Here is a 71,806-nt window from a genome sequence, read left to right as displayed (position 1 = left end):
ATAACTAGGGGAAAAATTCCATGGGATCTCCAATGCAAGACAACTACTGGTAATATACATGTCCTTATGAGTTTTCATTACACACTCAAACCACATTAAAATTGTTATGGGTTTTAATTAGTTAAGCAAGTATCAGGCAGATCATGCGCATAGTAAAAACTTCAAACAATATCAAAAGATAGGCAGTGAAATAATGTACTCTAGTAGACCCACAGTTCTACTCCTTAGAGTTGACCACTATATCCAGGCTTTTGAATAGTCTACCAGGGATATTCTTTTTTCTTTTTTCTTGCATTATTTTTTATTTTTTTATACAATTTTTATAGGTTATATTCCACTTACAGTTATCACCAAGTATTGGTTACATTCCCCATGTTGTATAATACATCGTTATAGTCGATCTTACACCCAGTAGTTTGTACTTCTTATTCCCCCACTCCGATATTACCCCAGGAGTATTCTTTGCACATATAATAGTATCACCTATAAGATAAGTTTTTTTTTTTTTGGCTGCGTTGGGTCTTCGTTGCTGTGCTCAGACTTTCTCTAGTTACGGCGAGGGGGGCTACTCTTCGTGTGTGCGCGGGCTTCTCCCTGCCGTGGCTTCTCTTGTTGCAGAGCACGGGCTCTAGGCGCGGGCTTCAGTAGGTGTGGCACGAGGGCTCAGTAGTTGTGGCTCGTGGGCTCTACAGCACAGGCTCAGTTGTTGTGGTGCATGGGCTTAGTTGCTCTGCATGTGGGATCTTCCCGGACCAGGGCTCGAACCTGTGTCCCCTGAGATAAATTTTTAACTCAAGAAATAGAGAACTACTACATCATTTTAAATGCCCACATGTATTGCAACACATGGATATGTCATAATTACTTAACAAATTCTATATAGACAAACATTAGATTGTTTCAAATGTTTCAATATTGTAAACAGTGTCCCAGAGAACATCTCTGTACATGTATCATTTTGTGTACTTGCCTGGGTATTTCCTTTGGATACATTTCTGTAAGTGGAACTGTTGGGCCAAAATATATACATTTAAAAACACTTTCATCAACAGTAGGTGGATATTGGATATTATTACCTTCATTTTAAAGACCCGAAAACTGAGAAGTAGAGAAGGTAAGTGATTTCCCCCAAATGACACAGCTGGTACAGGGCAGAGCTGGGACTCCAACCCACATTTGGGATTTAGGGTCTCATTGCTCCCTCAGTTCTAGCAGAAGTCTAGGTAGCATGCCGGCTACCCACAAGAAGAGCCTCAAAGAAGAGCAAATGACTGTCCCATTCTCTCAAGCCAGACCCCTTGTGTCCTAGCTCCCCGCTCTGAGCATGGGCAGGGAGGGACCTGACATTTCCTCTTGTAACTTGAAAGTCAAAGGGCAGAAGGAGACAGAGTCTCAAGAATGAGAGGATAGTGTGGAATCAATAGTTTGCTGAAAATGGTGGGAATGACCAGAATTCCAACATCAAGAAGCAGTGAAAAGGGGCTTCCCTGGTGGCTCAGTTAAGCTCAGTTAAGAATCCGCCTGCCAATGCAGGGGACATGGGTTCGAGCCCTGGTCTGGGCAGATCCCACATGCCACGGAGCATCTAAGCCCGTGTGCCACAACTACTGAGCCTGCGCTCTAGAGCCCGCGAGCCACAACTACTGAAGCCCGTGCGCCTACAGCCCGTGTTCCACAATAAGAGAAGCCACCGCGATGAGAAGCCCGTGCACCACAATGAAGAGTAGCCCCCGCTCACTGCAACTAGAGAAAGCCCGCACGCAGCAATGAAGACCCAATGCAGCCATAAATAAATACATAAATTTAAAAAAAAGAAGCAGTGAAAGATGTCTTCTGAAATCATACACAATCCAAATTACTATTCTTTTGGATTTTCCATTACTGTGGATTATAATCACCCATGATGCCTAACTGATTTCCCACTGCCTCTCTGAAGTTGAACACGTAGAAAAAGATGGAACATTCAGTGCCAGTTAAGTAGGGTGTTAGGTCTAGGCTAATAATGACTAAGTCATGGGGCCATATTAAGGATGCTTTTTTTCTTTATACTCAAGGAAAAGAAATTAACTTGCCACTTCTCTTCCATCCCTTTTTCACCCCCTTTGAGACGCAATGTGGTTTCATGGCAAGAACATGGGCTTTAAAGTCCTGGGTTAGAATCCCGATGTGGTGTTAGAGTTGAAGATATCACCAAAACCCTGAGTTTTTGTTTCCTCATCCGTAAAATGGGTTCTTGTGAAAGTTCATTAAATCAGGTAAATGAAAGAGCCTGACACGTGGCAGGCAAGTGCCCAGGGAATGAGACTTTCTTTCCTTTTCCTTTCCATTCCTGAAGGAGATCTTAATAATCAGGTTATATCCTATGTGACCTGTGAAAATGTAATTTCTAAGGGTTCTTGGATTACCAGCTTTCTCTAGGCTTACAGGAGACAAGGTAAAAGTAGTTACACTTTTCATAATCCTATATGTACAAATCTTGTGAGAGGGCATGCGTGTGTGCATGAACACACACTCACACACCCTCACGTCCACCCACACCCACTCACACAACACACAGCACAGTCACCTGCTCCCGTGACAGTGCCCTTTAGATGGATCTGAGCAAGTGACTTAGGTAATCACAGCTGGAAGTAAAACACAACACGTACATCCTAATTAAAGTTATCCCTTCAGATAGCCTGTAAATTATAGTTTCACCAAAGACAGGATCAGAGGGCGTTTATCTACAGCTCACTCTCGGGGCTGATAACAAATTGTCGTTTTCTCCAGGCTCAGAGTCAAGGAGGACCTGACTAGACTCTGAATGAGCCTCGTTAAGTAGAAACTCAGTCCACTTTCCTCCTTCAGCTCCCAGGCTTGGATCCAGAGCTCCACACACTGCGGCTTTGTTTGGGGCTTGCTGAGGGTTTCTCGAGCTTTCCACCAAGCAGCACTTTGTAGAACCTGTGCCGAGCTCCCAGGTCCTGCAGTATTTCTCAATATCAACATCGAATTTGGAAGAACACACTTAGCTGGGCTCTGTTCTCTTCTAAGAAAGCGGCTTTCGCTGCTAGAAATAACATGGTGTGGTGGCTAGAGGTCACATTGACGACTTCATGGGACCAATGTGAGAGACAAACCACACAGATGATGACCCACGATGTTTATCTCCCAGAGCATGCTCTGTGGGCCGACGACCCGGGCAGTCGCACGGGGCCTTGAATGTAGAGGGGCCCACATTTGGTTTGATGCTCTCTTATTACTGTCTTGAAAGTCATAACAACATTTGAATAAGGGGCCCTGCGTTTTCATTTTGCACTGAGCCCTACATATAATGCAGCCAGGCCTGTTGACCGCTCTGTGCCTTTGCATATGCTGTTCCCTGACTGGAGTGCTTTTCCCATCTCACCTGCCTGGGAAATCCCTACTTCTTCTCTCCTTCTTTCTTTTCTTCCCTTCCTTCCTCCCTTTTTCCCTTCCTTTCTAGTTCTCTTCCTCTGTAAAGCGTTGTTGAGTCTCTGCTTTGGGCTCTGCCCTGTGCCAGGGGCCAGGATTTCTAGAGTAGACAAGACGTAAGATCCTTGTCGTCATGGAGTTTATAGTCTGGTGAAGGAGGTAAACAAATGAAATCACAAGGAAACAAACCAAAAAAATCAATTACAAATTATAGTCATTGCTCTGAAGGAAGCATACAGAGTGCTGAAAAAAAGAATCACAAAGGTGGGAGGAGGGGAGAGAGGGGACCAGTGGTTCCAGGTCAAGATTCCACTCTTAGGAAAGCTTACTCTCTACTCTCAGAAGAGCTGGTCACTCTTCCTTTGAGCCCAGTTTGTACCTCATTCCTAGTTTATTGCTCTGCTATTGTGCTGGCCAGACTTAACACAGATTATGTGTGTACTTGTCCATCTCCCCACCTGGAACGTGGGCTACAAATTGCATGAGGACTGAGACCACATGGTAGGCATTTTTGTCTCCCCAGACTCCTTGCTTAGTAGACACTGAAAAGTGTCAGATGCTTTGTTAGTCTACACCAGTGGTTCTCAGAGGAGGCGAGGGAGCGATTTTGCCCCCAAGGGGTGTTTGGCAATGTCTAGAGGCATTTTTGATTGTCTTAACCTCGGGTGAGGCGGGGATACTGGCATCTAGTTGGTAGAAGCCAGAGATACTGCAAACGTTCTACAATACACCGCCACCCCTGCCCCAAACAGAGAATCATCCAGCCCAAAATGTCAGTAGAGCTCTTCTCTCTGTGTATCATACACAATTACATGCATGGAGAATATTTTTTAAACATTCACTGGTAAAACCATCCCCTACTCTCGAGGAGGTCCACACTATAGAGGTTCTTTTTCAGGAAGCCACTCAGAGGCAGCCCCACAGCTGTCCTTAGGACACACTGCAGTGTCTCCCAGCCTTGAATTTCTGCCCTCTCTCCCACTGTGATTCTATGAGCTCATTTATGTTAACTTCCTTTGCAAGCACCGGACAGCCGTGATTTCCTCTTATCCAGCCCTTTCTCCCCAGCTTCCTTCTGACCAAAGGTTCTCCTGACACAGCTAAAATCCATTTCCTCAGCAACAGATATTTCTGAGCTCACCAGGTCACCCAGGAACTTGACTGAGCAAGTTCAAGAGCAAATAGCTGTTCAAGGGGTTTTGAGTCGAGGAAGGAAGGAACTAAAATTTGGTAAGAGCACTTATGAAGGGCCAAGCACTTTTCCCAATATAATCCTCAACACAAAGTTTCAAGGGAGGTATTATTAGTACTCCCCTTGCCCCAAGCTCTTCTAAAAAAAAGAAACGGAGGCAGAGTAACTCTTGCAAGTTCTACTTGCAAGTTCTAGAGCTACTAAGGTGGTCAAACAGAGATTGAAACCCCAATTTTTTTCTAATGCCAATGCATAAGCTTGTTCTGTCACAAATGTTCCCAAGTGATGCTCCTTGTATTTTGGTTTTCTTCCTTCATTTCAAAATGGATGTTACATACCTTACGGATATATATTATACCAAGGGAAAGAAAAAGTAAAGAAATCAGGGTAAGGAAAGTAAGAAAGGGAAAAATAATGATAAGAAAAATAAAATAAAGCCAAGAACAAGGTTAATACTGAAAATAAGTGCCATAAAGTCTTGCACACTTGCTACAGATGGACATTAATTTGACTCTGAGTTCCTAGCAGCCAAGGTAAAGCAAGAAATAGCATCAGTTATTTTTCCTAATGCCTCCAGAACTTAAAATAAAGATTTTAAAAATTAAGATTATAATCTCTGTCTCCAAAACGAAGAGCTATCTTGGTACTGAGACAGAAGAGAAGTTTCTCTTATGGATCCTTATAAAGATGAGTATGGTGAATCAGTGCTTACTGACATGCCTACTTTGTGATATCATGTGACTAGAGGTAAGTTTTTATTTAGTTTTTTTTTTTTTTTTTTTTTTTGCGGTACGCAGGCCTCTCACTTTTGTGGCCTCTCCCGTTGCGGAGCACAGGCTCCGGACTTGCAGGCTCAGCGGCCATGGCTCACGGGCCCAGCCGCTCCATGGCATGTGGGATCTTCCTGGACTAGGGCACGAACCCGCGTCCCCTGCATCGGCAGGCGGACTCTCAACCACTGCGCCACCAGGGAAGCCCTAGAGGTAAGTTTTGCTTAAGATGCAAATATTGTTAACAACTCAGGTGGGCAAAATGATAATGTGGTCTATTGATGAACTGAAGGTTGAGTTAAGTTATAATTCTCAAGGAGACAGTGTGGGTTGTATTAGTCAAAATAGGCTAGGTAATGACGCCTATATTTGTTATTTGGAGTGACAAGTAAATGCAAAATCTCAGAGATTTGCCACAACAAAGGTTTTTCTTTACTCACAGGACATGTCCCTCCTAGGTTACTGGGTGGTTGTGCTCTGTGTCATCCTCAGCCAGGATCCCAGATGAGGAGGCTCTATCTCCTTATTTCCAGGATTGCCGCACGGGAAAAAAGCAACCTAGTGACTTCCATATTGTCTCTTAAAATGTTTTCCCAGAGATGGCAGATGTCATTTCCACTCACTTTTTTTTTTGGCTGAAGCAGATCATTTGGCCACAGCCAACTCAAGGGATAGGACAGTTAATCCTGTCATCTTCCCAGAAGAAGGAAGAACTAGAAAAATTTGGTGAACAGAACTAATGACTATTCTGATGGAGTAATTTTTAAAAATGGGTGTATTAGTCATCTGTTGCTGTGTAACAAATGATCCCCAAAGTCAGTGAATGAAAACAAGAGATGTTTATTATCTCAGAGTTTCATTGGGACAGGAACCCAGGCTCAGTTTATTTGGTGGTTCGGGTTCAGGTTTTCTCCTGAGGCTGCACTCAAGGGACTGGTCAGAGCTGCCGTCATTTCAAGGCTGGACTGGGAATGAATTCCCTTCCAGGGTCACTCTTGTGGCTTTTGACAGGTTTCAGGTCCTCCCTGTTGACTGGAGACATCAATTCCTCACCAAGGAAGCCCCTCCATAGTGCAGCTGCATGGTATGGCAGCTGGCTTCCCCAGAGTGAAGGGAGTGATCTAAGAGAGCACAAGAAAGAGCCTAAGATGGGGCCACAGTCTTTTTATGACCTAACTTCAGAGGTGACATCCCATCACTTTTGCCATATCATATATTTGTCATAGGTGAGTCACTCTAGGTCCCGTTCACACCTGGGGAGAGGAATTACACATGGGTCAGAATACCAGGCGACGAGGACCAGTGAGAGCCATTTCGAGGCTGTACCTACCACAGTGGGGTGTGGAGTCACACTCCTGTCAACTCCCAGTTCTACCGCCCACTGATTGGGTGACCTTGGGCAGGCAACTGAACCCACCTGAGCTTCCTTAGACACAAGAGGGTAATTGTAATAGGATGCACCCCACTGGGGGCTATAGTTTAATATTCCCTTATGCATATGAACATGGCTGGCCTGGCTGGTATTAAACACTCTCCAAGGGCTTCCCTGGTGGCGCAGTGGTTGAGAGTCCGCCTGCCGATGCCGGGGACACGGGTTCGTGCCCCGGTCCGGGAAGATCCCACATGCCGCGGAGCGGCTGGGCCCGTGAGCCATGGCCGCTGAGCCTGCACGTCCGGAGCCTGTGCTCCGCAACGGGAGAGGCCACAGCAGTGAGAGGCCCGCGTACCGCAAAACAAACAAAAAAACCACTCTCCAAGCCTCCATTTCTCGTTTGTCGTCTCTCTCTGTTCCTTTCCCCTCCTTCGACCCTCTGTTATATTAGAAGATGATGACTCTCTTTGTTAATGCAAAGGAACTGGCAAGCTGTTGGGTAAATGTTATTAGAGGCACTCATCATTCTATCAGGGGTCTCAGGGTTGGAGAGAACTTAACAAATCATCTAATCTTTCTAGTGATCTGATGTGTGACTGTCAGCCTTCTGTTTCTTTCTCCCATTGGCCTGGCTGTCTCCCCAGCCAATCAGGATATTCTCTAAAATTGGGTATTCCTTGCAAAGATGGGGCCCTCGGTGCTTTCTTCAGTTCTGCTTCTTCATACTCTCCTCACTACTCAGGTCTTGGCAGCTTCTGCCCTGTATCTTTCCTGTGTGCTCTGAACTTGGCTGCTGTGAACCAAGGAAAGTTTAATTACCACTGACTTCCTGCCTGCCTGCCTCCCTGCCATTAGCTTATGATATTCTCATTGGCATCTTGTCCCAAGCAGAACCAATATTCTGAGTAATGAGCCAGAGCTCATGCCATCTGGTGAGGTCACTGCACCAACCCCAGAATTTGACAGTCAAGAGAATGGAGTTCAGGAACCTAGTGGGGCTTGGGGTGGGACTGGACATAGAATCTTCTCCTTGGCAGTCTCTAGTGTTCCCCCCCTTTTATGTTATTATTTTCCCAGCTTCTGTAAAATGCTCTTCTCAGACAACTTCAAGTCAGCCTTTCCAACCAAATTGCCTACCACAAAGGCATTTTACATGGAAATATTAGAGCCACAGGAGACTGTGGAAACAAGGAAATGAGTGGGAAGGCATGTTATACGTTTCTCATGAGAACATATGTAATAATTTCTCATTCATTTATTCATTCAACTCACAGTTTTTATTGAGTGTCTTCTATCTGCCAGGCACTAAGCAGGTTCTGAAGATACAATGAGTGGGGAGAAACAAGAAGGACAAATCCTTATTTGCAAGGAATCTGCAGCCTGAGAAAGGCCACCAGCTCAAAGAAGACAGTCTCCGGGGTACGAAGAATCAGCCAGAGTTCAGGTCTCCTGATCCCAATAGCATCCTCCCTTTGGGGGCAGTATTCCTGGCTTCCTTAGACTGCTAATTATTCTTTGCCATCCATTCAATCCTATTGCTTCTTTTCTGATCTTAAAGGATTTGAAAGGATTTAGATTTCAAATCTAAAATTAGTTCCCTCTGGCAAGAATGCAGAATGCAGTAGCTGACTTTTACCCCAGGCACAGGGATGCAAAGTTGAATAAATCCAGTTCCTGTTTCCAGGAGCTCACAGTATAGGAGAGAGAATTACAAGCAACTGTGGTCAGTATAATGACGATAGGGGAAAACTGGAGCACCGGGCTTCCCAAGCTGAGGTAGAGATCCCAGTATAGAAATATGACATGATTTTAGGTGGTACACACTTTTTTAATAGCAATAATTATGCCAGTATACATTGAGTAAGAATGAGAAAAAAATATATATCCAACACCTCAGTCCCATGTTAATGGATGGACCTAGAGATTGTCATACTGAGTGAAGTCAGACAGGAAAAGACAAATATCACACGATATCGCTTATATGTGGAATTTTTAAAAAGGGTACAAATGAATTTGTCTACAAAACAGAAATAGAGTTACAGATGTAGAGCACAAACTTATAGTGGAGTAAGGGGAGTAAGGGGAGAGAGGGATAAATTGGGAGATTGGGATGTACATATACACACTACGAGATATAAAATAGATAACTAATAAGGACCTACTGTGTAGCACAGGGAACTCTACTCAGTACTCTGTAATGACCTATATGGGAAAAGAATCTTAAAAAGAGTGGATATATGTATATGTATAACTGATTCACTTTGCTGTACACCTGAAACTAACACAACATTGTAAATCAACTAGACTCCAATAAAAATTTTTAAAAAATAATAAAAATAAGTCTATAAAAAATGAAAAAAATCCCATGTTAAATGCTTCCATTTTTATTCATTTACTCATTCATTCATTCGTTTAACAAATATGTAGTGATGGTTACTCTGTGCCTGGTGCTATTCTAGCCCCTGAGAGTCCAGAAGTGAACAAACAGCCAAAAATCTTGGTCTTCATAGATTTCACATCAAATTCAAATAACTTATTAAAACATGAGATGATCTAAAGAAAGAAATCCACAGATAAGCCAGTTCTGCCACTTATTCCATGGGTAACCTCGAACTAGTTTCTTAATCTCTTTGTGCCTCAGTTTCCTTATCTGCAAAATAGGAATAATAGGGTATCTTCCTCACTAGGGTTGTTCTGACTCTCATGTGAGTTGATCACGTGAAATGCACACAGTGTCTGGAACACAGTAAGCCCAGTATAAGTGTTTGTTAATTTTTTTTAAAGTACAGGGTAAAAATTTTGAATGACTCTGGGAAGCTGGGAAGCCCAGCCTAGGACATCTTCCTAAGAGCCTGAAGAACTAGTTAAGATGTGTATTTCCCAGGCTTCACCTTAGAGATTCTGACTTAGCAGATTTGGGGCAAGGCCCAGGTGTTAAAGCCCCTCCCCGCTACTACCCTGAGACTAACCCTTTAGGGTTCAGATGAGGACTACTCTAGGGTGGGGTAGGGTGGAGAAATGCCTTCCTGGGTGGTATGGTGTCTTGAAGGACAAACTTCCCAGCCAATTGGGTTCAGGGGGAGGTGTTCGACAGAGGGACCAACAGGTGCAAAGAAACAGGAGTGAACTGGTTTGCCTGTGAAACTGCAAGAAATTTACCAGGATTGGGATGCTGGATATGTGAGGCTGTTAGCTGACTCTGATTTGACGAGTCACTGGCTGGCTGTCCCCAGCACGAAGAGCATGCTGAATCAAGCTCAGTGGAAACCTGCCAACAAGCTTTTTGAAATTGTGAGAAGTTTGCATTTTAGGGCTTAAGTTATTGCACCCAGAAGCCCAAAGCAGCTGCTCTGAGAAAAACTGATTCCAAGAGAACCTTTGATAAAGATCTGCAGGCTGTCACTTTGTCTGCAGGGTTCCCTTTTAATAGCAACTCCACCCCCAAATGATTGCAGAGGAGAGGGGAAATGGGAAGAGTCTGCCTAATTCTTTAAAGAAAGCAACAGATCACACTCAATGGTCTCATATGTTTTCCGGAAGCTTGGCTGGCAAGCATTGTGAAGGAAGATAATCTCCAACAATTCCTTTCCTAACCCTAGTGTGAGGAAGAGAAAGTGCTGTGGAATCTGATGAATGTAGGTTCAAATTCTGACTCCATCTTGAGCTGGCTGCCTGACCTTGGGCAAACTACACAGTTGCTCAAGACCTCATCTCATCTGTGCGATGAGAATCAGGTCAAGAATAAATGCCAAAAAAAAAAAAAGAATAAGTGCCATGCAGGGGTAAGGGATGAAGAGGTACAAACTCTCATGTATAAAGTCAGCTACAGGATATATGGTACAGCAGGGGAATATAGGCAATATTTTATAATAATTATGAGTGGAGTATAACGTTTAAAAATTGTGAATCACTATATTGTACACCTGGAACTTATATAATATTATACATCAACTATACTTCAATAAGAAATAAAAATAAATAAATAAGCTACAAGGATACATTGTAAAACACGGGGAATATAGCCAATATTTTATAATAACTATAATGGACCTTTAAAAATTGTGACTCACTATGTTGTACATCTGAAACATATAATTTTGTACATCAACTATACCTCAATAAAAAAATAATAAAGAAAAAAATCAACATACAAAAAAAAGAGTAAGTGACACGATAGGTGTGATGTGTGTGGCACACTGCTTGACACAGAGTAAAAGCTCATTAAGTGACAACATGCTAATCATTTTTAAGAAGAAAAAGTGAACTGGTATCCAGAAACTAAAGAAAGAGGAAGACACCCGCGGAGCTTGCCAAGAGGAAACTTTTCACTTGGGGCTTCTGGAGAAAAAAAATCAGCAGGGTGTGTGGCCGAGAGAGGCTATTTGACTAAGGGCCGAGAACTTCGTTGGGCTTTCTGGGGGGACACGAATGGCTGTGCAGCCTCAGAGCGCAGAGTAAAGAAATGCTTGGGTGAGTGAGGGAGCTCAAAATGCGGAGAACAGAGGCACAGAACGGAGAGGGAGTTCTCATCTCAGGAAAGTGGCGCACACACACCTCCCCCTGGGGGTTCAGCCTTTCGTGGCTGGGAGGAGGAAGGACAGAGCAAAGGAGGTGAGGGTGGGTAGGAAGCAGAAAGAGAAAGCCATGCAGAAAAAGGACGGAAGGGGGCTTGGGAGTGGTTTGCTGGGCAGAGTGCTGGAGTCGAGAGGAAACCGCCTCCAGTGAACTGAGTTCCTGGTTGCCCTCCCCCAGCTCTGCCCACATCAGTGGGTCCAACCAGGCTCGTGGAGGGCCTACCCCGTGCTTGACCTGATTCTCATTTGGACACTGAGAGTGGAGTTGATCGGTGCCACAAATCCAGCCCTGGAGGGGCTTACCCACTTGCACTGACTCGTGGGGCTGAATCGTGTCCCCCCCAGAATTCATATCCACCAGGAATCTCAGAATGTGACCTTGTTTGGCAATCGCATCTCTGCAGATGTAATTAGTTAAGATGAGCTCATACTGGATTAGAGCGGGCCCCCAGTCCAATGACTATCCTTATAATAAGAAAAGAGGAGACGCAGAGATAGATGCAGGGGAGAGGCCACGTGAAGACAGAGGCAGAGACTGGAGTGATGCAGCTACAAGCCAAGGCATGTCAAGGATTGCTGGAATCCACCAGAAGCTAGGAAGAGGCCAGTAAGGATTCTCCCCTAGAGCCTTCAGAAGGAGCACGGCCCTGCTGACACCTGTGTGAGTAAATTTCTGTTCACTCAGCCATACAGTTTGGGGTAAGTTGTTATGGCAGCCCCAAGAATCTGATATACCATTGTAAGAGGAAAACAGAATGCTGGCACTCCTCACTTTGCAAGGTACCGTATTAACTGAAACTTGTGCATATTAGAATCGTGTCCTCACTTTGCAGGTTCTGTGGTAACTGAGGTCCAGTTTCAGTTAACGTGGAACCGTGCAAAGCAACGACTGTCTATACACAGCACTGCCCCCCAACCTGGGAAAGCACAAATAGCTTATAATCAAGAGAAAATTAATAAAGAGCAGGACAAGGTGAGTTGTAGAAGAATCAACTGTGGTGATTCAGGAAGGCCTTCCTGATATAAGTGAATTTTGAAAGATTAGAAGAACAGGCTCTCAGAAAAGTCACCTAGGGGAATGTTGGGGGCCTCCCTTATTTCTTTCAGGGTTCCAATTCTGACTCTACCACTTACTTGCTGTGAGATCTTCTTTACCTGAAGCTAAGTTTCCTCACCTGTGAAATGGTGATCACAAATCGGGGTACATCTGAGGGAACCCAGACCTGATCCTTCACGGCAGCCCCTTTCACTGTCAGTGGTGCCCTGGTTTGTATTGAAAACCAACCAAACCAAACCAAAAAAAAAAAAAAAAAAAAAGGGACTTCCCTGGCCCTAGAGGTCCAGTGGTTAAGACTCCACACTTCCACTGCAAGGGGTGCAGGTTCAATCCTTGGTCCTGGTTGGGGAACTGAGATCCCACATGCCCAGTGGCGTGGCCATAAAACAAAATAAAATAAAATAAAATAAAATAAAAACCAAGCAAACAAACAGAACTTTGGGATTGCTTTTATTTTCTACTTTTCAAAAATGAAATAATAATATCATATGCTTTTCAAACATCAACTTCCCTGGAGATTCTGATATTCAGGTTTCCTGACTGAGAACCGCTTGAATGAGGTGTCTTTGGTTCATTCCCAGACAATTTAGCTTAGGGTTTTAGAGCAAAGCTTCTGGAATTGGACCAAATTGGGTTTACCTCTAAGGTCTACAGCTTATTAGCTATGTGACCTTGGCAATTCATTTACCATTCCTCTCCCCAATCTCAGAGGACTAGTTTTTTCCTTAATGCAATGGAGCTAATAACAGTGCATAATTCCTAGAATTGTTAAGATGATTAAATGGTATATGTAAAACCCTTAGCATAATACCTGTCACAAAATAATTATTTCTTAAATGGAAGTTAAAAAAAAAAAAAAAGAATCACACTTAAACTGTGCAGGGTTTATTCAGGTTTGCTCGGAGGAAGAAGTCTAGACAGTAAGAGTAAAGACACTACAGCATCCAGATGGCCTGGTGTCGGCTGTATCTGTGGGCCTGGACCCCAGTACAAATTATCCTTAATTGTAGATAATCAAAGAACAAAATATGCAGCCAAAGAGACAAGACTCAGAAGATGGTAAGCCCCAGGATTTGGTTGTATTTACCCTTTGTTATGGCTTTCAGTTCCCTGTCTCACTGCATTTTTATTTATTTATTTTTTATTTTTATTTTTTTGCTATTGTGGGGAAAACTTGAAGAATGCTTCATCATACAGAGCATTTTAGCTGCAAGAGATAGAAACTCCTACTGAGTTATTTAATCCTAAATAGAATTTTCTAGAAGGACATTGGAGAGTTCCCAGAACTGATGGAGACCTGGGAAGCCAGGGCTGAGACAGGCTTGACACAGGCAATGCCAAACACCTACAGAGCCAGACAACTCAGTCTCCCCGGGGACAGGGAGCGACCAGAAAGAATGTGCTCAAACCTCTCTGTTCTGTTCTTGGTTCACTCAAGACTCAAAGTCCTGGGAGAAAAAAAAAATCTGCTTGGTCTCCCCTGGTCACCTCCATGGCTGGAAGAGGTCAGGGCACTCCCTTGGACCTGCCCAGATCACCTACATTGGGTAAGAGGAAATTCCAAAAGTGGATGTGGCTACTTTATCCAAAGAAGAGGGGAGGATGCCTGCAGCCCCAGCGGCTCAAGGGCTCCTAAAAGCAGGCCTAGGAAACTCAAGAGTCGCTCTCCCAACCTGCTCCTGGAACTCGCTGTGCTCCGGACACAGCCCTTCCCCTGCCTGCACCTCAGTTTTTCCTTTGCAAAAGGAGATGTTCAGCTCATGTGATATTGGAGGCTTCCCATCCAGAATATTCCCAGCCCCCTGGCAGCTCCCACTGCTCTGACCTCCCATTTCCTTGTGTCTAATCCCCCCACCCCTGAACTCACAGTCCTGACTTCTTCAGGTCAGAGGCCCATTTCTGAGGAGCCTGTTGCCAGAGAGAAGCCTGCTGGTGAAATCCCCCGGGCCAGCCTGGGAAGCATTCCACGATCATTTTTCAATTTTCCTGTGGAAAAGGCAGAAGTCTCCGTGCCTGGGAGGGAGATTTGTGAGGAGAGAGAAATGACAGCTTAGGTTTTTTAAAAAGAGAGACAGGGACCTGCCCGTCTCCTGGAGAAACAGCCCCTGGATGCCTGTCGGGCCTGGGTTAATCTGGTGATGGTTCGGGACCTAAGAGGCAAAGATGTGGTTCTTGTCTGACTCCAGATTCTTCAACTGTGGTTCTACCCGCCTTGGCTCCCAGCCCTCACGGAAGGCTTCTGTAGTGCTTCGTCTGGGACCTTCCAGCATCACACAGGGTACTTTGTCAAAAATCCAAAGCAGCCGTAAAAAAGTTTAGACTGGCACATGCCATCATGGTGCTTGAGGCTTCAGGACTTTCTGAAGGATGGTAGCTGTATGAAGTGGCCGGTTAGGAAGTCAGGCTGAGGAGTGGAGCAGACCTGGGCTTGAATCCCACCTCTTCTGCTTCTTCACTGAGGGCCTTAGGGCAATTTTCTTAAATTTTCTTTGCGTCTTTCTTCTAGTCTGTAAAATCGGCATAATCACAGTCTCCTATTTGTGTGTTTGTTGTGAAGATTCAAGGAGAAAATGTGCGTGAAGTGCTTTCTCAGTACTGGCCCCGTAGAAAACAGTTGATAAATGTTAGTGCTGTTATTATTATTTGGATTATTATTTTTATGTCCCAGTTGGAAAGAATGTCATATTTATGATTATCTGGTCTGAGCTTACTGATCCACGTTACAGACAAAGGTACGGAATACAATGCATTCCGAAAATGGCCATGAGGAAAATCCAGTGTCCTGGCTCTCAGCATCATGACTTTCAACTTGACCACAACCCAAGGCCATAGGGATGGTGCCACCAAGACCAGAGAGGATCCAGACAAACATAGTAGGAATGATATGACCTCCCCCACTGCAGAGTCTGTCCCGAGACAACAGTCCCAATCCCTTCACAGAGCCCTGGGTGACCCGGCTTGGAGTCCACCCCTTGAGCACCATCCAGGGATGCTCTTCTCCTTGTGCTGCCTGCTCCTTCCATTCTTGTGTGCTCTGCCTTCCTCTAGGTTCTTCCTCTCTCGGAATATTTGGCTTGACTAACTCATACGCATCTTCCGTGTCTTGGCTGAACCCCTCGGCTATCAGACACCCCCATGACATTCTGTTCTTCCTCACGCCATTATGTTGGGTTCTTGAATTTATTTAGTTAATTACTTGTGTAAATACTTGTTTAATATCACGATTCTTCACTAGATCGTTGAAACTATTTCTTCCACACTGGTGCCTACTTTGTATGCAGGAGGTATACAATAAATGTTTGTTGACCCGGGCAGTCTGGGTGTGGGGATAAGACCTGGTGTGGCCTTGGAACTGAGCCAGTTTGGAAGATCCATCCCAGTGGTAAGCGGTCCCTAGTTTAGGAGATTATACTGGATTCACATAGCCAAGGAAACAAATCCTTTATCTCGAAAGACCTGAGATCTTGAACCAAGTCAGCCAAAAATGAGTAGAGGGTCCTTGGGAAGATTACAGCTTCTCTAGGGCCTTCTAGAAAGCCAAGGCTAAGATTGTCTCCAGCTCTATGTCACGTGTCCCTCAAGGAGCATGGCAGGAACAAACTCCTTTAAACATCAACTTATTGCCTATTTCTGGCCATGGATCTTAGTACAAGAGCTCACTGGCTGCATTTATTTTGCAACATTAATTGAGCACCTTCTATATGCCTTAGCATTGGGGATACGGAGACACGTCAGCAAGCATATCCAATTCCAACAGGGAAGCAAGAGGAGAACCTGGGCCATTCCAGTGGAGTTTTTAGATGGAAAACAGCAGGAAGTTGAGAAACCTGGTGATGTGGAATCAGGTGACCTAGGGCTGAATCGCTGCTCTGACACTGCCTTGCTATATGACCTTGAGAAAGTTACCTGATGACTCTGAATCTCAGGACCCTAAAGTGTATGATAAGGAAGCAAGTGTTTTGATCTCATGGGGATGTTGTGAGATAAAATAAAACAGGCAAATAACCTGCTGAATGATTGTCACAGTGCTTAACTCTTATTAGCTACTATGAACAAAAGTGTAGGAAAGGGGTTCCCTTTCCTACGGTTAGAGGGGGCTTCCCTGAAGAGGTGACATTCAAAATGAGACATGGAATGTGTGTGATGAACACTATTCAGGTCGAAGAACTGAGATCCAGAGGAGGGAATGTGCCTGGCATTTGAGAAAGAATGCAAATTGCCTCAATAAAATTGTAAGGAGTGATACAGCAGCAGGCTGGACAGGTAAGCTAGGGCAGGTCATGAAGAGATACAAAGATATTTGTACTTTATAGTCAGAGTAAGGAGAGCTCCTAAATTCTTGTACGTCAGGGAGGGATCTGATCAAAGACCACTTCTGTTGCTTTGAGGAGACCAGATTAGGGGCAGTGAGAAGCTACTGTGGAGACTTAGGCACGAGGTGCTGGTGAGCAGAGAGTGGGGGCAATCAGTAAGGAGACACGGGGACAGAGCTGAGAGGAAGTGAGGAGGTAGGATCTAAAGGACTTGCCAATGTGTTAGAAATGGAGGAGGAGAGAGGGAGAAGAGGAAGAGGAAATTCTCATTTACTGAACCAGTGCTGGACCCTTTCTCATATACAACCTCATTAAATTCTCTCAACAGCCCTGGCAGAGAGGTATGATTCCTCTATGCTCCCAGCCTCCCCTTTATTTCCTTTTCTCCCTGCAAATTGGGAAAGTCAGGCTCAGAGCAGCAAAGTCCTTTGCTCTGGGTCACACAGCCAGCAGGTGGCACAGCCAGACTGAAACTTAAGGTGTCTTCAGCAGTGACCATTAGTTCCCAAATTTATTTCTTGATCCCCATCACTTGTGGAACTTTAAAAAAACATACGGATCCTAGAACCCACCCTTCTGGACATTCTGGTTTAGTAGCTCCGAGGCAGATCTTTTGTAAAAAGATCCTCAGGTGATTTTGAGAATTCGTCAGGCTTTTAAAACATCTGGCCTCTTCCATGCACTACCGTTACCCAGTGAGTCAGTCTAGGGAACAGCCGTTCTTTTTGTGCACAAACCTTTGCATTTCAGGAATTGTCTTTCCCCTGCTGGATGGGGCTTTCAATCACACGTGCGGCCCCAACTCCACCAAAGGAGGAGGGCTGGGAACCAAGCTGATCAACCAGCCTCAGGGTGGACATGTGACACCAGGGGACTGATCAGAATCCTTTCTGAGGCTTTTCCTTGAGGGGGAAAGAGGGACCCACTTTCTTTGAGGAGCCTGTGTTAGCCTATTGCTGCTGGCAGCCATCTTTGCCCCAGTTGGGGAGATCCTGACTGAGATGAAGATATGGAAAGAATCCTGAAGCCACTGTTTGTTTGAGCCCCTAGATCCAGTCACCCTTGGGCTTTTTCAGTTACATAAACTAATTATATACCTTTTGTCCCCCACCCCGAGTCTACCAGTTAAAGCTGAATTTCTGTTGCTTGCAACTTATAGATCCTGACTGAGACTCAAGAGACACTTTTGCTGAGGCTTCTGCCATCTGGAATGAATTAGGTAGACATCACAGAGGGGAATAGATTTGGCATGAGCTGAGCACAGAGCATTGGATTGAACAGGGTAAAAAAGATGGACAACTCCAGGATGTAGAAACTTAAAGTATATGGCAAATACATTCATTCATTTGTTGATACACTCATTCATTCATTTAGCACAATCTTATATGCTAGATACTATGCCTGCCCTATGGTGTACAGTGATGGAGAAAGTCATAGTACATATCCTCAAGGAGTTTAGAGTCTAGCAAGAGAGAGAGAGAGAGAACTGAACAGGTTATTTCTATACAGATGAACGTGTGCTGTGATAGAGCAAGAGCAGAGGGCTCTGGGAGCCTAGAGGAAGAGACTTGGCCTTGACTTTGACATTGCGACTGGGCAGAGTCACTCTGTAGGAGTGGCCATGTTCAAGAAGGCATCCCCCTCTCACCTGGTCCACTTATATTCCCCTTTAGAGTTCCAGGCAACGTGCTTGGCACCAGGCAAAGATGGAAGCTACCCTTGAGATACATTTAGCTCCATCATTCCTTTTCTCCTGTATCTTCACTTCTCCCCCTCACAACTTCATCCCATCAGGCTACAAACTAATGATCTCTTTATCTTCAATAAGATAAAATCGAGATCAATCAAGCAAATCAAACCAAATACAAATCCTTGTCTTCATTTGATAAATCCATCTCTTTCCTTATCTTGAGAGCTGGCTTCTTGAAAAGGTTGTTGAGAATCTGTTTCTACTTTGCCTCCTATTCATTTTTAATGCCCACAACACCATGAAAAAGGCCCTTCATTCAGCCATTCACCAAGACATTGTTGAGTCGCTGTTCAATGCCAGGCATTTATGTTGGCACTGAGTGAAGATTCATTGGTGAACAGGACCAATGTGATTCCACTCCTCAAGGCAAGACAAACGATCTCTATAAAGAGTGGGGAGTATTTGGGTAGTCAGTTGTGGTCTCCTAGGGAACCTTGTCTAGTGGTCAGAGAATACTAGGAGGTGAGCCATGAAGGATGAATAAGAGCATGCCAGGCTTGTGGGCGTTGTGTTGGTGGATGGGTGGATGGTGGGTCAACAGTGTTTTGAGCAAAGGGGACAAAGCATCTGATTGGGAAACCAGAGAGATGAGATCTTTGAGTCAGTGAAAGCCAATGTGTGGAGGACTTGGAGGTGTAGGACGGCTTTGGACGTCATCTGGAGGGTAGCAGGAACCCTCTGAAGGGATTTAAGCAAGGGAGGGGCATAATCATATTTGTGATTTAGAGAGATCTTGGGGGTGGCAGTGATGGAGAAGCCAGTGAGTGGTTCTCAACTTTTTCAAGAGCTAGAGCAACTTGTTAAAACACAGCTTCCTGGGGCCCATCTCCTGAGATTCTAATTCAGGGGACAATGTGTTTGCATTTGCAACAAATTCACAGGCCACGTTGGTGTTGATGGTCCAGGAATCACACTTTGGAAACTCCTGGAGAAGGTATTACAGGAGGGCAGGGTGCTGGGAGAATGGTTAGGCAGATGTTTCAAGTGATGGATTGAATGGAAGGAAAGAAGGAGAGGAAGGATCTTGGGTGGATGGGCTGCTGTCCCACTGGGGAGGAGGTGTGGTCAAGAAGATGCTTCCACGTTGCTAAGTCCAGTGGACCATTCTCTGCACATCATGCTGCCCCTCTTGCTGCCCCTGACACTTTTTTTTTTTTTTTTTTTTTTTTTGTGGTACGCGGGCCTCTCACTGCTGTGGCCTCTCCCGTTGAGGAGCACAGGCTCCAGACGCGCAGGCTCAGCGGCCACGGCTCACAGGCCCAGCCCAGCCGCTCCATGGCGTGTGGGATCCTCCCGGACCGGGGCACGAACCCACGTCCCCTGCATCGGCAGGCGGACTCTCAACCACTGCGCCACCAGGGAAGCCCCTCTCTGATACTTTTGATAGAAGAGCTTCTTCCTAGAGTTGTCTCCCTCCTAAAAAAAAAAAAAAAAAAAAAAAAGTGTCTTCTCCTTTGCTTCTCTTTCAGCATTTCCTGAGCTCTTTCCTTGATTCCATTTTCCCTGGGCGGTGGAGGGTGGTCTTCAGCAGCTCCCAGAGCTTTAACCCCTTCCTCCTACATAGTACACTCAAAAAGTGTTTGTGAAATAACTTAGAGTCTAATTGCCTTGGTTTCCTTTGTTCTCCAGTAATCCATAGGTGACTCAGGGCTAGGACCTTATCTATCTCATTTATCTTAGCATCTCTTCACACCCCCAGCACACTGTGGGCACACAGTAGGTGCTCAATAAATATTTATGAACGAACGAATAATTCCTGCTCTCACCATTTTGCCCACTCTGTGAATGCAGGCAAATTACTTAATCTCTCAAAGTTTTCAATCCCCTTATATGTAAATTGGGGATTAGGAATTGAATTTACCTTCTAAGAGTTGCTTTGGGGATGAAATAAGATAGATGCCTGTAAAGTATTTAGCACCTAGTAAAGATTGACTACTATTGTTGTTGTTTGGTTTTTATTGTTGGCGCTTGTGTGACTTTGGGAGAACTACTGAACTTGTCTAAACTTCATCAGTGTCGTCACATTCAGAAACTGCTCTCCCGCTGGGCTGCTGGGAGGGTCCAGTGAGAAGGAGGGTCTGGCAGATAGGAGGTGTATAAAGAAGGTTAATTCTCTCTCCCTGAGTTCTCCCATTCCCTGCCCCTAGAGACCCCTGACTGCACTGGCCTCTTTTATCCCTAGATGGGCTGATGGGGGGACAGGGGAAGAAAGTGTTGGGGACTGTAGCTGAGCTGCTCCTAGGCATTGTGTAAAAACAAAGCACATTCCTTTTAACCTCAGAAGATCTACAACCCGTTAACACTTCCCCTCAACTGTGTCTTCCCAAAGAGCTTAGTGTAGACTAATACTGAAAGAAATAAAACTTAAAACAAAATGAGAAATCAGCTCAGAGTCATTGTAAATCACCTCAAACCAGTTTGGCAAAGTGAACATTCTTGGGTGTTTCTTCTACATTTGGAATTAGTCTCTAGAGTGATGAAAATAAAAACAAAAATAAACAAATGGAATTAGTCTAGATTCTCCGCCAAAGGATCTAGACTAGAGAAAGGTTATTGCTACAGCTTTCGTGGTGGGTGGTAGAGTCTTCTTAGTTTTTTTTTAAACAGGTCCCTGTTCTTATCCTATTGGCTTGTGTCTACACTCATTCTCCTTCTCCTTTGAAATAGGTGTGTAATGGTCTATAACCTTAAAAGAGGAAACTTGTAAAGCTACTAGTGCACTTATAGATATTGTCAGGGGACACCCTTCAGCCTCTTTTAACCTAAGGGTATGCATTGCCGGGAAGAAATGTTTCAGAGGCCCTTAGCGTGTATACTAACAAATTCTCATCAGCTATTGCAATCAAGCCACAGAAAACCCCCTAACACAATTGTTTTGTCATCTTTACCAAGCTTTGTCTTAAAGACCAGCAGAGAACTCTACTTACACATCCTAGCTGTGAGTAACCTACTTATGAAGCTGGGGTTGTGAGAACTTTGTGCATTTAAAAATTTGATTGATTGTTTTTATAATGTGGATCTTCTTTGTTGCTTCCAAATGGCAGCATAAAGTAACACTTCCTTCCTCTTTATACATTCCATCCCTAAACAAAACCACTCCAGGAATCCCCTGGGGAAGGCATTAATTCCTAGACAGTCTCCTGGGTAAAACGCATAGTTAATATTAACTTATTCCTTCCTGTATATTCCTGACCAAATCATAAGCTCCGCCCCTCCATCTCCAATTCTTGATCACTGTTATCTACAAAATACATTACACAATGGCATAAACCCTGGGGACTCTCTGGATTGGCTATGAGGGCCAATTTGTGTTGAGGTCAAGGTCAGCCTGATTTTCTGGAAAGAAGTTGGCATCTATTCTGTTTTCAGAACATTCCCTGGCTTCCTAAAACTAAGAGAGGGCCTGATAGGTAGTTGGCGTGGTTCCCTTTCATCTCCACAGCCAAGCTCTGCATCCCGAAAGTTGTTTCCTGATAATTTGGAATGGGGAGTTGTTTTTCTAGTGAGGAACACTCTCTCCTATTCCTCAGGCTTGCCGGGACTTCGTGATTCAAACTAACACCTTCCCTGTTCCCAGGTGAGTCACTCCAGGCTGTACTCCAGCCACAAAGGGGCAAAGAGTGAATCGTTTAAGATGGCCCCCACTTTTGTAACACTTTGAGCTACTCAACTTCTGTGGATTGTATCCCCCTTTGAATTTAGGATGTAGGGTGTGACAGCTTGAAGCTATTAGGGTAGGACTTAGGATCCAGAATAAAGGATCAAGAAAAAGACATTAAGGACTTGAATAAATTATTCTAGGGGTCAAAGCCAAAGACAGTAATTATTTATTGATTTATGGGTCGTGGTGGATTTAAATCCCCAAGCGAGTACAGGGATCTGAAGATCTACTCTGACACTGAGACGATGAGATAATTAGAACAGCGATAGTAACTTCCATTTGCCTATGTAGTCAGTGTTCTAGTTTCTGGTTTGGACCTTGGGGTTTTCAAAGGCTTAAAATTAATAATAACAACATTCAAAAATGCCTTTTCAGGGCTTCCCTGGTGGTGCAGTGGTTGAGAGTCCGCCTGCCGATGCAGGGGACGCGGGTTCGTGCCCCAGTCCGGGACGATCCCACATGCCGCGGAGCAACTGGGCCCGTGAGCCATGGCTGTTGAACCTGCGCGTCCGGAGCCTGTGCTCCGCAACGGGAGCGACCACAACAGTGAGAGACCCGTGTACCACAAAAAAAAAAAAAAAAAAAAAAAGCCTTTTCATGTTCTAGTGATGAGCATGTGTCATGTATGTCCCTGTGTGAAGGAGGTTGGAGGAAGGGGAGTTTGTTGTTTCCAAAATAATGACTCACATGACAAAGAGTAACTATGTTTTATTTTATGATCTGAACAGTAGCATTTCCATATTGGCCACTTCCCAGTGGCCAACCGGTGAATCTCATTTAACAAATGGCTAAGGTACGAGTGGATGAGCCGTGGGTTTCTCATTGTGAAAGGAATAATTAAGCAATGAACAACAAAATGAAAACAAACAAAAAAACAAAACGAAAAAAGAGGAACCGAGGTCCCAGCAGCCCTAAATGCTGAAACTTAAGTCACGTATTCCACTTGATTGGTGACTCCTGTCCTCGTGACCGGCCAGTTTATTGCTACTGGCTTGTCTGAGAGGTGGTCTAGCACAGGTTAAGCCTGGGTTGGAATCCTTGCTCTACCCTTCATTATCAGTGGACCTTGGGCACATGGATAAGCCTTGCTGTGCCTCAGTTTCCCTATCATGGGGAAATCAACAGTACCTCCTTCATACGGTTGCTGGGGAGTTATCATAAGGAAAATGCATAGAAAAATGCCTGGCGCTTAAATAGTTACCCCTTGGGTCGGTCCATCAGGCCCCAAACCAAAAGCATTCTTGTACTGCAGACACAGGATGAGCTAAAGCATGATAGCAAAGTGGTAAGTGTTTTTCAACAAACATGGGACCTGGATTCAGCCTTTTACTGTGTGGCTGAGAAGTTATATGACCACTCTGAGCTTCTATATTCCCTTGTTTGTAAAATAGGGTTAATAACGTGCCTCCCAGAGCACCTGGTAAGAGCAGGCAAGCAGCAAAAATGTTGGTCCCTGCTCATCCCCCATCAACTGTTTCAATGGGCAGGACCCCTTGGACTGCAATGGAGCTGGGGAATGGCATGGAAACTCCAGAGTTTTTCCTTCATCTTCCTCCCAACCCCCAGTCCTCACCCCCCTTTGTGTTCTTAACTGTTATCTTTAACCCTTTTGCCTACCTCTAACCCTCTCACCAGCCTACTGCCCTTTCAGTCTTTGAAGTATCAACTCTAGCCCTTATCACAAATCTCCAGGAAGCATCTTATAACCCTGAGAACTTAAAGACCTTAAGGCCCCAGACCCATTAGAACAAAGGAAAGCCCTCACCCTTTCTTAAATAACTTCTTTTCCCATCTTCTAAAGCTCACTCCCTTAAGGGCCAAATTCTGTTAATTTGTAATTGATGAAAAGAGAATGAGGAAGGAAAAAAAAAAAAAAGAAAAGAAACAAAACACTCACAACTTAAGATCTGGCTCAATTATATATTTGCCAGGCATTTTATTTTTTTCTAAAAACAATAGAAAAAAATCAACTTTAAAAAGGAAAATGTACTTAAATAAAAAAATTATGGTATAACTGCTATAAAGGTTTTATTAAAGTTATTTACATTTAATGGCTATATTTACAAAGGAAAATTGGATAAAGTTCAGGATTTCGTAAAAACAATTCTTAAATACAAATCTGTTAAAGGGGAAAAAAAAAAAAGATGGTAAGCATAAAAAAAGTTCTTTTATGCCCAAAGTCCCATTTGAGGCAGTTTATATTATGGCTAAACCTTTCAGTCTTAAGATCCAGCCAAGGTTGTGAGGTTGATCATGCATATGCAAAAAGTTCACCCGTAGGGAGTTCTGTCAGAAGGAATCTTTTTCCTCACTTTCCCTTAGTAACAAATGAGAATTTCATGAGGGATTCATTCCAGTTCCTCCCTCCAATAGGTCAATTTATGCGCAAGAGTTCCGTAGCTGTTCAAGTTTGAGTTTCAACTGTTCTCGCCTCTTCCGCAACTCGTCTTTTTCTGAAACGAGCTTTTGCTCCTCTGCTTGGATGGACAGGATGTATGCTGTGGCTTTTTTAAGGATAACTACCTTGGGGGCCTTTTCATTGTTTTCTAACTCCGGGATCTGGTCACGAAGGGCAAAAAAGCTGCGTTTCAGCTCGTTTCTCCTCTGGCGTTCCAAGACGTTGTGTGTCCGCCTCTTGTCATTCTCCTCGGTGTCCGAAGACCTGGGGCTGGCACATTTGCGATTGTTGCTGATCTGTTTCAGGACCCTGCCACTGTCCAACTTAGCCCTCTTGGCGGCAGGACAGTCCTTCCTAGTGGAGGGGGGCGCTGCATAATTGTGCTGATGGGTGGACACGTGGCATCTCTTAAGGACCAATGGGCTGTGAGGAGGTTTGCTGTGGCCTCCGGCAGAGGGTGACCCCGATTCTGACCTTTTGGCAGGGGGCTGTCTCTTTTCCACAGAAACAACATCAATTTCTTCCTCATCCTCTTGTTCTTCCTCTGTAAGAAAAGAAAAAGAAATCGCCCAGTTAGCCACGGTTTCCTTAAAGCAATCAATGACCAGATTAAATCAATACTGTGCAAATACAAGTCATTATTAGGGAAGAAAGGACCCTGAGGACTTCCCTAGCAGTCCAGGGGTTGAGACTCCATGCTTCCAATGCAGGGGCTGCAGGTTCCATCTCTGGTTTGGGAACTGAGATTCACACACTGTGTGGCACGGCCAGAAAAAAAAAAAAAAAAAAAAGGACCCTGGCACAAAAGTTATCGCCAGAGAACTAACCAATCGTCTCTGCTCTTCTTCTCATGAAGAGACAGTCTCAGGGAGGAAAATGACAGCTGGGTTTATGGCACAGACAAGAAAATTACAATTTACCAGGATACAACATTGATGCAAATTCTTACCTAAGACTTAATGAGGTGCTGGACACACCCAAACAAAGCACATTCCCAAGCACCTCCTCTTTGCAAGGGACTTTACCAAGAACCCTTCAGGTGTTGCAAATGATAGCTGCAAATCTTTGGTATGACTTTAGCAATCCCTATTTTACTGGAAGTGGAAAAAAAAAAAAAAAGTCTTGCAGCTTTGCCAAAAGTCCTAGGGGGTGGGGGATGGAAAAAAGGAGTACAGTTTTGGAAAGGACTTGCTTTTAAGTGTTCAAAAGAGGCCGAAAAGATCCCAACTCCTCAGTCCATACATTTTTAAGGCACTTTCACTGGCTTAGAGCACTCAGGTGGGTGGCTGCCCAGATCCTGTCCACTGCCCCTCTTCATTTTTGTGGATCTGTAGTCCATTAAATTCCAACAGCTTCTCAGAAGTTAAGGGAGCTAATTCATTCACTCTCGAAGAGATCAATCCTCTCAACCTCATCACGATCCCCCCACCCCCCAGGGCAATTAAAATGCTTAAGAGGGGTAAGAGGGAGCGGATAGAGTTGCTAGATAAGCTAGAAGATTTAAAAACCCAAATGAAATTCCTAAGGGGAGGGAGGGGAAAGGAGGGGGATGGCCACTAGGGCGATCTTAGGGGAAGGAATGGGAGGCACACTAAAGCCCAGTGTTTCAGGGATGATGAGCTCCCAGACCCTTCCAGGCCTGCCATTTCTTTTCCAAATATAAGAAAAGAGAAAAGGCAGGGTCAACTGAAGTGGCCGCCAGTGAGAACAGGAAAGACAGCCAGCCACCCCCTCTGACGGGCCTGGAGGGTCCCCGCTTACCAGAGTCGCTGCTGGTGGTGGGTGGTGTCTCCTCGTGGAGCGCCAGGGGCTCGGGACTGGCCCGCGGGGAGGACGCGGCGGAGGAGAGCAGAGAGTCCGAGGACGGCGAGAAGGCGGCGGAGTCGGGGGAGGCGCAGGGCTTGGGCGAGCTGCTGTCGTTGAGCGGGTAGGGGAAGACCACCGAGGGGTCGATGCACTCGGAGGCGGCGGCGCTCAGGTCCTGCAGGTACAAGCTGGAGGTGGAGCAGCCGCCGTGCCCGCGGGCGGGGCTCGGGCTGCCGCTGTCTTTGCGCGCAGCCTGGTAAGAGGCCAGCTTCTCCGAGACGAGCTTGGCGGCGGCCGAGAAGCCGCTCCACATACAGTCCTGGATGATGATGTTTTTGATGAAGGTCTCGTCGTCGGGGTCGCAGATGAAGCTCTGGTTCACCATGTCTCCTCCCAGCAGCTCGGTCACCATCTCCAGCTGGTCCGCCGAGGAGAAGCTGCCGCCGCCGCCGTCGTCGTCTCCCCTGGGGGAGAAGGACGCGACCGTGACGTACGAGGGCGAACAGAGCCCGGAGCGGCGGCTCGGGGACAGGGGCGGGGTGGGCAGCAGCTCGAATTTCTTCCAGATATCCTCGCTGGGCGCAGGCGGCTGCAGCTCGCTCTGCTGCTGCTGCTGGTAGAAGTTCTCCTCCTCGTCGCAGTAGAAATAAGGCTGCACCGAGTCGTAGTCGAGGTCATAGTTCCTGTTGGCGAAGCTGACGTTGAGGGGCATCGCGGCAGCCTGCTGGAGGGGGCACACAAAGGCGGGGGCAAGTCTTCAGTTAAGGGGGTCTTGGTTGGTGCCGAAATCCCGCGCAGCGCGCAGCGCGCGCCACAATCCAGAACCACTCCCCTTCCAGCGCTGTTCCCAAATGGGGCCGGCGGGGGGGGGCAAAACAAAACAAAACAAAACGGCACCCTTTTACCCCCTCTGGGTGACCCTCTACTATCTCAGACACACACTTGGCGAAGCAGCTCCGTAGCGCCCGCGTAGCTTCCGTCCCCCGGGAGCCCGGAGCGCCAAGACCGGGAGTCGGCCCGGCGACCGCCGAGCAATCGAAATCGGCTTTGGCCTCCTTAACAGGCCGGGGGAGGTGGCGCGGGTTGGGGTGGGGTGGGGGGAATACGATCTGCCAAACGCCGAGGCGCAAAGTTTTGCGCCACCTGAAGGAGGCTGCGAGAGGCGCCGCGGCGGGAGCGGCTACGCGCGGCCCCCTCCCGCGCCGGGGCCCCTCGCGCCGCGCCCGTTCCCACTCGCGCCCTTGCCGCGCTCCTTCCCCCGCCGGCGCCACCGCCCCTCCCAGCCTCCCTTCTCCGCCTCCTGCATCCCTACCCCCAGCGCGCCCCCCTTCCTTCCTCTGCCGGCTTTTCTTCTTTTCCCTCGCGGGCTGGAGTAGCAAGCTCAGCTTCGAGCCTTAACACCCCCCCCCGCCCCGCCAATACATAAAAGGGGAGTGTTAAATAATAACAGGGACACCTCCCTTCAACACCCAATACGGCGCCGCAACTGCGCCAGAGACCCTGCTACGATTCCGCGCCCGGAGCCAGGCGTCTGTCTTCCCCTCGCCCGCCGAGGGTAGCAGCTGTTCTGGAAAAGCCCCGAGCCCCGCTCCTTGCCGTCCTCCGCATCTCAGGGGCGCAGGGACACCCGTGCGGGGACACCAGAGGCGGCCTGGGAGCCACGGCTGGGTGCAGAGGCTTGTCCTCGTTTCCCCCCGAGTCAATAATTCCAGGAGAATCGGACACATCTTGACCCCAGCCTCCCTTTCCCCCCCGGCTCCCCGCGCCTCGCCAACACCAAATCCTAACCTCTCTGTAGACCAAGATCTTTAATTTTATTATCCTTTTTAAAAGCCAAATGCCAACTTCTCAAAGGAGCCGGGGGCGAACTGAAAACGCCGCGGGGATCGGCGGGCGGGACGAGCCGCAGTGTGTCTGTCTCCGGCTGTCAGAAATGCGGTAAGCCGAAATTTAAATGCCCTTTCCGAGACGGGGAAAAGTCAGAGGCTGCGGAGCTCTCTCGCTCACACACGCAATATGTAATTCTTACTCCAAGGAGCTCAGGATGTAAAGGGTTTTCTGCCACCGAGAAGCATACCCTTCTCTTCTCCTCCCAAAAGGCCAAAAGCAATTAATGCAATAAAGGAAGAATGTCCAACCGGCCGGGGTCAGCGTCCATCTACATAAGCAAAAACCTCTCAAGGCTACTTTCAAAAACGTATCCTGTTTTCCCTCTGCCTTCCCCTCTCCCATCTTGACAAGTCACTGTACCCCGACCCAGTTCTGGTTCGTCTTCACTCCACCCCGACCAACCACAACTACTCTGAGAAAAGTGTCAATAGCGCTGGAATGGGAGAAAAGACACACCGATCCGGGCATTCGACTCATCGCGGCATTACTGCGGTAGCAAAAATAAATTAAAAGGCCAATAGGTCCGGGTGCTCACCGGGTTTTCCACTCTCCGAAGGAAATCCAGCGTCCAAAAAGCGGCGAGGAGCGCCTTTCAGAGGCGCGGGTCGTGGGCAGCGGCGGGGAAAAGTGACTCCCCCAATAGGCAGAAGAGCCTCTCCGCGTCCGGAGAGTCGCGTTGTCGCTCGGGTGTTGTAAGTTCCAGCGGGCAGTGGGCAAAGTTTCGCGGATGCGGCGCGGGTGGCGGGCCGCTGGCGGGGGTCGGCGGGAAGGGTGGGGTGGGGGCGGCCGGGCCCGAGGCGCAGAAGCCCCCCTTTCACTCCGGATCTCCCTTCCCCGGGCGCCCGGAGCGCGACTCCGCTCGCTCGGCTGGCTCTGCTCTTCCACCCTCAAGGGCCCGCCCGCTCGCTCCCTCTGCCTCTCGCTGGAATTACTACAGCGAGTCAGATAAAGCCCAGAAAACCGGCTTTTATACTGCTAAGGCACGGCCCCTCCCCTCTGTTCTCTTTTTCCCGCCAAGCCTCTGAATAGCCCTGCCCTTCCAGAGGCAGTTGGGGAGCCAGGCGACGGCCGGGGCGCGGCGGCAGCAGGGGCAGCCGCGAGATGCGCAGCCCGGGGGTCCTTGGCCGCGCAGACCCTCTCCTATAAAAGGCCGGTGGGCGGGGATTCACAGGAGAGGGTCTTTCTTCTTTCTCCCCCGCCCTCAGCTTTGGGAACCCGGGAGGGGCGCTGGTGGGGAGGGAGGGCCGGAGGGGAGGAGACTCAGCCCTTTGAGCCTGGCACTCCAGTGCGCCGAGCTCTCGGATGTAAACACAGTTAACAGCGCCGCATGAATTAACTGAGCGCGCCTACCATTTTCTTTTGCTCCCGCTCAAACCTTCTCTCTTTCTCTGCTGCTGGCTCCTCTGGGGCAGCGCTCTATTTGACAAACAGCATACTTGTCCTCTGTGCTTCAATCATCGCGGGCAGAACAGCTGAACTCTTCGCGCTGAGCATACACTGTGTACCCACGGCCACGCCACGCACGTCCCGGGCGGACGGGCGCCTCCCTAAGGCCGGGGAAAGGGTAGCATTTGGAAAATAAGTCCTACGAAGAGAGGAGGAAGGAAGGGGGTATTGACTGGCGCGCGCTCTGAGTGTGTGGGGCACTGAGTGTCGATGGGGACAAACGATCAGAGATATAGGGAGGAAATTGGTGCCTGGAATTATTAAAATAATTCAGCAACGCACTGCCACGTATACTTGGAGGACGCATTATGAATAAACACCCACTGTATTTGTTGGGGGGGTGTTATGCATTCTGTGTGTGTGCAGCTATCTCAGCTGGGTACCTTCCACCCAGAATGAATACCCCAAAGCGCTGCCAAAGCCGCAGACGACCCCCCACCCCCACCCCCGGCCCCGCCCGCGCAGACCTACATGGATCTCCGCGAGAGCCCGCTTTCCCGCCCCCCACCCCAGTACGCGCTAATCCCTGAGATCCTTCTGCGGGTTCCGGAGCTGGAGTAAGGCAGGAGCGCGCCTGCGGGTGCGCGCCGCGGGGCCCCTCCCCCGCCCGCTCTCGGCCGCCCGCTCTCGGCTGCACCCCCAGCCCACCCCCGCGCCTCTCACTCCGAGTTCCCAATTCCGCAGCCGGGTTTCAGAAAAGAGACGAATCTTCTTTGCGCCCCGTGGTGTCGGTTTGCACCACTCTGGGGCTCCCAGGTTTGGGGAAAATCAAAGGCGCTAGACGGAAGGATACTGACTGGGGAGGGGGTGGGCGCGAGCCGTGGGACCAGACTCCCCAGAAGGGGGAAGGAGGCGAGCTGGCGGATCCACCCTGGGGAGTCAGCAGAGTCCCTGGTGAAGAAAACCGTTAACTCTTTCCTCCTCGGACAAATCGGACGTTGACTTCCTTTCTGGGTCTGCTTTCCTCTTTATTATTGGACAAAAACCCAAAAAAACAAAAACAAAAAAAAACCCAACATCGATTCTGATCTAAGGAGAGGGGCCAAGTATTACTTCCGTGTCTTTTTTTCTGGAGGGGGGGGTGTCTTGCGCCAATTAAAAAAGCCAATTAAAAATTGGCCGAATTTCAGGCATTGATTTCCTAGTTCACTGACTATAAATTTTTTTCTGAATACCATAGTGAAGTGCGTATGCCTAATCCACGTACATCTATGTACATTTCAGGTACACGTCGACCTAGAATTTTGCCCAACACGGCACATGACTTGTTCGCTCCCTCAGTGAATCTATATTTAATATACAATACGTATTCCCTCGGGATTTGCTATTCTGCATTACACTAGGGCCTTAAAAACAGAGGCAATCTTCCCCAGCCCTGGCCCCTCACCCAAAGGCATTTTAAGTAAACTTTTCCACCCCCCTCCCCCCTCATTCCAAAAGAGAAAAAAATTCGGGGCAGGGAGGGGCTCGCGTATAACATGTTTGTGTTCGAGATAGATTATTACCCGTTGAGTTTGCTGGATAGATTATTACCCGTTGAGTTTGCTGCTCGGCGTTCAATTGTTAAATGAGTAGTGACTTCCTCCAAATCAGGTACACAGCACTATTCAGTTTTAAGGATTGCAGATTACTCCAGCCTCCAGGCCTTTGCCGCAAACGCGGGGAGTGACCAATCCCTGGTCGGGGCTTTGCTGCAAAGCGTCCTTCCCTGCCCCCTCCCAGGGCTGCACCCGAGCCCGGGGTTTGCGAAAGTAAAGTAAGTGTGCCCTCTACTGGCAGCCTCGAACGCTGCGTCCAGTTGCCACCCGAGGGCGTGCGGGTCGGGAGGGGGCAGGGGCGGCCGGAGTGCAGGGTACCCAGCGGGGCGAAGGATGGGGCGGTTCTTTAAAATGAGTTTCCAGCCACCTTTTTCAGATTCCTTCAGGCTGACTGCGGAGAGGCGGAAGAAGAGGAATCGCTGGAGAGAAAAGTGGTTCAGAGGCGCCTCTTCAACCGCATAAGTGGTGGTGAAAATTGATCCATCACTACTTATGGACAACGAGCATCACCCTATAGAGAACGGATGCTATTTATGAGAAACGTGAAATAATTAACAAGTACAGACACGAAAAAAATTTCCAGCAAAATTCTAAGGCAGCAAAACACACTTTAGTCTACACATCTTAGAAAGCCATCATCTAAACACCACGTTTTAGAGAAAGACACTAGATTTATTATTTTTTTAAATGAAAAATAAATGGTGAATAGCCAGATCTTTTCATAATGATGGGAGAGGGTTTGAGATTCCATTGAAAAAAAGTGTAAAGGACCACTTTAATAAAAAGTTTCCATACCAAAACAACTGAGCAATAAAGGTCGAAGAAATGTGAGGTAAATTTACATAGCATGCTTAATGGGTGTGAATATTTCAAGTGGGTTTTTTTTTAAGATTTTTTTTCATGTGAACAATTTTTAACATCTTTATTGAATTTGTTACAATATTGTTTCTTTTTTTATGTTTTGGTTTTTTAGCCAAACAGGGATCGAACCCTCACACCCTGAATTGGAAGGTGAAGTCTTAACCACTGGACCGCCAGGGAAGTCCCCTTCAAGAGGGTTTTTATGATGAGAAGGATGTTTGACAGAGTCTGATCACCTAGATATATCCTCAGGAAATTTGGCAACAGGGGATCCTTCCTAGAAGAGGTCTCTTAGGGTGGCTCTCCAGGAATCTGGCACTTTGGGCATTACTGTGCTGGAGGCTGAATGACTGCTCTCTATGGGGCAGAAAAAAAAAACCCCAAACTAAAAAGCAACCCACAAAAACAGAAAACCAATCAATCAAACAACAGCAAAAAAATGTAGGTCTAGTTTGACTGCAGAGGGTAGTTTTTGAAAATTGCTAAAGATGGCAGATATACTCTTTCTTAAGGTCTGACTACCAAACAATTGCAGCCAGGTGTAGGAGATGTGAACCCCAGGCAGAGATGCTGTTGCTGGGTTCAGGACTCATCCTTCTTCTCTCCCAGCCTGGTGATATCACCTGGGGTGTTATTTTCTAGTAACAGCCTGGAGTTATTTATTTATTTATTTATTTATTTAGCGGTACGCGGGCCTCTCACTGCTGTGGCCTCTCCCGTTGCGGAGCACAGGCTCTGGACGTGCAGGCTCAGCACCCATGGCTCACGGGCCCACCGCTCCGCAGCATGTGGGATCTTCCCGGACCGGGGCACGAACCCATGTCCCCTGCATCGGCAGGCGGACTCTCAACCACTGCGCCACCAGGGAAGCCCCAGCCTGGGGTTATTTTGTACTTCCAAATAAGGTAGGAGCCATCCCATTTTACAGCCGAGGAAATGGAAAGTCACATCTCAGCAAGGCTTGACTTAAGGGACTTCAGTATCTTTCTTTTAGTAATTTTAAAGAACCATTTGACCTAGAAGAGACATTTGCTAGGTTGAGAAACGGCAGGGGAGATAAAAACTAATAATATCATTCGAGATTACCAAAGGGATGTATGCTATTGTAAAACAAACATTATAAGTAGAAAAAGAAATTTAAAAAAGGTAAAGAGTTTCTGAACCTGAGATCACCTGGAGACAGCTGATGAAGTTTGTCTTTTAAGAAAACTTTTTACGGGACAGCCTCAGTCTTTCTATCACTTCCTTTTGGAAGTCAGTAGAAAGTGTCTATTGATTGAGTGAATATTCCAGGTTTGCTGGTCTAAGGAGGTTCTAAGGCTGTGTCTCTCCTTCCTTTTTCGGGTGCTGCTGGGTTTCTAAGAAGAGGCAGGTCTGTTATCACCCACAGGGTTGGGACTCCAGGTAAACAGTCCAGTAAGGCTGCCTCACAGAAGAGAACATTGTGTCACCACAGGAAACATTTTTTCCTCTAGATGGTATAACTAAGAGTCATTCATTCTCACAACTGCATATTCTCACAGTGACAGTCGTGTGTCCCTTTCATACTTAGGAGAAATGAAGTACAGAAAGAATGAGCAACTTGACCAGCCTTTCTCCTTTCTTTGCAGACACACAATGGAGAGATTCAGAATGTGTGACTTGTAGGACATAACACGTCTCCTCCCTGTACCCCACCCCTTCTTTGACTATCTCTTCTCCCACCCCTCAGAAACTTTCCTATGGGTCTTCCACAGATAAGCGTAGTGGAAAGAAACTGGACCCCGGTGATCAAAAAGCTAGCTCCAACCTGGAGATGAGACAGAAAGCCCCTCAGAGGTGGTTGGCATGTTATTTCAAAAACCCTTCAAGTCATTGAGGCCTGTCAAGGAAGGGATGGGGGGAGAATGATAAATACGTAGCTCCAGCAGAAAGATTATTTGGAAAGAACGGCTGTTAGATTAAAACCCAAGCTAGCCAGGGAATGTTAGAGGAATAGAAAGTCTCACAAGCATTTTAATGCCGACCATGTGTCCCGATGAGAGGAGTACAGGAAAGCTCTCCAGCAGACAAGCAAATAAAATCCGGCATCATTAATTCATAAGAATGATATCAAAAACGACAGTGAAGAAAATCTTTTTTAAAATGCATGTTTTTCAATGTTGCCCCACCTACTCTCGCTTCTAGCATACTGCATAAATTAAAGCAGCCAAGAAGGAAAAAAATTAGCAAGTATTTTTAACATAAAGCTCTAGACCCTACATTTCCTGTGTCGCGTTGAGTGTGTTCAGTTGCTTTCTTACCCACTGACCTTAGATTCTGGCGGAGGGTCCTAGCTGGACTCAGTAAACTTGTCTCCTCTCTAGCTTGGCATTCTTCTTTTATTCCTTAGTGCTTCGCTGTAATCCTGCCTTACTTTGTAGCTGCTAGAGTAGACAAATGGTTCCTTTGTTTAGCCTCTTCAAAGGCTCGGTTTATTGTTCCGTAAGTGCCAAACCCAAGCAAATCTCAGAAGTTTCCACACTTTCGCTCACTTGGCCTGTCTTCGCTATGGTCCTTTTGGGCAACATCTGTCTCCAGGATGGACCCTCGCTGGGTTGGAGGTGGAGATGACTGAAAAGGAGACTCACAGGGGGAAACTTTTGCTTTTCAACTTGCGTCTGGAAGCCAGGGGGCTAGGAGCCTGTTCCTTTTTCCGGGCTCGTGGAGATCCCAAACCAAAGCTTCTGGCTTTCTGAGAGTAGCTCACCCTCAGTTGCTCTTATTTTTAAATTCTGTTCCCTCCGTAACTACTTTTAAATGGACTTTGTTACAGAAGGAAATTTCTTGAACGTACCTAGAGACCGTGGATCACCAAAGCCAATGGCCCTTTCCCATTTTCCTTTTTGACTTTGCTGCTGCCAGGGAAACTGATGGCTGTTGGAAAGAATTGCTTCTTTTGTAAATCAGTGGTTCTCCACTGAAGGCAATTTTGCCCCCAGGGGACATTTGAAAATGTCTGGAGACATTTGGGGTTGTTACAAAGGGGTGGGACTGCTGGCATACACTGGGTAGCAGCCAGGCCAGGGATGCTGCTAAATGTCCTACAGTGCCCAGGACAGCCCCGCAACAGAAAGACATCAGCCCTGATATGTCAAGGTGAGAATCCCAGGGTAACTCCACCTTCTCCGGATGTTATTGCCACATTTCCAGTTGCTTCTTCCGTTTCCCCTGTTGCCTCTCCTTCCTCTTTCACCTACTACAGGTAGCTGCTAGAATCGGCTTGCGGTGGGTTCCTAACAGTTCCTAGTGTCCGTTTAATCTTGCTCACTCATTCATTCATTGCTAAATCTGACAAGTTGCGTGATCTCTCTGAACCTCACTTTTCTCGTCGGTAAAATGGGACTACCGGTCATTAGAACGTCTTTCTTACTGAGGATGTTGTAAGGATTAAATGAGATAATGCATTTGATGCAGAGCCTGGTGCCTGACGTACACTCAGAAATGCTAGCAATTGTTAGAATGGATCCCTGGTTTAGCAGAAAATTATGGATTGAGCTCTTTTAAGTTTAATGTATCAGTATTTCATGGTGCTCCCCAGAGAGTTCTGTGACATTTTTGTCCCCTAACACTTCATCAAGCATGAAAAAAAAAGCCTGACTTTGGACAGATGAGAACCTGAAGTCTCTCCTCCCAAAGAGATTACATAATGTTTGGTGACTAATTCCTAACCCACCCCTCTCCTGTCTCCATCTGCTGCAAGACTGACTGACCATTCCAAGCGTATGCCATTTTATAGACCCCTTCATCCAGAAAAAGCAAAATTCTGGAAGATCTGAAAGGTTGAATTATGCATTGTTCTTATTTAATACAAATCCAGGCATTATGTTAGAATTTCCCTCCTTTGACTGAATTCATGTGCTGTCCAGTGGCTGATCACCAGGGTGTGGTCCTGGGAGCCCCAGAACACAAGGAAGTATTTTGGTTCCTGGACGGATAAGGCTTCTGCTGGAATCTGCATCTGTTTTCTTGTCCTGGTGAGCTGACCCGGACATTGAAAAAGCTTTTCCTTTAAAGCACAGCCTAACCCCCAGATTTAGAAACTCTTTCTAACTTCGAACCCACATTTCCCCCATCATGTTTTAGATCAAGGTTTGCAAACTAGGATGATTACAGGGGCCCAGCAGGGAATGTTGATGAGGAAGCAATAGGGAGTGGTGGGGACTGTGAAAAATGGGAGAACATTTTGCCTGTGTGAAGCTGGCAGCAGCTACTCAGCATCTATGGGGTATTGCCCTTCCATATGGGCCCTTTGGTGGAAACGTGTCCAGTTTTTCAGGGAAGGTGGAATTTCAGGTGTTCAAATGTTGGCAACTCACTTAAAAAATTATATGTAGAAGCAAAACCTGTCTGTGGGATAGATTCAGCCCTCAGGCTGCCTGTCTGAGATCTCTGCTTTTAGGTGTGAGTAAGCCAGCTAAAGAATGTCCTTCTAGGAGCTTTTCCTGATGACTTTCCCCTTCCCTTGAGATTCTTAACTGTTCCCTCATTCTTTTGTGATAGAAAATCTAAAAGTTTACTGCCCTTATGGGTTTTTGTGACTCCTGGCTCAGAAGCTTCTGGCCAGGATGGATTGTGTCTTTTTTTTTTTTTTTGTGGCTGTGCTGCACGGCATGTGGGATCTGAGTTCCCTGATAAGGGATCGAACCCACACCTCCCCATTGCAAGTGCAGAGTCCCGACCACTGGACCACCAGGAAAGCCTAGGATGGATTGTGTCTTATTCACATTGGCATCCACCAAGAAAGCCTCCACGTTGCACAAGCCCAGGGCTGCCATTCATGGAGTCTGTGATCTCCAGGGCCTAGCACAGTGCCTGACACATGGTGGACCCTCTGTAAATGCTTACTGAATGAACACTGTTAAGGGAGGCTCCCAAGAGGAAGACATACCCAGCCCAGCCCAGTTTTAATCCAAAGAGAGAGAGAAGCTTTGAGAATTCTTCCTTGCTTCCATTCCACTGACGGGTAGGCCTTGTTCGTGTGTGCTTGATGATAGGTGAGGCCCCGAGATGGTTGGGGAAGAGGATGAAGACGGAAGTCATCCAGATGAATAGAACTGGACTCACTGACCAAAAAACAAAAGCAAGAAAATAAAAACTAAACCAAAGTTCACAACAGCTTAAAACAGCACCCCCTGCAGGCCTCTTTCCTCACAATTTTACAATCCCACCCAGAGGAAAACCCTGCCAGAATTGAAGAGAGGAAGGGAGGTGTAGGGTGTGGGAACATGGTCATAGAAGCTGGGCCAGGGAGAAACTCGTGTCAGACTTTTCACAGGGAAAGTGATGACCCTTTGCTGGGTCATGAAGTCAATTTAATTGGTGGTGGTGTGTTAGTTTACAAAAGTGGACTAGCATAGAAAATATTAAAGCAATCAAAGAATGTTACTAAGTATGGTTTTATGAATCCTCTCTCTCTTTCTCTGTATGAACTTGGTTATAATGTGAGATGCAATGCATCTCTGTCAGTTAAAAATGTGAGAAAGCTGCTGCATTATCTCATTATATCTCCATAGTAATCCTATGAGGTGTAGATTAATATTCCATTTTACAGATGGGTAAAACTGAGGTCTTGTAGGAACTTGTTCAAACTCACACAGTGAGTGGTAGAGGTGGAATTCCTCACCCAAATCCTTTTGATTCCACAGCCTTGGCTGAATCTGCTCCACCACAAGCCCCAGTCAACCCTGATGCCCAGCACTTGCCATGTCTCTGCTGACCAGGGCCAATTTCCTTTAGAAAATGCTGGAGGAGTCAAATAGAACACTTTACTTCTCACTGCTACCCTTTTCCTGGTGTAGAATGGCAAGGGCTCAAGGGCAACATGAGTGTCAAGACAATGGATACAGAGAAATAGATGAGTCCTTATCCTGCAAGGGGCTTGGTTCTCTCTCTGCTGGAAAATTTCATGAGGCAGCTCATATCTGTGTTGGGAAGTAGACTCTTGTGTTGGTGAGGGGATGAGGGCAGAGGAAGAGGCAGTTGTAGTGCACAGAGGAAAGAACACAGCTTGGCCGTCCTAGGAATCCCTGTAAGTCCCTGTAAGTCAATTCTTGCATTGGCTTTGGGTGTGGAGCCTTCGAGAGATGACTTCATTGAACTGAGCCTCAGTTTCCCCATCTGTAGAAAACGGTGACAATCATAATTGCTCCCCAGAGCTGTCCTGAAGGTTAACTGAGAATACAAGCTGTCCTCAAAAATCATAGCTGTTTTGTTGTCGTTAGGATTAGCAGAATTCTTTATCTCCCAGCTTCCGGTTTCTTCATTTTTTCCAGATAGGAGTGCTATTGCTTACCTCGGGGGCTTATGCAAAGATTCTGTGACAGCGTGCATAGTAAGTTCCAAGCCGTGTTGCCTGAGCTGGCATCTTGGTGGGTGCCTATACGCAGTAGGTCTTATTACTGAGGGGGAAGCAGAGGCTGGGTGACCTGCTCATTGTTTTCTGCTTGCACACACAGGTGGTCACTGCCCCCTGCCTTCGGTCTGCAAAAGAAAGTGGACTCCTCTCTGTGACCTCAGTCCAAACATATTTACAACATTAGTGCCTTCAGAAACCCTTGCCTGCTGCCTGCGGACCACCTTGGAATTCTCACCCTCCCTGCATCTCTGCAGGGAGGGATATGGGAGATGGAGTCGATGTTGGAAACTGGCCAGGGGACCTCACAGGCCCAACAAAGAATTTTTTAAAAGGGTTGATTTGGTAATAGGCAGAGGGGAATTCCGTGGATAAATAACAATTTATACAAGGCATGCCATCTGCTTCCCTGTCGAAGCATTAGTGCATAATTGCGGGCTCAATTCCCTTCCTATTCCTTGCTCTTTACCTTTCAACTCCTTAAATAATTATATTGACACCTCTCTGAGTGACTGGGTGGGAGGAGAGGCAGGGGGTACCCTGTTTGGATGCTTGCTGCAGACAGTGTGGTATAAAACTGAAATAATTTGTTTTCATGCATTAAAGGATTAAACACTAAATAAGAACATATTGAAGTTCCGGCCAGTATACCTGAATGTTGTGTTGGAAATTAATGAAAACTGGCTTCACTGGAGATAAACGACTGCAAATTAAGTTTGGTCTTTGAACAAAAACTCTGTTGTAGGATTCTCTAATTGGATTAGGGATCAAAACCTATGTGCCCCCAACCCCTCTCCTCACTACCCTACCCTTACTTTGGCATCTACCAGAGTGTTTTGAGACTCTTTATTTATGTATGCATTCTTCTGTCTCTCTTTGTAGCTTGGATAGATGTTGACAGAGGAGGTGAAGGGTTAACCAGAATTCAGGGAGGAAGGAGGAGGGTAGGGGACCATCTTGGGAATCACGCTAAAGTACTTCGAGCAGAGACAGCAAATTGGCTTGAAGACCAAAATTTGCCTGCTGTTATGTTGCCTCAGATATAAGTTTTGACCTTCTCGGTATTTATAACATATTAAAACAGGTGCCAATACTTAGAAGTCGATAGGTTTCACATAAAAATCTGAATGTCTGCCTTCCCTTGATAAGTCAGCTTTGGTAATTTGGGGCCTAGATTCCCCTGTGGATGGAGGTGAGAAGCAGTCAACTGTTTCAGAAGGGCCTTGGGTTCTTCATTTTGCCTCAGACTCTACCACTCCCTTATGCTGGCCACCCTCACTTTATTTATGACCTCTTTCTGGCTTCTGCCTGGTCTTTGTGGGCCTTTGAGTTTATGACCCCTGATTTATAAAATTTCCTGGTCGATTCATAGCTCTCATTATAAGGAAAAATTTCATCCTGAGAAAAGAGGTATTTAAGAAATATTTATTGAATAATGATGATATTAGCCAACATTAAGCACATACCATGTGCCCATCTATCTGACCCTATTTTTTGATAACAATTCTATTGAGATAAAATTCACATATCATACAATTCACCTATTTAAAGTGCATGGTTCAGGGAATTCCCTGGTTGTCCCATGATTAGGGCTCCATGTTTTCACTGCTGAGGGTGCGGGTTCAACCCCTGGTCAGGGAACGAACATCCTGCAAGCCGTGAGGCAGCGGCCGAAGAAAAAAAGTGCATGGTTCAATGGTTTTTAGTATATTCACAGGGTTATGCAACTATCACCACAATCAATTTTGGAACATTTTCATCACCCTCAAAAGTGACCCTGTACCTATTGGCAGCTAGTCTCCATTTCCCATCAACACCCCAGCCCCAGGCATTGAGTACTCTACTTTCTGTCTCCACGGATTTGTTTATTTTGGCCATTACATGTTCATGGAATCAGACAATATGTGGTCCTTTGTGACAGTCTCTTTCATTTAGCATAATGTTTCCAATATTCATGTTGTAACATCTATCAATATTTCATTTCTTTTTATTAATTTTATTAATTTATTAACAAGTCCATGGTATGGATATATCACATTTTTGTTATCTCTTCATCCATTGGGTTGTTGAGGGACATTTGGGTTGTTTCTACTTCTTACTATTATGAATAATGCTGCTATGAACTTTCCTATGCACATTTTTGTGTAGACATGGGTTTTCATTTCTCTTGGGGATGAAAATGCTGGGTCATATGGTAACTCTATGTTTAGCCATTTGAGGAACTTCCAAACTGTTTTCCAAAGTGGCTGCACCAGTTTTTATTCCTACTGGCAGTATATGAAGATTCTGATTTCTCCGTAACCTCACCAACCCTTGTTGTTATCTGTCTTTTTTATTATAGTCATGTTAGTTGGTGTGAAGCGGTATCTCATTGTGGTTTTGATTTGCATTTCCCTGATGGCTAGTAATATTGAGCATCTTTTCATGTGCTTGTTGGCCATTTGCCAGCCCTGTTTTAAGTGCTTAAGTGGAGGAATCCTTAGCTCCATGACAACTGCGTGAGATAAGTGCTGTTACTACCACACTTCCCCGTGACATGCCAAGGTCAGACTTTTAGTTGCAAGCTTTCTTTTCAGAGAATGACATTAACCCTTATTATACACAAGGAAATTTTAGTTCCCAGTTCTGGATAGAAGTGCAAATCTGAAAAGAAGACTCAGATGCGTAGTTAGCACCCAGTAGCCAGTGCCTCAGTAACTCCTATTTGTTGTGTTTTTCCTGACTCAGCACCTTTTCACATGCTCTTTCTTCTGCCTCGAGTCGTCCTTTTCCCTGGCTAACTTCTAGATTCTTTGAGGTTTCCCTGACCCTCCAGTCTAAATCTCAACACTTATTCACTCTCACAGCACTCTGAACCATTACCATAACAACATTCATTTATTAGTGTCTTTATATTTTCTCATTTTTCTTTTAAACAAAAGGTTTTGTTTTGTATTCTTATAATTAGGCTGTATATGTACATTTGTATTCTGCTTTTTTCCCCATTTCACATGATATTACAAAATAGTCAGTGTAATTGAAAGTGTAATTTTAAATGACTACAAAGTATTCTGTGAAGCGATTATAAAATAACTCATGTAACAATTTCCTTTTTAAAAAAATGTTTACATTGTTTCATTGCTTTTGCTATGGTAAATAACACTGATTTGAACATCTTGGGGCACAAAGGTTTTTTTCTGTGCTTAGGATTATTTCCTCAGGGTGGAGTCACAAAAGTGGAATTACTGACTCAGAGGCATTTGCAAGGCCCTTGATGTCTATTGCTAAAGTACTAGCAGAGAGAAGATACTGTAGTGATTTAGACTGCCCCCAATGTAGATGAGTGTCAGCACTGGGTATATTATCATTCTAAGGAAAGCTTTGCTTTAATCTGCATTTCTTTGATTAACAGTGGGGACAAATCTAATAATTACACAAACAATGGAAGCACATCTTAATTGATACGCCAATTTAAGAAAGCAGATACTACATTATTCGTGCATTTTCTTGCAGGAGCCCAAGAAAGACTGAATGAGGGCATTTGTTGGTGAGGATAAGAGAGTGAGGTGGCCTGAACAGCATCAATAAAACTGCTGATAAGGGGATTTGCAGATAAAGCAGAAGGACATACGCTGGACTATTACTCTGTAGCTCATTTTTTACACATTGTCAGAATAGAGGCCTGTTCCCCTGTAAATGACGGGCTACACTTGACAGTGCAATGAAAAGATCTGCACACTGCAGGTAGACAGTCAGAGCTGCTGGAGGCTGCTCCCGGAGTGTGTGATGGGACTTAAGATGGAAAATGTTGTGATTGGGAGAGCCTTAGCGAACCCTGGGAGGTTAAGAGTCTTCAAGCATTTTATTTTAGTTTAATTTACCAGGGGAATATTTTATTTCTTTGGGATATCTCAACATGGAACACAGGATGGGGAGTGGGAAGGGGAAGCAGGAGGCCCACTTGGTCCATTCCCTCATTCACAAGGAGATGTTGACCCTTGTCTCCAGATGAGGTTACAAATGCAATTCCAGAGACACACTGAGAGGACGGAGAGAAGATTTCCCTCTTTAGACTTTCCTCTAAGCACTGACATGTATTCATCACTTAGACCTCACAGCAACCCCTTCAGATGCATTTCATTCCTATTTATACCTTGCAGAAGAGGTGACTACTACATGAGAAGGTTAAATCTTCTGCCTAGAATCAAACAGTTAGTAAACAATGAAGCCGGGATTCAAACTCAGGCAGTGTGAAGAAGGCAGAATAGAGACTTCCAAATTGGAGAGCAAAAATTATGATTAAGTCACTGGGAAAATGTGATCCACTGTGGTAGATTTCCTGATTTAGAAAAAAAAAAAAAGCTAAATTTTCCTTTCAAATGGGATTAGCCAACCTTGGCTTCCTGAAAGATATCAGTTAAATCAAACAGTTGAAATAGGATGTCAGGGAAGATGAACAGACCCATGCATAGCCATTTGAGGGCCAAGAACCTGAAGAAAGAATTGGGACATTCTTATCAATCATCCATTAGCTTGTTTATTCTCATGTTCATAATTCATGAAGTGGGCAGTGAGTGGTCAGAGAAAAGAAGCCCTCAGGTTCAACTCCTGTTGTCCCTGCTGTATAAATTGGGTCAAAAATCTGAGCCTCAGGGCCTCCCTGGTGGCGCAGTGGTTGAGAGTCCGCCTGCCGATGCAGGGGATACGGGTTCGTGCCCCGGTCTGGGAGGATCCCATATGCCGCGGAGCGGCTGGGCCCGTGAGCCATGGCCGCTGGGCCTGCGCATCCGGAGCCTGTGCTCCGCAACGGGAGAGGCCACAACAGTGAGAGGCCCGCATACCGCAAAAAGAAAAAAAAAAAAAAAAAAAAAAAAAAAAAAAAAATCTGAGCCTCAGTCCTCTTATCTTTAAAATGGGAATAATAATGGTATCTACCTCATAGAGTTCTTGGGAGGAATAAATCAGATAATGCATACAATGTGCTTCTATTGCTGACACATCATAAATACTCAATAAATGTTACCTGTTAATATTTAGTCATTCTTTCTTTCAACACATATTTGTTTAGCCTCACCTGTACTCCTTTGGGTTGGTAGAAATGTCTTGGATGACCCAGGAAGGGGATAAGATAAAATTCTGAGGTCAAAGGTTTTAGGTACAAAGCCTCTTGCTGTGAAATGTGTTGATGGGTGAGAATTTTTGAGAGATAGGACTGCATAACTTATTTAAGCATAGCGATAGATCAGGAGAAAGGGAGTGGACCCAAGGTCTACTGGGAACACAGACTCAGACACACCCAGAGGTAAAGCTTTCCCACATGGATTGTGAATTGTGTTCCTTTAGGCTGCCTCGGAAGAACAAAACAAAACAAGACAAAACAAAACAAAACCTAGTGCTTTTCTGCTACTTAGGATCAAAATGGGGATCTCCGTCACAGAAAGCAGCATTTAGATTTTGTCTCTGGGGAAGTGGCTAAAGCTGAGTTGTATGACTTGGAAAGAGTTTGGGCCATAAAACAAGGTGCCTGAATTAGCAGATTACCTTCTGTGAATAAATCATCTAGATATTCTATCAGAGCTCAAACAAAAGTTCTGTGTGTTTAAAGTGACACTTCAAATTACTTTTTCTGTGGAAAAAGAAAAAGAGTTGAATGGAGGCCAGGGAGCCAATCAAAACCTTTTTGAAACTCCAGGTAAAGCATAATATTTTTTAAAATTTATTTTTATTGAAGTATAGTTGATTTACAATGTTGTGTTAGTTTCAGGTGTAAAGCAAAGTGATTCAGTTATACATTATCTATCTGTCTATCTATCTATCTATCTATCTATCTATCTATCTTTTTCAGATTTTTTTTCCCTTATAGGTTATTACAAAATACTGAGTGGAGTTCCCTGTGCTATACAGTGGGTCCTTGTTTGTTATCTGTCATATATAGTAGTGTGTATTTGTTAATCCCAAACTCCTAAATTATCCCTCCCCCCACTCCCCTTCCCCCTTGGTAACCATAAGTTTGTTTTCTATGTCTGTGGGTCTGTTTCTATTTTGTATATAAGTTCATTTGTATCTTTTTTTTTTAGATTCCACATATAAGCGATATCATATGATAGTTGTCTTTCTCTGTCAGACTTACTTCACTTAGTATGACATTGTCTAAGTCCATCCATGTTGCTGCAAATGGCATTATTTTATTCTTTTTTATGGCTAAGTAATATTCCATTACTAAGTAATATTTTGTAAGAATTTGGGATTTGGAACTAAAATCATCATATAAGCAGCTATCATTCATGCAGTGTGTGCTACATGCTAAATTCTACATCAAGAGCTTGATGCACCATAATTTCATTTTACTATTTTTTTAAATTAAAAAATTCAAGAGATTTTTTTTTAGAGAAGTTTTAGGCTCACAGCGTAATTGTGAGGAAGATGCAGAGATTTTCCATATACTCCTTGACACCACTCACGCATGGCTTCCCTCATTATCAACAACACTCCCCAGAATGGTACACTTCTACCAAGGATTAATCTACACTGATACATAATAATCACCCAAAGTTCATGGTTTACCTTGGGGTTCACTCTTGGTGTTGTACTTCCATGGTTTGGACAAATGTGTAGTGACACATATCCATCATTATGGTATCATCCAAAGTATTTTCACTGCCCTAAAAATTCTCTGTGTTCCATCTATTCATCCTCTCCCCCAACCCCCTGCTCTGCAACCAATGATATTTTTACTATCTTCATAGTTTTGCTTTTTCCAGAATGTCACATAGTTGGAATCATACAGTCCATAACATTTTTTGGATTAGTTTCCTTCACTTAGTAATACGCATTTAAGTTTCTGCCATGTCTTTTCATGCATTCTTAGCTCATTTCTCTTTAGTACTGAATAACAGACATGTCTGGAGGTACCACACTCTATTTATCCATCCACCTACAGAAGGACATCTTGGTTGCTTCCATGTTTTGACAATTATGAATAAAGCTGCTATAAACACCTGTGTGCAGGTTTTTGTGTGCACATATGTTTTTAGCTCCTTTGGGTAAATATCAGGAAGCATGATTACCACTCTTTCATTTTAATCCCTCCAGCAGCTCTGTGGTATGACTGTACTTATCCCTATTTTACAGATGAGAAAACTGAGGTTCAGAGAAGTCATGATTTACCTAAAGACAAACAGTAAAGAGTCCGAGTCAAGACAAGACAGAGTCTTCGTTGTCTACATGATGCACTAGGAGTTAGAAGGCAGTCCTAGTCCCAGCTTTTGCCCAGACACTCCGGATGCCCTTGACCTGCTAACTCGTTCTCTTTTCTGCAAAATAACATTATGTGTTCTACTGCCTCATCCTGTCCTGGTCAAAGGCCGTCCTGGGCAGAAAAGCACTTTGGATTTCTCACATTTCCACTTAACCTTGTGGACAAGTCACTTGGTCTCCCTGGGCTTATCTTTCTGCATCTGTGCAATAAAAGCACTGGACTAGCGATGCAATGGACTAGCTCCTTTCCAGCTCGGCAGGTGTAGGATTTTGCATCTTCACACCTCTCCTGGTTCCTCAGTGGTGACTTAGAGACACTGACTATCAGTGGGGGAGGACAGGAAGCTGTAAGTGCTTCCATTTGAGCTTTGGGGTTGAATCGTGTTGGTAATTTCAAACTCTCATTATCTTACTCCCTAATGTTTTTTTTTTTTTTAAATAAATTTATTTATTTATTTTTGGCTGCGTTGGGTCTTCATTGGTGTGTGCAAGCTTTCTCTAGTTGTGGCGAGTGGGGGCTACTCTTCGTTGCAGTGCGTGGGCTTCTCATTGCGGTGGCTTCTCTTGTTGCAGAGCATGGGCTCTAGGTGCGTGGGCTTCAGTAGTTGTGGCACACGGGCTCACTAGTTGTGGGTCACGGGTTCTAGAGCACAGGCTCAGTAGTTGTGGCGCACGGGCTTAGTTGTTCCGCGGCATGTGAGATCTTCCCGGACCAGGGCTTGAACCCGTGTCCCCTGAATTGGCAGGCAGATTCCCAACCACTGTGCCACCAGGGAAGCCCACTCCCTAATGTTTTGCTTCTAAACAAACTGTAGTTCTTGGGGGAGGGGGAAGGGCAGTTGGAATGACAATGTTGGAAATAGTTCCACTGGGGAAAGTAAAGGGTACTTGGAGTTTTTAACGTAGAACCTTAGTGACCAAACGCTGCTCCGAGTTTGTCGCTAGAGCACCACAGTCTCCATCAAGGACTATACTGTGTTTGGAACTGAGCCTGTAGTTGAGCGGGGGTTGGGTGTTGGAGGATAACACAGCTAGGGGTGGGGACAATAACTGTAGTTGCCAGCTTTGGGCTTGGGGTCCAGCAGTCTGGTTCTAATCCTTATTCTCTCACTCCATAGCTATGTGACAAACTCTCCATTCCTAGCTTTCCATAAAGGGAGAATGGTAGCAACGTCTTAACTGGGTGTCTTAACCTGAAGTTTGGTGTCTAGTTAACTGTTGTTCAATTCAGACTCTACAGAAGATGATCCAGTCCTTCAAGAGACCAGGCAGAACCAGAAGCTGCTCTGAGTTGCCCCTTCTGGCAGAGCTGTGATGTCTCACTGAGCTTGCAAATTATTCAGTGAGATTTGCATGGTGATGTTTTCCTCTCCTACAGTCAAGTCTATGCTGGAAAGAGGGGCCAGGCACTGCCTTATATACATTCTATCCTTATAAGGACACTTTAACATTGTTACTGTTATCCCCATATTATAAAGGAGGACACTGAGGTGCAGAGAGGTAAAATTTGGCAAAGATGACAGAGTTGATAAGTGAAAGAGCTGGGATTCAGATTTATGTCTGCAAGGTCTGTGTTCTTCTGCAGATACCAGGAGTCCTAATGAGAACTGCTGATGCTTGATTTCCCTACCCCAAGACTCTACTTACCAATGGCTGCAAACAGATGATGAGAAACTGTTCCACTGAACTTCTCTTGGCCACACATAACTGCTCTAAGGATCAAGGAAAATGGGATTAAATGACACCACATGAAAGACAGATTGCAGAAATGATAAGAATTCGTGCCCCTTGTAACATGCTGGTGTAGCTCCTGATCAAGAGGTATATCTGTTTCTTCTCCCATGGATCTGGGCCAGCCTTGTGACCTGCTTTGGCCATTAAAACAAGATGAAGTTGATGGCGTGCCAGTTTCAACTCTAGGTCTCAAGAAGCTTTGTGTACTACTGTTTATTCTTTCTTGGAAAACCTGCCCAGACGCCATGAAGACAAACTCAGGCTACAATGCTGGAGGATGAGAGACTAGGTGGGGCAGAGCCAAGGTGCACCTGCTCGAGGCCAGCCAAGCCCCAGAGGCGGAGCTGCCTTGCTGAGCCACAGTGAACTGTGTGTGCATGAGTGAAGCCAGCCAGTGAGCCCAGTCTAAACCACCTACCCACCTGACTGTGTACTAAATGAATGGTTGTCATTTGAAAGCTTTTCATGTTTAAAATAAACTTTTTATTCTGGGACAATTTAAAATTGATGAAAGAGTTGAAAAGGTAATATACCTGTCACCCAGCTTCAATTACCCCTGATGTTACCATCTTATCCATTATTGTGGTACATTTGTCAAAACTAAGACACCAACATTGGTATATTACTATGAACAAGACTGTAGATATCATTCAGATCTTACAAGTGTTTCCACTAATACCCTTTTTCTATTCTAGGATTCAAACCAAGACACCAAAATTCATTTTGTTAATGTGTTTCCTTAGTCTTCTCCAATCTGTGACAGTTTTTCAGTCTTCCTTGTTTTCATGACTTCGAGGTTGGGAAGGGTACTAGTTGGATATTTCATAGAGTGTCTCTTAATTTGGGTATGTCTGACTTTTTTTTTCATGATTAGGCCAGTGTTATGTTTTTTTTTTTTTTTAAATACCACAGGAGTGAATTGTCCTTATCATGCGATCCAATTGACAGCACTGGTGACGTTAACTTTGACACTTGGTTAAAGGAGTGCTTGCCAGGTTTCTTAACCATAAAGTTACTCTTTTTTCCTAAGGCGCTACATTTTGGGTGGCTCGTGTGCAGCAGTAGATACCGTTATGTATTACCTCCTTGTCCCATTCATGCTTCTCCAAATCTGGCTCTTCCAACCTATTTCCTGGACCATTTTCCAATTTTAGTCTTTTGGTGAACAATCCATCGTAATACTGCTCCTGCATTGCTAGCGCTAAAGCCAAGTTTTAATTTCACTTTTGAAATTCTAAGACTCTTTCTAGGTTCTGGTCAAATGCTGCTGCCTTCATAAACCTTCCCGGATTCACTCTGTAAACCCTTAGTGTATTCATTCACTCATTTATTCATTTTATTGAGCACCATCTATGTGCCAGACACTCTTCTAGGTCTTGGGCCACAGCCATGAACCAGACAAAATCCCTGCTCTCAGGAAACTTGCCAGGAGGGAATTACACAATAAACCCTGTAGCCAAATAATTTGGAGAGAATTATGTAACTGTGGTCTTCTCTGATATCCACGTTCTCATGCTGCAGGTGTTAGATTGTTATCTTCCCATGCACCTCAGTAATCCGTCAGTCAAGAACTAGTTCAGTAAATATTTATTGTGCATGTGCCATGAACTAGGAAACATGGTAGACGTCTACAATAGAATCTCTCACATTGCTCTTGGAGCCACAGAAAGCAGGGTTTGTCTTGTCCAATCCATTCTATTGTTAAACTATGAAAGAGAGGCACTGGAGGTACAGAGCTGGGACTCCATTGCAGGTCCATGAACATATAGCTTGAGGTTCTTTCCATATGTTCCACTGCTCTCTTGGCTAATGAAAAGGAATGGCTATAACAGCACTCAAAAGAAGAGGAAATTTACTATCTCAGGGGTGAGGAAGGGAAGTTGGAATGACATTTACCCTAAAATAGTTCTTCCTCCAGGGTCGATATGGGATCAGTTGGTCTCCCTGGAATTGAGACTTCCCTGGAATTTAAAAAAAAATTATTATTTCCTTTATTATTAAAAAATTTTATTGGAGTATAGTTGATTTACAATGTCATGGTAGTTTCAGGTATACAGCAAAGTGAATCAGTTATACATATACAAGTATCCACTCTTTTTTAGATTCTTTTCCCATATAGGTCATTACAGAGTACTGAGTAGAGTTCCTTGTGCTAAGTAGGTCCTTATTAGTTATCTATTTTATATATAGTAGTGTGTATATGTACATCACAATCTCCCAATTTATCCCTCCCTCCACCCTTACCCCCTGGTTGTTTTCTACATCTGTGACTCTATTTCTGTTTTGTAAATAAGTTAACTTGTACCCTTTTTTTAGATTCCACATATAAGTTTTCCCTGGAATTAAAGCAGTTCTCATCAAACCTTCCCACTTGACCAAAGACAGTCATTCTACACATTTGTTTGTTGTCTGCTTCTCCTACTAAAATATAAAATTCTTGGTGGCAGAGACTTGGCTGCCCTTTTCAGGTCTATATAAAACACCTAGAACAGAGGCTGACATTTAGTCGGTGTTTAATAAATATCAATGGGATACATAGGTGAATGCTGATTCAGGAAGGACCATGAGATCAGATCAGTGGCTTTTGTAACAGAAAAACTTGATTGTGTGCTCTTGTTCCTAATCCTATCCTTCCATACCTCCCCATGGCCTATAAACCACACCCAAATACTTCAGCATGTTTACTGGTCAGGGCTCTTTCAGTTGTAAACACTAGAAACTAATATCTAATGAGTCTAGACAAACAAAACAATATACACTACATTTTAAAAAAACCCAAATTTATTGTTTACCTAACTGCATGTTTCCTTCAGGCACAGTTGGATCAAGGGGTTTGGCCAACTCATCAAAACTCTACCCTCTCCTTCTCTTGGGCCTGCTTTCTTCTGTGTTGGCTTCATTCCCAGGCAGTCTCTCCCATGTGGCACTTTTTAGTTGTATGAGCCAAGACATTCCCTTCTTATTCTTAAGCCAGTTTGAGTTGGGTTTCTGTCACTTGTGAAAAATAAAAGGAGCTGACTAATACTCTTTCACCTAATCAGAGTGTGGCACGCTGTAGATATATGTGATGAATAAAGAAGATGAGGCCTGGATGAAGAATCTGAATCCCCTGCTAGCTTGGATCGATTGCACTGATTACCTCTCCATTAAGATTGAGTCCTGTGACTATTTAAAGAGATCCTTCCCTAAACATATCTCATTTAACAATATAAGCTTTCCTGATACTTCTTCCAGTGGGAGGGAGGGAGATGCATGAGGGAAGGGATGTGGGAACAGATGTATATGTATGACTGATTCACTTTGTTATAAAGCAGAAACTAATAAAAAAAAACTAAAAAAAAAAAAAAGGTCTGACATGTTAAACACTCCATTTGTTTTAAAGAAGCTGAATGTAGAATATTTCTTTTGTTCTGAGGATAACCAGTCATAATGTGTTTGAAAATGTAGGTGTCATCAGCTCTTCTTCAAAGTAGAGGTGGGAGGGTCCCCCAGCATTTCCTTAACTATGCATTGATGGTTGCAATAGTAATCTCCAGATTTCTCAGGAATATCTAGAGCCTCTAAAGAGCACCATCATCACTCAGCTTTCTGCTGCTAATTTGCAAAGCATTGTGCAGTTAACCTGTTGCTTCTCCAAATGGGCCTATAAGGGAATTCAGTAGTGTTCATTTTTTACAGGGATACTCAAAACTCAACAATGGTGCTGAGGAAAGATGGGACATACTGCATAGACCATTAGTGCACACAAGATGGTCTCCCAGCTTCCCCATCAGGAAGGTCGGGCCAGTGATTTGTTCTGGCCACTGAACTGTGAGTGACAGTAATATGTGTTACTTCCAAGACCAGGCAATTAAGAGCACCACACTTACCCTTTTCTCTTTCTTTTTAGGCTGACCATGGAATAGCTCTAATGAGATGGTGGAACCACAAGATGGCAGAAGCTTGGATCCTGGAATCGCCAAAGAAAGCTGCAAAGAATTGCATGACCTGAAGTGGCCGTTGAGTAAGAATCAAACATCTGTTAGGTTAAGCCACTGAGACTTCACGGTTTATTTGTTACTGCAGCATACCTTAGCCTATCCTGATTAACAAACACCTATATTTCTCCTCCAGTAGACTCCTAGGATGGTTGCTGGCTGATATGTATTTAAATGAGGGCAAGATTATCTTATTTTTTTTTCTCCTTCTTTATTATTATTTTATTTATTTATTTATTTGTCTTATTTTATATATCTATATAACTTTCATTTCTTGTTTTTTGGGCTTTGCCTTGAAATTACTGTATTTTGAAGGAACAGACCTAGCTTGACTCCCAGCTCTGCCACTGATTCACTGGATAACTTTGGGCAAGTTGCTTTACATCTCTGAACCTCTGTTAGTTCATTGATAAAAAGTTGAAAGTGACTGTGCTTATTGCAAGGTTCCACCACTTATTGCCTATGTGACATTCAGCAAGCAACTCATCTCTCTGAACTTCAATTTCTGCAGCTGTAGAAGAGATAGTAATGTTCCCTATTTCTCAAGTCTGTCCCAAGGATTAAATTAGAAAATATAAAGAATCTATTCCTGTGCTTGGTCTAGTGTAGGCACTTCATATAGTTTATTCTCTATTTTTTTCTCAGCCATTGAGATCTCCTAGTTTTTCCTGTCACTCTCTATTTTATTCATTTCTTTCGTTTTTCTCCATTCCCAACCCATACTCAGATGTAGAATATTGCTTCCTTTTTGAGAAAACATCGACTCTTTTGTGGTTGGTTTGGTGTCACTGGTAGATAATAAACTTTCCAAAATAACTCAGAACAAATGTGTGTGTGTGTGTGTTCAAACTATCTACACCTTAGTTATGGAAAGGAAACGGCTGCCGGAAGTGGAGGGCAAAGTTAAGTCCACACCTGAAGAACATACTTAAACACACTGATAAAGACTGGAGGACCTAATCATTTGTCTTGAAGAAACTGAAACAGTTGCACTGATAAACGGACCAATTGAGAATAATTAAAATCGCAACCACTTATCTGAAGCCAAACAAGAACAACTTCTGTAAGTCTGAAGGTAAGGAGTCACTTATACAGAAACTCAGAAAGCAGGATTCCTTCAGAAAGAGGACATTTATAACAAAATTTCACCTCCACATGTCTTTATATGCAGAAGTAGGGACAAAACAAAGAGTTTTGGGCTGGGGGTTCTCTGTGTGCAAGGTGCAGGCTGGGGTCTGTGCGTGGGGGGCAAGAATAACACAAAACAACCTCAGATAATGACAAATTGGGTTTACATACAGTACAGATTCTTTCCTTTCTTTCTTTTTTCACTGCTTCTGCTTGAACTTTGTGGTTTTTCTCAGAGAGATTGGCACCCCAGAAGCAAGGGTAGAAAGAACCAATTGACTGTTCTCAAAACAAAACAAAATTCAACAAAGGCCCTTTCTTCCTCAAGGACTATTCCCATGGAAAGTAAAAAGTGAGCCCACTTGGAATTACCTGACTGCAAAACAATGTCACTTTTATTAAAGAGAGTTAGTTTTTCACTCACCCAATTTAAACATGGCTCCACAGAAATTGCCAAAATCTTCAAAAAGGATATGGTCCTCAGACTAGAGACCAAGGCAGAGAAACTTAAGGCTGAAAGAAATAATTTTTTGAGTGAACCAAAAATAGGGGTTTAGAATAGAGTTGCCCTTCTCAAATTATGTTCAGAGTGAGAAATGCTGTTCAGGTATTCACTGGCCAGCAATGAGACTTTGTGTAATAATATTTTCCCCAGTGTTCTGGAAGGGGGTCTCAGAATATTTTAAGCCAGCCCAGCAATATTTTTTAAAGAACATTTAGGTTTGGTTTGGGGTTCTGCTTAGTGTATATTTAATAACATACGTTTGTGTTGAGATTGGACATGTTGGTCAACTTTCTCTCTGAAAATTGTACTTCACCTTTGGACTCATGTGAGTAAGGAGGTAACACTGTGACATCATGGAAGAGAATTCTGTCCCATCTGAGTGACGGGAGCAGTGGATTTGCTTTTTCTGTAATTAAAGTCGAGTAGGAGGAATCTGTTATAACTCGTTCTTAGTTCTTTCGTTCCGTATCTCAGGAATCCTCCAGAACATGATCACCCAAGAGGGGCATTGAAGGCTTATCCCATGGAGCTGTGGGAAGATACAAGGTTTGAGCAGGAAACCACAAAGCTGCAGGGTAGGCTGCTACCCTCTTCTGAGGATTCATACCATCTCTGGTTTTCACTCCAGACGAGGCTTCTTGACCAGACTGCAGTGTGTTAAGTCTTGGTGTGGGTTTTGACTTAGGTGTGCGGTACATTGTATTTTTTTTTGGTAAACAAAAGACCAAACTAGGATTTGAAGAAACCTAGTTCATCGTTAAAAAGACTCAAATGGACAAATAGTCTTTGGGGACAAAGGCTGTGCCTTGTTCATCATTTTGTCTTCTGTACCAAGCACAGTAGGGTTCAGTTAATGACTGTTGAAGGAATGGAGATCAGATACCATTGGCTTGCGCATTCTATATACAGTATTAGAAATTCTGGGTAGACAGATCCACTCAACCTGAAGAGGGATGCAGACCGTGGGATAATTTTTCCTTCTCTGTTGCCTCAAGATTAACATAAACGATATTTTTATTTTGAAAGAATTTTATCACTCACCCCTATGCGGAAATGACCAGGAGAAATAAATAACCAACATGGGTACTGACACAAGTCTTGAGAAATTTTGCAGCCACGATCTCTGCATTTTGTGTTCTGAGTCTCCCACTCAGACTATTCCCTCCTACTTGGCTTCTTGCATCTTAGAGGCCAGCTGATCCAGTGACTATATGATTTCTATTTCTCCAGAACCCCAGACTAAATGACACCTATTCATCATTTGTCTCCTGCTCTGAATGTTGCCTCATATAGTATAACAACATTAATCTGTGATTCTCCCACTTAGGCAGAACTCCTGGTATGTATACCAAGCAAAATGTTTGCCAGGGTTGGCACAGGGGTGTGTGAGACGTCAAAATACTCCAGACTAAAAGAGAGAAAGACACATGTAGACACGATTACAACAGGAAATGGTAAGTACTCTGCAGGGGCGTTAGGGTGGCCCGAAGCTGTCGGCGACCAACCTGGCTCTAGGGGATCCTTTTCTGGCTGTGATGCTTTTGTCACAGGTGGACAGACCTTATAAAAATGTATTGGTGAAAAGATGCCGTGGAGAATGGTATTTAACATGTGGACATTGTGTGTCCTCTTTAGGAGAAGGCTGGGAGAGCAATCACCCAACTGGCCTCAGCATCAGGAACGAATCTCTTTTTCGCGAGAAATGGTTCAGCTTTGCCTTAACTGGACGGGATCGGGTGCCCCTTTTCAGATCAGCTGCTGATGGGATTAGAACCAAAGTTTCAGCTCCCCTGTAGCACCTGTCAGTAACTGAAGGCGTGTATAGAGCTACAGACAGTCATTCTAGATGCTGTTGTAATTTCCTACCCTTTCTTTTTTTTTTTTTTTTTTGTGGTATGTGGGCCTCTCACTGTTGTGGCCTCTCCCGTTGCAGAGCACAGGCTCCGGACGCACAGGCCCAGCGGCCATGGCTCACGGGCCCAGCTGCTCCGCGGCATGTGGGATCTTCCCAGACCGGGGCACGAACCCGTCTCCCCTGCATCAGCAGGCGGACTCCCAACCACTGCGCCACCAGGGAAGCCCTCCTACCCTTTCTTAAGTTTCTGTCTTTCCTTTTCAGAGCCTTTTAATTTATGTCATTGTTTACTCTAATTTTTAAATTCCCTTGGATATTTTTGCTATAGGCAGAAAAAATATGGTGTAATAATAACAACGACAACAATAAATAATAACACACCTTCCCTCTCTGTCAGAAAGAGACCTTTGAGCTGACACATGATGGGGGGAGGTGAATTGGATGGCGAAGAGGAGGTTTTAGGCAGAATAAGCAACCTATGGAAAAGCAAGAAGTTGTGAAAGGGACCTGGTTCTGGCTTCCATCTCAGTGCTGTGAAGAGGATTCCGACAACAACACATTTCGCTCCCCTTAGCATCATCTTCTTGTTCTACCCAAGTACAGTCTGGATATTTCGAATATATTCTATTAGGCTGAACAAGCATTAGTTGTTGGGGGGTTAGGGGGTGAGCTGAAAGGAGCTTTATGTGGCCTGCCCCCCATCCCTTTAAGTCCACTCTGGGGGCCTATTAATCCTCATGGTCCTAGAAGAAAACTCAGGCCCCAGGAGGGTCCTGTTTCCTCTCCCCTTTATCATCAAACAGCGTCTCGATGGAGGAATTAAAATGTCTCATAGCATATTATTCTAAGTTGATTACGGTTGAGACTTTGGCCTTCCTCCAGCTCAGGAGGGAAGCCAGCAGTCGGGGAAGGGGTAGAGAGCTGGCTTCTCCAACCCTTTGCTGGTCTTTCTCTCCCCATCTCGCCACCCAAGCCTTCTGAGCCCTCCAGCGTTGGAATTCAGGGAGGAGCAGGAAGGTTTTCACTCTGCTGACGCTGGCACGGAGATGGCACTGCCACCTGAGCCCCTCACATCCTCTTAGCCTGACAGTTTATGCCACCTCTTGCTTCCACAACCGGTAGCAAACAGGAGCAACTCGGAAACAGAAGCGTATTCTTTGCTTCCTGTCCCAGGGTTTCTTTGCTGTCACTCTGCAGGATGCCAATGGAACCAACTCAGCCTTTCTGATGTCTGCACAGGGGATCAGAACCCCGTGGGGCAACAGTTGGCCAGCGGGGGTGGCACCTGAAAGACACATGCTCCCCTTTCCCATGTCTCAGAAGGTTAATCCTGAGAGGCGTCCTACAAACCTCCCAGACGGTTCCCAGTGAGATGGAGCCCGGGACACCCACAGAAAAATGAGCTCAATGAAGCAACCATGGATCCGCTTTCCCTCCTCCCCACGCTGTGCTCTTCCTGAACTCCCAATCCTGTATCTAGTGGTCATTTCCCAAAACAGACTACCTGCCTGCAAGACCTTGTCTAAAGCTATGCATTTTGGAGGAACCAGGCTAAAAGAGAAATCTAGGAATTAGATACCTTTTCAGATTTCTCAGTAGTTTAAGGATGGCTCTCTTGGAGGTGCGTTCATGGGTTCTTCAGGGAACCCCATCACTGGGGATCTCTCACCCATTCTTCCTGGACAGGGCAATGGCACCTTTATTTCCATGGACGATTATCTTCTTCCTTAGCCTCTAGCCAGGACTGGCTACATAATTTGTGTGGCCCAGTGCAAAATGAAAACATCGGGCTCTTTGTTCAAAAAGTATTAAGAATTTCAAAATGGCAGTAGCTGAGCATTAAACCCAGGTCTGAGAAGCGTGTGTGAAGCCGGCCCTGTCTCTAGCCCATCACATTCACCTTGTGTCTAATTTAAGATGACTCCACAGCAGGGCTCTTTCCCAGAGAGGTTTGTATCTGGTCCATGGGAAACCCACACCCTTTGCCCCGCACTTGCTGACTCTACTGCTTCAGTCAGCCTTTTCCCTTTTAGATTTCTCAGCATAAGTCACACGCAGTGTGCTGAATGCTAGCCACCTTCAAGATGGCTCTAGGATCCTAGCTTCTTGTTTCTCATGCTCTCTGGTACAATTAGGGCTAACTTGTGTGACTAATAGAATACTGCAGAAGCTGCGGGTGTGACTTCCGAGGGTAGGTCTTTGATCCCTTGATTTTCTCTCTCCGGGGAAGGCAGCTGCCATGCTGTCAGGACACTCAAGATGCCCTATGGTGATTACATCATACAGAAGACCTGGCCAAAAGCCAGCACCAACTTGCCAGCCATGTGAGTGAGCCACCTTGGAGTGGATCCTTTAGCCCCAGTCGAGATTTTGGATGATGCAGCCCTGGATGACATTTGACTGCACCTCAGGAGAGCCCAAGCCAGAGCTGACCATGAGCAGTCACCAACCATTATTGTCATTTTGAGCCCTAAGCTTTGGGGGGTGTGATATGCATCAAAGGATAACTAATACAGGGAAGCAAACCTCCCTTTGGATGGGGGAATAGCTCTCTTGAAAGAAATCTCCCAGTATCCTCTGTCAGTCTCTACACCTCCTATGGACCATGGGGAGAAACTATTTGTGGGATCATTTTAGGTCCTGATCAAGAGGGTGACCTGGAGGGACCAAATCATTCTAGAAGAGAAAAGCTGTCATTTTCTGGGCGGCATGGATTCTTTCTATACACTCAATTTTTTTTTTTTTTTTTTTTTTTTTCAGTACACGGGCCTCTCACTGTTGTGGCCTCTCCCGTTGCGGAGCACAGGCTCCGGACGTGCAGGCTCAGCGGCCATGGCTCACGGGCCCAGCTGCTCTGTGGCATGTGGGATCTTCCCGGACTGGGGCACAAACCCATGTCCCCTGCATCGGCAGGCGGACTCTCAACCACTGCGCCACCAGGGAAGCCCTATACACTCAATTTTGTATGAGAGATTTGAACAAGTTATGTACAGATCTTTGCCACTTATTTTGATGATCTTTTGCATCTTGTTTAAAGACCTCATTTTCGAATATTCCACAACTTCCATTTTTACCTCCATATATTTTCTGTATCCAGCTTGAAAATCGATGGGACCAATGTCTTGGTTAGGACACTCCCCTCCTCCATATCCTCAATGATACCATCTCCATGAATTGGTTTTGGGAAAAATTCTGCATTGCAGAACTTAATTGATTTGCTGTAACGACATTCCTACCACAGCTAGATTGGGGTAACCATGGCCTTGGAAAACCAAGACGTCCAAAACAGTAGGAATTTTCCTTAGAAAATAAAAGTTTGGAAACCTGCCCATATTCTGGAAAAGACCTTTTAGCCAAAGTACTCAAATCCCTGTTCAGATTTGCATGAGTAAAATTCCAAAAAGTCTCTTCTGAGAGAGAGAGAGAGAGAGAGAGTGCCACTTCTGCTGTTCTGACCTGATTCTGCTAATAAGGAATTTACTCCTAAGGAGCAGAGAATTTATTCAGCATCTAATCACAGACATTTCCAAGCAACAGGGGCCTGGGATTTATTGGGGCATTTGGGGGAACTAAAGTACTTGTTATCATTCTTCCTCTCACAATCTCTGTGACCCGATGTAACATTCATGCCTTCTCTGTGCCTCAGTCTCTTCCTCTGTATCAATCTGAGAATACCTGATGACCAGAGATAAAATATCACAGGGCTTTGAAGTGCTGTCAATGCTTTACCTATTGGAGGCTTCATTTTTATTTTGCCTCTTATATTTAGGATCGTTTTCTGGAAGAGGGGAGAAAAATGGCTTATATGACATTATAGGAACATTAAAAGTCAAATAAAAACACTATGGAGAACAGTATGGAGGTTCCTTAAAAAAACTAAAAATAGAACTACCATATGATCCAGCAATCCCACTACTGGGCATATACCCAGAGAAAACCACAATTCAAAAAGGCACATGCACCCCAATGTTCATTGCAGCACTATTTACAATAGCCAGGTCATGGAAGCAACCTATATGCCCATCGACAGATGAATGGATAAAGAAGATGTGGTACATATATACAATGGAATATTACTCAGCCATAAAAAGGAACTAAATTGGGTCATTTGTTGAGACGTGGATGGATCTAGAGACTGTCATACAGAGTGAAGTAAGTCAGAAAGAGAAAAACAAATATCGTATATTAACGTGTATATATGGAACCTAGAAAAATGGTTCAGATGAACCAGTTTGCAGGGCAGAAATTGAGACACAGATGTAGAGAACAAACGTATGGACACCAAGGTGGGAAAGTGGCAGGGGTGGTGGTGGTGGGATGAATTGGGCGATTGGGATTGACATGTATACACTAATATGTATAAAATAGATAACTAATAAGAACCTGCTGTATAAAAATAAATAAAATAAAAGGACAAAAAAAGAGCCATTGCCTGATGATTGTTAAGCAAGTTTCTGTTAATTGAATCATATTTCCCCATCGATTTGCATAAAGAATGATGATTGGTTTCCATGGGGGCAGGGGATTTGCAACAATGTGAAATCACACTCAGAAGCGTAGAAAATCTTTAAGCAGTTATGTAACATAGCAAAAATAGGCCAGAAATATGAGTATAACATGCCAGTGAACATACTGGATTCTTGGAAGAACGCTCCGTGTGTGGTGAGAACTGCACATTTTCTGGGGGTGCCCTTAGGTAACCAGGAGAGTCTCCCAATTCTAAAGGAAGTGAAATCCTTCAGTTTATTATGGGAAGAATATTTTTCCCAGTAAGGGAGGTAAATAGATGTGAATAAGTCAGGGTTTTGTTGGGAGAACAAGAGCTGCTCTGTAGATTTCAGGGAATAAGTGTTTTATTAAAAGGCATTAGGGGCATGTAGGACTATTGGAATAGCTGGAGGAGGAAAGATCAGGGAAACTACCATGGTTGGTCTCAGCCTGAAGCAGCCAAACAGGTTCTCATGAGCTCTTATTCCCAAAAATGTCTGGGAAGCCACCATCCAAAGTTCTTGGACTATGTCAGGAAAGCTGGTATTCTCAGAAACCCTCTGGGAAGCTGCTGTGAAGCTCACAGCCTGGCTGCTACTGCTTCCCAAGCAAATGGTGCCCCCCCCACCCCCCGCCCCGTGTATTCCAGATCAGCCTGAGTTCTCTTACTGGCCAACTCTTACTGGGAACCACACAGGGAAACGCATCCTGGGAAATGAGCCCTGTTTCCTTTGTGCAATGAGGAGGTGAACTTAGAAGGGAGAGGGATGATGCTGAATCTTCAACACAATCCAATGCAAGGGAGAAGGCAACTAACTTTAGGGCTCTCCCTGTGCTAGCAATGCCCATGTCGTCTCTGTGAACCCATGAGCAATGTTAGGAAGGAGGTCACATTCATCTTTTAACCTTTTTTAAAAAAACGATAAAAGCAAAGCTCAGAAAATTTAAATTTTAGGGTTATACAACTGGTATTTAGCCATCAGGATTCAAACCTGGTTCTATGTAAGGGATAATCCCAAGCTCTTTTGCTATTCTTTACAGCTCGACTAGTGGTGCAAACATTTGCTGCATCAGAATCACCTGGAGGAATCACCTCTCCTGATGCCCCCAACCCCCGCCCACAGAGTTTCTGAGTCAGAAGGTCTAGGGTGGAACCTGAGATGTGCATTTCTAATAAGTTCCCAGGTGATGTTGATGCTGCAGGTCTAGGGACTATACTTCAAGAATTTTAGAGCAGGGCGGTGATTCTCTTCCATATCTCAAACTGCTGGTGCTCAGGGTCAGGCAGAGCCCATAAAATATCACATTTGCTTTAATTATTTTTACTGCCTTTGCATATGGCTCCTATCAAGTATCACAGATGCTATGCTTGGTTATGTGTGTGTGAGTGAGCTTGTGCGTGTGTGTATTTTGGCCGTACAGCCTTAACCTGTAATCACACAGCTGAATGAAAATGAATGGGCTCATATTTCTTTCTTTCTTTCTTTCTTTCTTTTTTTTTTTGCAGTATGTGGGCCTCTCACTGTTGTGGCCTCTCCTGTTGCAGAGCACAGGCTCTGGACGCGCAGGCTCAGAGGCCATGGCTCAGGGGCCCAGCCGCTCCGTGGCATATGGGGTCTTCCCGGACCAGGGCACAAACCCATGTCCCCTGCATCAGCAGGCGGATTCTCAACCACTGCGCCACCAGGGAAGCTCCTGGGCTCATATTTCTGAGTGCCACCTTATTTGGAAACCAAGGAGGGTACCTGGTACTATGCATATTTTCCTGATTGAGCCAGAATACCAAATTAAACTTTTGAGTTGATGATTTACTTACTATTTCATTGTGAGTTTTTAAAAATCAGCATTTGATAAGTAAATGGCCCAAATCTTACTTTGGCATTCATAACAGTAACATTAGTCTTGATGAATTATTTGCTTATTCATTGAATATGTAATTTAATTCTATAGAAATTGCATGGCAATTTAGCATGCATTAATGAGCGGATACTGTCTCATAGCTTAATGAACCTGTCATCATTTTAAGGTAGGGAAAATATTTAAGGAATTAACAATCAACTCGGAAGAAGACTGTTCAGAAATTCAGGGGATTCGACCAACTTTTATAAACCCTTTCAGGTACAGATGTACAGATTTCAAACACCAAGGTCAATACCAGTGGGTAGCAGCTAGCTCTCTTTGGAGAGAGTCAGAACGACCCAAATGTGGACCTAAGCAATGCCTCCAACCAGCTAGAGGATGCTGGGTTGTCGCTTAACCCCTGGAGGTCCTCACCTGTCAAACTTGGGGTTCTAATTCTTATCTTACAGGATCATGGTGAAGATTAAATGAGATAAGGAATGGATGTAAAGTTTCTGAAATGTTGACTCTCAACACATGATTATTATTATTATAATATTATAATGTTACTATCTACTTGAGCAGCCATGTCCCCTCTTTTCTTTCTTTCCACCCTTCTTTTGCTCCTCCCCTTCTTTCTCCCTTCTTTCATCCATTCACTTATTAGTCTGTTATACAGAGTGAAGTAAGTCAGAAAGAGAAAAACAAATACCGTATGTTAACACATATATATGGAACCTAAAAAAAAAAAAAAAAGGTTCTGATGACCTAGGGGCAGGACAGGAATAAAGACACAGATGTAGAGAATGGACTTGAGGACACGGGGAGGAGGAAGGGTAAGCTGGGACGAAGTGAGAGAATAGCATGGACATGTATACACTACCAAACGTAAAATAGATAGCTAGTGGGAAGCAGCCGCATAGCACAGGGAGATCAGCTCCGTGCTCTGTGACCACCTAGAAGGGTAGGATAGGGAGGGTGGGAGGGAGATGCAAGAGGGAGGAGATATGGGGATAAATGTATATGTATAGCTGATTCACTTTGTGATACAGCAGAAACTAACACAACATTGTAAAGCAATTATACTCCAATAAAAATGTTTTAAAAATAAATGTTTTGGGCTTCCCTGGTGGTGCAGTGGTTGAGAGTCCGCCTGCTGATGCAGGGGACACGGGTTCGTGCCCCGGTCCGGAAAGATCCCACATGCCGCGGAGCAGCTAGGCCCGTGAGCCATGGCCGCTGAGCCTGCGCGTCCAGAGCCTGTGCTCCGCAACGGGAGAGGCCACAACAGTGAGAGGCCCGCGTACCGCAAAAAAAATAAATTAAAATAAATAAATAAATAAATAAATAAATGTTTCTTTTTCTTTCTGTCTTTCTTTTTTTTCTTTTGCATTTACTGGTTTACTATAAAGGATATGGCCCAGCAACAGCCAAATGGAAGAGATGCATAGGACAAGTTATGGGGGTGGTGGCCAGGGCATTCATGTCCTCTCCAGGTGCGTCACCCTCCCAGCACCTTGATGTGTTCACCAACTTGAAATCCCCTCGATGAATATTTCTTTTCAGGAATCCGAGATGACCATTTTCTGACGCAGAAAATTTGACCATCCTGAATCATTCTGCCCTTTGCATCCGCGTTGCCCCTTCTCTCACCTCAACATTGTCCTTTTTAATCAAACAACCGGCACATTGTCTTTTTGTGTCAAATTCCTCCTCAACCTTCAAGACATAGCTTGAACATCACCTCTTCTGTGAAGCCTTCCATGGTCACTTCCACCCATGCAGAGTTCAGGGCTGTTGTTTGTAGCTCTTTCCATCTTGATGCCTCTTCCCTTGCGTTGAAATTGTCTTTATTCATGTTTTTATCCTTCTCTGGGAACTCCTTGAGAAAATGACTGTGTTTCTCAGTTCATGACCTTAGTGCTTGGCCCGGGGATAAGTCATTGGCAAATACATTATTTAATGCCACTCCCAGGGAATGTACTGGACACCAATCTTATGATTTGGGGCACTGGGGCTGGGACAAGGGTGATGTGAGTGAGGTGCATAAGGCAAAAAATTAAAGAGGTGCTTTTACTCCAAGGTCATCCTGTTAGACACCCTGAGTTACTGAAAACACCAGACACTCCCTCTACACTCTTTGCGCCAGATAGTTTTTATTGGCATCAGGCTTTCAAATTTCAATATTAATCTTTTCTTCCACAGATTTCCAAGAGCTGGCATTGTATAATCAGCATCTTGGGATGTCTAAGGTAGCACTCAAGTTTGTTGAGTGCCTAGCATGTGCCAACCACTGTGCTAGCTACTGAGGATACAGTGGTAGGCTTGATGGACAATTCCATCTTAGCTCTCATGGGACTCTTGTAGGGATGAGGATGGGATAGGGAGAGAATACACATAAAGAATGGTTACAATACAAGGTTAAAAAAACTAAGTTCTATAAGAATGGTGAAGTAAAAATGCTATGGGGGTTTGGAGATGACTTCTAGTTGGGAGAATGGACAGACCTTGTGAAGGAAGTGGCATTTGGTTACTTGTAGTAACACAGAGGATGCTGATGGAGCCTCACCCAGAGTTCCTTTGTTGGATCCAGCTGCTGGGGTGGGTGGTCCCTAAGGCCAACAACTGCACCCTTCACTGGGGAATTGTCCTCTACCAATACAAGCCCCCTCTCCCTGAGATTCCTGGGAGGTACCCTCCCTGACTACAGGTGGGCACATCCCTTCTTCATGGGTGGTTCACAGCCAATGGTGGATCTATGGTGTTATTCACATCCTAGGGCTCCCTGTGGGATGAGGCTGAGACTAGATTTCAGCTCAAGTCACCACTTTGCTTAGCTCTTCCCCTGCTTTCTCCTTTCCATCTTCTCCTTCCAGGGTTCTCTCAAGAGCATGTGCCCAGTAAACCACAGCCAAGAGGAGGGGCAGAGAAATGGGCCTCTCCTGACCCAAAGGACATTTCCTGGAAGATACCCCACTTCCACTTACATCCCTTTGGGCAGAACTTAGCTTATATCTACACTTTGCTGCCTGGAAGGCTGGAAAACTGGGGTTTTATTATTGGAAGAAGGGGGCCAAGTAGCAGTCCCTGTCTCAGTGGGTCATAGATGATCACAGCTGGGAAGTCTTCATATGAACTTACTATGTGCGAGCCACATGTATTCATTTCCTTCTTTTATTTTCACAGTAACCCTATTAGACAGGCACTGTTAGCATTGTGCCCATTGTACAGATGAGGTGGCTCTAGGGAAGAGCTCAAATTTGATCCCAGGCAGGCCAGCTCTAGGGGTCACACACCTAACCACTCTGCCACACCACAAGGTCCAGCGTGGATAAACATGGTTTGGCCTCATGATTTACTTCTTATTAACCACATGGCCCGGGGCAAACTACTTTGTCTCACAAGTCCTCAGTGTTGCCATCTGTATATTAGGGCTGACACACATACCTGAGTGGTCGTATGAGCAAATGAAATAACAACACAGGATAAGCCCTTGTCATCCGGAAAGTGCTAGAAGTCAGACCAACTGTGATTTCTTCAATGACTATGGGACTCTGAATTCCAACGGAAGTAAAGACTTGTGGCTTCAGTGCTGCATAATGATGATATTTAGCATTTATTAAATGCTTCTTATAGACGGGACAGGCACAGTGCTAAGGAAAACACATGATCACACAATCTCATGATCTCATTCAGTCCTCACCACAAACATGCGAGAAAGCATCTGTTTTAACTCCCATTTTACAGATGAGAAACTTGAGGCGCAGAGAGGCTCAGTGATTTGCTGAAGCTCCTTTAGCTAATGAAGAGGGAAGGTGGGGATTGACCCCCAATCATCCTCAGTGAGTTCATGCACTTTAGCATCTTGCTGTAGGAGTGATGGGGATTGATGAGGCTGGGTGAAGGGATATCAAGAGGTGACAGGTGACAGAAAAGATCTGAGCCTGGATGGATGCCCATTACATGCTGAGCACAGGGCTAAGCCTCTGGTCCATGATCTCATTTTGTGTCCTGAACAAATGCTCATATGTTGATCCACCTCTGAGCATCTCTAGAACCTTCTCTGTAAACCAAAAGAGAATCTTGAATTTTCTTAATCTATGATTTAAAATAATACAGCAAATTTTCTGACATCTAGACCAGGAGGTACCAGTAAACTGGTTCACCCATTCATTTACATCAACGATTAGTTTTTGAGCACCTACAGTATTCTAGGTGCTAGAGCTTTATCAGGAAATAAGATGGACAAAGATTTGTCCCCTCAGGGAGCTTACAGTCACTATTTGCCAGCATTGGGAATATCAGGATCAAAGAGACAATCCCCTAATAAGTCATAGTTTTGGTGAGAGAGATGGGTAAGACAATAACTTTAATACAGCATGAAAAGTGCCAGGACAGAGGTTGGAGGCCGATTGGAACTCAATGTGGTATCCAGTCTCCATGACGACCCCCAGTGACCCTCATATTTGATGCCTTTATGTAGGTGGTCCCCTCTCCCATGAATAGGGCTGACCCACGTAGAAAAGAGGATACTGCAGACGTGATGGTGCATGACTTACTTACAAGGCGAGGTCAGAAAAAACGTCGTGGCTTCCGCCCTTTTTTGGGAATCACTCTCTCTAGGAGAAATCAGCTACCACATCATGAGGACGCTTACACAGCCCTATAGAAAGTTCCATGTGGTGAGGAACTGACACCTCCTCTCAAAGGCCGGTACTAATTTATTATTGTTTCAAGTAAATTGTTTCAAGTAATTTGTTAGGCAGCAGTAGATAACGGAAACACTCAGGAAGCCAGTCAGGGAAGGGTGGAGTTGGCCATCAGGGAAGGCTTCCTGGAGGAGGTGATACATGAGCTTGTCTTTTTTTTTTTTACGGTACACGGGCCTCTCACTGTTGTGGCCTCTCCCGTTGTGGAGCACAGGCTCCGGACGCACAGGCTCAGCGGCCATGGCTCACGGGCCTAGCCACCCCGCGGCATGTGGGATCCTCCCGGACTGGGGCACGAACCCGTGTCCCCTGCATCAGCAGGCAGACTCCCAACCACTGCGCCACCAGGGAAGCCCCATGAGCTTGTCTTTTTTTTTAATTTTTTAATTTTTTTAATTTTTTTTATTAGTTTCTGCTTTATAACAAAGTGAATCAGTCATACATATACATCTGTTCCCACATCCCTTCCCTCATGCATCTCCCTCCCTCCCACCCTCCCCATCCCACCCCTCCAGGCGGTCACAAAGCACCGAGCTGATCTCCCTGTGCTCTGCGGCTGCTTCCCACTATCTATCTACCTTACGTTTGGTAGTGTATATATGCATGAGCTTGTCTTGAAGGATGAGTAGGAGTCCTAAGTAAGAGTCAGTGTGGCAGAGAAAGAGCGTTGGGGTAGTAAGGCCCTTCCAGGCAGAAGCAACAATATGTTCTAAGTCCTGGATATTATTCAGTTAGGGATAGAAAACAAATGCCTGCCAAGCCTAGGCAAGTAATGCAAATGAATGAAGCAGGTGGTTTCCAGTGTGGCATGCTGTGCCTGAGGGGTGGAGTCAGGGAGAAGTAGACAGCCCAGGTCCCTCAGCCCCAGCTGATTGCTGCCATGCCAGAATATAGGCCCAATTTTGCCAGTTTTTTCTAATGTGTCAAGAGAAGCCAGAAATTGAATTTTAATTATAAAATCTAATTTTCAAAGGGTGGCCGACCCAAACTTCTCAGTGGCCAAATGCACCCCACTTGCAGCCTCTCGTTCAGGAGCTCTTTATGAGCCTGGGGGAAACTTAGCTTCTCTTGTGTGCTGACCACAAAACTTTGTCCTCTGCCTTCTGGTTAGCCTGAGTCCCATGGGACTGGTGCAATGATTAACTGTCTTGATAACAGCCAAGCTCCACCGAGCTCCAGTAAGAGGGAAGGAAGTCAGAATGAGTCCATATGCAGAATTCCACAGCACCTCGGCAAAGCCGTCTGTGGCCTACTACTCTTATGGCAGAAGTGTCAGAGCAAAATTGCAGAACATAAGGTAGTTGAATACTGTGGACCGTAATCCCTGTGTGCAATTCTGAAGACAATGCCTATAGTTAGACTCCAGGCCTGGATACTTTGTATGACTTTTTGAGATACTGGTGTGTGGCCATGGGAGGGTGCCAATCTCCATCACTGTGTCCATTTTACAGATGAGGACACTGAGTGCCAGGGAATTTTACTGATTTGCCCAAGATCTTGTTGTCAGTAAGAGGCAGGGCAGAAATCTCTTATTGGTCTGTTCAAAACCCATATTACTACCTACTCCCCTGTAGTTTTTTCCCTGGCATCAAAAACAAGAGAGTGTGAGATGCTTGGAGTTTTCGTTTGAGAGGTGAAGACTGATTTGAAGCAGCGTTGGCCACAGGACTTGTGAAGTGGAGCCTGTAGAGTGAGAAGTGTTTTTGTTTCTTTGTTTGTTTTTTCCTTAGAATGAAGTGTTTTTGCTTTCCTCTCACTCCAACTTCAAGTCACTCCCTTGGCGACACTATTGAAAGGGTCCTAGTTATGAAAGGAATTTCAAGGACAACCCATGTATGAGATTTAGCCACCTAGTTTGTACAGAGCTTGCAAATTATAATCAGGTGAGTCAGAATTCTTTCCCTGTTGGACCACATACCGTGATTTGTGGCAGAAGGTGGCACAAAGTAAATGAAATGCTGTGGGTTTCGGAGCCTGGGAAATGTGAGTTTCAATCCTGATTCAGTCACTAACTCACCGTGTGACCTTGGATGGATTGTATAACTTGTCTGAGCCTCAGTCTCCACTTCTGTTGTATGGGGACAAGAATCTTTAATTAACAGTGTTTCCAGTGCTACAGTAGACACTCAACCAAGCCTTGCTGAAGGAATGAATGAATGAATGAGTGACTGGTTACGGAAGACTGCAGAGCACATGGGACCTGAGGTATTCCTAGAGAGTTTAAATATGTGAAGGGGAGGGAGGGAATTGCGGGCAGGGAAATGGTATGGACAGGGACCTGGTGGCAAGAATGCCAGGGTTAGGAGACAGGGAAAAGCCCAATATGGCTTCTTAAGGAGGAAAGGGTGGCCCAGGAGGGGCCTGCACTGCATCCCTCATCCTGATTACATTTCCTCAGAGACCGAGTTCTCTTAGATGCTGATACTAACAGTTCCCTAAGAAAGCTCTTTCATCTCCAATCTCAAAGTGCTTTGCAAGCATTAATTAAATCTCCAAACGCCTAGTGAGGTAAGTGTTATTTATCCACCTTTTGTAGGTGGGGAAACTCAGTCACAGAGAGAAGAGATTTGCCCAGGACGACACCTAGGTGGGTGTCCTTTCCATCCTCCTTCAGGATTCTCAGAACAGAGCTAGAATGCAGTTTTAGGAGAAAGCAGGGAAACAAAATCAGATCACTTTGCTTTCTCTCTCCTATACCCCCATATGTACAAGAAACAAAAACTAGGACAAAAAAGTAAAAGTCATCATTAAATAATATTTCTTAGAATTTTCTAAGGCCCTTTAATATATTCTCAAGTGTATGACTCTTCATAGTTTTTAAGGACTTGTGGGCAACGTGGTTGAGAAAATTCTTCAGTTGAGTGTTTCTGTAACATAATTCAGATTTAGGAGCTGTGTGTCATATTTCTTATCGGTAAAATAAGAATCTTTCCTCTGTGTGCTGTTGGGAGGATTAAATGAGTGTGTATATATATATATATATATATATATGCACAAATCTCAGGACCAGACTCATTGGAGGCACTTGATCAGAGGTGGCCACAATGGTGATTTTGGTGGAGCTGGCAGAATGCCCACCCTGGTCTTTGGAGTGTCTTCTGGACATTTCCACTAGAGTGTCCTCCCATCACATTGATTCATTTATTTGACCAGTATATTGCCCTTTACGTGCTCTGTTAGGTTCTGGGAATATGACAGTGCACAAAACAGGCATGGGCTATGGTCTCTGGTTCCCCTCTGGCTTCTTACAGTCCAGTTCAGGAGCCAAACATTAAAAAAAGTATCCCGTAATGTAATGCTCCTGCTGAGGTGAGCACTAGAGATCTGTGATGCTCCCAAGGGGGTTAAGAGACCAGGATTCCTCCAAATCTGGGAAAGCATCAAGGGCTCTGCAGGGGAAGTGATGCTCCAGCTGGGATCCAGAGGGTGATAAGAGATAAACAAGTGATGGAGAGAGGGAAGAGGTTACCACCAGAGGGAACAGCATGTGCAGAAACACACCAAACTAAAGAGATGCAAAAGCATCCACTTAACACCCATTACTAAGTGCCTTGTTTGGAAAGGATGCCAGGCACCGGGAGAAGAGAGAGGCACAGGTGAGAAGCTTCTCCATAGGCCCCGGAGAAGCAGGATTCAGGTGATGTTAATTCAGTTTTCACACTGGAGTCCAGCTGGAGAACAAATGTAGGAAAGAAGATAGAATCTGTCAGAGGCTTTGGGGAATAACTCTGCCTGGAGAGGTTGAGACAGGTTTCCTAGAGGTGACATGGGAGCTGGGATTTCTTTTATTTATTTGTCAGCAAAATTATTGAGCATCTGTAAGGTACCAAGCAGCAGGCTTTGCCTGTGATAAAGGAAGAGACGAATAGCAAAGAGGAAGGTCAGATGCTGGCAGTGAAAAAAGAAAAAGAGTGTGATCTGGCTCTCATGCCTTCCATAGGGGAGGAGAAGTCAGTGGGTGTGAGCTGCGTATGTGAAAGCTGATATAATTGAACAGTTCAGACTTAATAATGATATCTAATTAACTAATGATAACCAATAACACCTTGTGCTATTTAGCACTTCCCAGCTTAGAAAGCATATGCATTAACTCATCGTTAGTCACAACAGCTCTGCAAGGAGGTGGAGCCAGTACTATCACTTACATTTTTTTTTTGCCGTACGCGGGCCTCTCATTGTTGTGGCCCCTCCCATTGCGGAGCATAGACTCCGGACGCACAGGCTCAGCGGCCATGGCTCACGGGCGCAGCCGCTCCGCGGCATGTGGGATCCTCCCGGACCGGGGCACGAACCCGTGTACCCTGCATTGGCAGGCGGACTTTCAACCACTGCGCCACCAGGGAAGCCCTATCACACTTCAAAGACCGGGAATTTGAAGCTCAAGAAAGGTAAATACATGAATGATTTGCTTTTTGTGAGATATAATGCCCACTGTTGATGATACCTTAAAGGGCCTGACTCCTGGGTCCATCCATTTAGAACTTGCTTCCTGTGAGTTGTTTTACCCAAATCTCCATCCTCCTTGGAGTTTTTCAAAGTTCACAGCTGAAGATTAGATTCCGGTGCACACCCCAGACCCTCAACACTAGCCACCATTGGCTGACCTCTCTCCAGCTCACCTGTACTAGGTAACGTTTACCTGCATCCGCAGTTACTATCTGAATAAGAACAGAGCTGCATTTCGTTACAAAAGGTACTCTAAACTGGGTGACCATCTAATAGATCATGTAACCGGGGACACTTCTGAGAGTGAAAGGGGGTGTGATTCATAATTACATTAGGATAACAGGTATGTGCTGGGATTGTCCCTGGCAAGCCGGGATATATAGTCATCCTACCCACGAGCCATCCCTCTCGCTAATTGGATTCCGATTCTTCCTTCTGTCCTCACTTTCTTCTGAATCATGGACTCATTCAATTATTGGACAATCATGCACTGAACGCCTCTGTTCCCGGTGCGCTGGGCTGCCGGGGATGAAGCATCCTGGCTCCTTTCCAGAAGCACTGGGTGAACACTGACTAGCTCCCCTGGATATACGGACGGGAACCTACTGGTAGCCTTCATTTGCCATCTTTGTATTGGTTAACGAGTAATCAAAGGCGAGTGCCTGGAGGGCAGAAGCCATATCTCCTGTGCCTTGCACGACATGTGGGTCACGCGGGGCTGTTCAGGAAACTGTGTCCACAGACACCACCTGGCAAGCCTTTCAAAGGGATGGAAAGGCCTCCCAGCACATAGCAGCGTTCAGCTAATGATTCCCAGCCGGCCCTCCGCTTTCAAATGCCTTTTCCCCTTCACTCTCCCTTTGTGCCTTGTGTCTTGAAACACTCATCACATAGTAATTCATTATTTGTGAATATTGGTTTCATGCTTGTCAGACCAGAAGCTGGGGGCTGGTCCCCAGTGTCTAACAGAGGCCCCGGCTCGTGGGAGTCTTCACTGCACATTTGCTGTCTGGTTGATTGGCTTGAGGTTCAAGGCAATGGACAGCCTCTGATGAGAACCTGGGCTTCCTGGGCACATAATGGGGTGCAGGCAGAGGCTGGAGAGGGGCTCACAGATTTGGGGCTGGATGGTTAGAAGGTACTTGAGTGGGATATCCACCAGGACAGTCTGGCTAAGGGGAAGGGATGAAACGCCAGTTCTCCTTCCTGAGCTCCCAGGTAGGCATGTTGGCTGTATGGTGACCCTGCCCCTCCACCCTCTGCCCTACCCAGAGGTAGGTTTGGCCTCAGCTGAGCAGAGGCCCCAAATAAGGAGAAGGAGTTTCTGTCTGGATGGAATGGAGACCCCATTTACAGGATTCCAGATGTCCCAGGGCTGCCAGTGGCCAAGTGTGCAGAGCTCAACTCAGCTGGCACAGTGGGTGCTCCCACCACACTCACTCATCTGGCAACC

At 45.1% G+C, this 71,806-nt stretch overlaps 1 protein-coding gene and 1 long non-coding RNA gene across 3 annotated transcripts; one reads left to right on the top strand and one right to left on the bottom strand.

Annotated features, from left to right (window-relative positions):
- Nucleotides 1-24,034: 24,034 nt before the first annotated feature.
- Nucleotides 24,035-30,047, bottom strand: MYC (MYC proto-oncogene, bHLH transcription factor). 2 transcript variants are annotated; one of them, XM_081258689.1, is made up of 3 exons: nucleotides 28,754-30,047; nucleotides 26,284-27,049; nucleotides 24,035-25,066 (listed from the first exon to the last, which is right to left on the bottom strand). In XM_081258689.1, the coding sequence occupies exons 2-3, from the start codon at nucleotides 27,038-27,040 to the stop codon at nucleotides 24,504-24,506; spliced, it is 1,320 nt and encodes a 439-aa protein (XP_081114815.1). In that variant the 5' UTR covers nucleotides 27,041-27,049; nucleotides 28,754-30,047; the 3' UTR covers nucleotides 24,035-24,503. The 2 variants fall into 2 exon arrangements, with proteins under 2 accessions (XP_081114815.1, XP_081114814.1); XM_081258688.1 differs by having other exon boundaries at nucleotides 24,037-25,066; nucleotides 26,284-27,052; nucleotides 28,754-30,045.
- LOC308630207 lies at nucleotides 27,666-28,839 on the top strand. Its single transcript, XR_014017783.1, has 2 exons — nucleotides 27,666-28,266; nucleotides 28,364-28,839. It is a non-coding gene; the product is annotated as an uncharacterized lncRNA (long non-coding RNA).
- Nucleotides 30,048-71,806: the final 41,759 nt, after the last annotated feature.

The sequence above is a fragment of the Mesoplodon bidens genome (genome assembly GCF_964165515.1).
Source record: "Mesoplodon bidens genome assembly, chromosome: 16".
Taxonomy (NCBI): Eukaryota; Metazoa; Chordata; class Mammalia; order Artiodactyla; family Ziphiidae; genus Mesoplodon; species Mesoplodon bidens.
This window is presented reverse-complemented; position numbering and strand designations above follow the sequence as displayed.

Excerpts from the sequence above, each read along its gene's own strand:
- MYC (XM_081258689.1), bottom strand. The coding sequence starts at position 27,040 with ATGCCCCTCAACGTCAGCTTCGCCAACAGGAACTATGACCTCGACTAC. Across the intron at positions 25,067-26,283 it reads CACCACCAGCAGCGACTCTG|AGGAAGAACAAGAGGATGAG; the intron begins GTAAGCGGGGAC and ends CTTTTCTTACAG.